Here is a 68,727-nt window from a genome sequence, read left to right as displayed (position 1 = left end):
GACGAGGCGCCTAATAAGGGACAAGCCGTCTCACTAAGCTTCCTTTATTAGTTTCTACCATCTTCCGATTTATATTATAAAAGATAAATGACCTCCTAGCAGCATACGCGGGATGAATTTTGCTGTATTGGAGGCGTGGGAGGGGTAGAAGCGAGCGGAGAGGGGAGGGGATCGGCCTGCGGCTCTTGTATCCGCGACGCTGCGTGGGCGTTGGAATATTTTCTTCGCGGGCGCGGACTCAAATTAGGCATTTTGTGGCTAAACGGTGGCAGATACGTCAAAATGCACGAAATTTTTGCCCTAGGAGGGCAGTAACTCGGCAAAATCTATAGGAAATGACCATAAAATACTATATTTTTCGAATTTCGACCTTCCCCCCCCTAAATTGCATTTGAGCGAGGGTCAGGGGTTCACCTAGAGGTCTCAAATTTTTCAGGCCTTATTTTTGATCGGTCCCACAACTTTTTTTCATTGGGCCAGATGGATTTGAAAAAAATCGATTTTTCCGATCCGCCCTAGTGTACAGTGCTTATCATTCAGCGCCACCCCACCTTTGTACAGGCACAAAGGGTCTCATTAATGTAAACAAGTATTATCGTTTTCAATAATATGCAGACACCCACCAGTCCCATTTTATTGATGCGGCCGTGTCGGTGACCACTTACAGGGTTGGCACTCGATGCAAGCCGCTTCCTTTGCCTTTACGTGGCCGACGAGTTCGGACGCGGATGCAGCCTGGCTAGCGAAATGGGAGTCGAACTCCGGGGGCAAAAACCCTAGCGGTTGCAATGCACTGAGGGAACTCACGCACACATCTGGCCGTCGCACAGTGGGCTGAAATCGAAAAACGCTGGACAAAACCTCGAAAATGGTTTTTTTTAGTATGGAAGTTGAAACTTTGCACAGTTGTTGCCAACACATTAGTGCATTTTTAACGCTAAATGTTTTTCATAGGTTAATTTTTTATATAAAATACATACAACGCCTCAAAGTTGAACAAATTTGGCGCAAATTTCCCGCTTTGAATTTTTTTCGAAATTCAGCATGTTTAAACTAATGTCACACCTTTAGTAGTAATTCAATAGCAACAAAAATGTACTAAATTGTTAAACGGTTTGTTATCATCGATTACCATCAACTTTAACGACTTAGTTGTTGTACTTGTGACCAATACGATACAAAATGGCGGACCCTGTTTTTCGTCGATTTTTTGTGTTTATGAAGGATTTTAAAAAAAGGATCACCGAGTTACCTCGAGATATTTACACCACATATACAAAAAACTATATAGATAATGATAATCGGAAGGACAGCTGCGACCACCAGCGACGCCGAAATTAAGATCGATTTTTCGAACGTGCGGCACCGCCCGGAGCTGGCTGCTGGCCACGGGAATTGCCGTACTCGACGGATGTTGGATAGTGAATAATTTGCAGCAAATTTATTGTATAAGAGCTATAATATATTATTACTACATTTATTTTCCTTTTGTTGTAACCTGATTTCTTTACTGTCTTGTAATATTTATCGTCGATGCAGTACAAAATGGCGGACGCCAATTTCAGTGACAATTTTGCCCGTGTGTGGCTATATAAAAAGAAGGACACCTAGTTGCTCTCAGATATTTACATCGTAATTGATTCAAGCCTTTTAGGGTCTCCATCCACAGAAATAATCTGCGACCGTTCCCAACAAATAAAATAAATCGATGTTTTACCGTGCCGCGCAGTCCGTGGCTGCCTTCTGGGCGCATGGAATGTTGTGACGCAGCGCAGCGTAAAATTATAAAGCGCTATGAATGCATAGCCTTTGCTGAGGATGTATTTACTGTTATTATTAACTGTATAGGCTTTTTGGCTTCTTTCTCAGTACTTCCATTTTGATAAAAGGTTATCAATGAATATCTAAATAACTGTTGAACTTACCCTATGTACATGTAATAGCATCACTCCGAGTCGGTTGAAGAACTGCCGCTTTCACTTCCAGGCTGCAGGATTTCTGGGTCATCGCCATTTAGTAACAGTAAATTCCTCACTTCTATCGGCATTCTTCGGGATTTATTCGTAATTAGGGGTGCGGCGTTGGATATTACTGAATCCGAGGTCAGGAGGAGCCGGCGAAATAAGTCATCGTTGGTAGATATTCTTGAGTGCTTCCTGCTAAAGCTTTCTCGATATTTTCTGCTATCTTTATTGCGTGTTTCAATTGCTTCTTCAGATAATTGCCCTAGAGGAAGAATCATCTCTGAAGCTATACCTGCTCCGTGTATTAGGACCTTATGAACGGTCGGGGGCACCATAGAACTCATAAACAAATATTCCTCCGACCTACCCTTAGCGAAAAAACTGTTTAAAAAACTGTTGAAAATTTTAACAGTTAATTGGGACCGCAGATTAATCCAACAGTAACTGTCAAAAATTCAACAATAACTGTTAAAATTTCAACAGTAACTGTTAAAATCCAACAGTAAATGTTGAAATCCAGCAGTTAATTGGAACCACCCCTTGTAAACTGTTAAAGGAACTGTTGAAAATTTCAACAGTAACTGTAGAAGATCCAACAGTAACTGTTAAAATTCAACAGTAACTGTTAAAAAACGACAGTTTTTTTGCTAAGGCTAGGCTCTAGTTGGCAAACTTGCTTATACTGTGAATGCCCAGAACTGCCGTCGAAACCATATTTACAAATCAGAGTGCACTTCAATTCACTTCTGGCGTCAGGAACAGTTGCCACGCGAGCTAGAATCCGTGAGGCAGTGTACGAGAGGAGACTTTGTTGATTGACTTCGCACGATATTTCTATAATCTCTATGCCATCCGGGTACGCAGCATTTTTAGCAAGCCTCACTCTTTCATAGTTCGGGTATAATTTATGACCATGGCTTTCAGATATTTTCCGAAGACCATTGTACTGGTTTTTTTGTTAGTTGCATCGATATGATAACAGAAAGAGCCTCGTTTTCTGACATCATGGAGGAACCTGAGATGGGTGTCTGCCATTTAGCTAGGACTCTCCTTGCTCTGGTTGGAGTGGTGGTTGTAATTTCCTTCACTAATTTGGAGGCCGCCTCATCTCCTTCCTCTCTTAATGTCATCGATGCTGCGAATGATAAAGTTGCCGCCGAGTGAGAAGATCTAAGACTTTCAGTTTTCCTCCTCTTAGTTCTTTCGCTAATTTCGTCAAATTTTTTCCGGGCGTCCACCAGATTATAATGGGATCAAAATGAGTAAAAAATCGTCCTTAAATCCATTGGGATAATGCAACAACTCAGGTCACTTATTAATCGCATATACGTACCCGAAGAATTAGAAGCTCTTGTCAATTCTAGAACTTTTTCTGGTACATATATAGGTGCGTTCAGCCACTTTATATTTCTCCTCAAAAATCTTTCATTGTTCCTTCTGCAGGCTTCCCATTTGCTTTGGTAGCGAAACAAAAAATATCGTTTTAGAGAGTCTAAGACTAAGGCCCTTCGTAGCTTCAATATTACCTTGCGCGTGAAATATTTTCGTCAGACATTAAAAATTCATATCTCTTCGCAAAGGATTTACATCCGGATTTGACAACTTTTTTATGAAGCAATAGACGAGTTACCTCGAGACCAGACATTTTTATAATTGCTCCAAATTTGTTGCTCAATTCAAAACTGGTTCTATTTCAGGCGAACGAGTTACCAATAACAAGTAACATACATGAAAATTAAAGAAAGGGTCAATTCTAGAGGCCTTAATGGTAAATAAAAAAAGGGAAATTGCTTATAGCACGAGGCAAATATAAAGGACTACAAATGAAAATCTCTTACCAGTTTGGATGATAGATGCCTGGTCAATGAGTGATTTACACCGCCAATGCAGTTAAAGCAGAAAACCGATGAGATTCCCCGGAGTTCTCAATATCCAAAGCGCGTGTATCCGAGTGCATCCAAAATTACCACAGCACAACTAACCTCTTCCACTGTATATTCAAAACTAAATTCATATATGCATTTCTTTCTGGAAACGGAATATCCGAAAAAAGGTAAAAGGGACCGCACACGAGCAACGTGGGGTCATGAAAAGACACTTTTCGCGACTACCGCATGGGGTGGACGGGCAAATACCAACCAGCTGCGGGCTGGTCGGCTGGTTGTAAAATCTATTTTGTCTTTGAGGTTAGAAGCAGGCTAATAGAGCCGTTTTACCCATCCAGGGGGTAAAATGGCCCTTTTCCGGCCTCGGTGGCGGCGGGGTAACGTCTTCGCCTGCCAAACAAGAGGTCGCGGGTTCGAGTCCCGCCTGGGTAGGTTTCCCCGGTCCAGGGCATGGTTGTTTGTGTACGTTTACTGTTACATATGTTGAACACCCCGGTGTAAAATGGCCAATGAGAGCTGTATCCGGTGGTTTTAGAATAAAATAAAATAAAAATAAATAAAATAAAATGCACAAGCGGAATAGTCAGAATTTCAAGTCAGCTACTTTGCATTCGGGAATTTGGTAAAAAGTCACTAGTCAGTAAAAATGGATAGAGGAGCAAATTCATTTACCTAAAGTGAAAACAAACCAACTTGAAATGAAATAGTAATGTTGGAATAAAACATATCCACAGGAAATACTTCATAGCGATTTATGATGTACGCTGCGTCACGACATTCCATGCGCAGATGGAGCAGCCGCGGACTGCGCGGCACGGTAAAACATCGATTTATTTTGTTTGTAGGGAACGGTCGCAGATTATTTCTGTGGATGGAGACTCTTAAAGGCTTGATGCAATTACGATGTAAATATCTGAGAGCAACTAGGTGTCCTTCTTTTTATATAGCCACACACGGGCAAAATTGTCACTGAAATTAGCATCCGCCATTTTGTACTGCATCAACGATAAATATTAAAATACAGTAAATAAATCAGGTTACAACAAAAGGAAAATAAATGTAGTAATAATATATCATAGCTCTTATACAATAAATTTGCTGAAAATGATTCACTATCCAACATCCGTCGAGTACGGCAATTCCCGTGGCCAGCAGTCAGCTCCGGGCGGTGCCGCACGTTCGAAAAATCCGCCGCCATCGAAGGGTCCGCCATTTTGTATCGTATTGGTCACAAGTACAACAACTAAGTCGTTAAAGTTGATGGTAATCGATGATAACAAACCGTTTAACAATTTAGTACATTTTTGTTGCTATTGAATTACTACTAAAGGTGTGACATTAGTTTAAACATGCTGAATTTCGAAAAAAATTCAAAGCGGGAAATTTGCGCCAAATTTGTTCAACTTTGAGGCTATGTATTTTATATAAAAAATTAACCTATGAAAAACATTTAGCGTTAAAAATGCACTAATGTGTTGGCAACAACTGTGCAAAGTTTCAACTTCCATACTCAAAAAAACCATTTTCAAGGTTTTGTCCAGCGTTTTTCGATTTCAGCCCACTGTGCGTCGGAGTGTTTTCTTTCGGGCTCAGCGGCAAGTACAAACTATGATGTGACTCACTTGAGGGGGTGTATATCGGCCACACTGGGAGGAACTTCTTTACTCCCAGGTGTCCGAACGCAAAAGGCAAGGGGGCGACATACCCATAAGGATAATGCGTATAGGTTTTGATACATCAGTGCCATCTATGCCAGTGGTCCAATGCTGCCGCGAAGTTTGAATGCACATCTCGGCGCGTGTTTCAATTTTTTTTACGCGTATCGATAGAGCGTGCTATTCAGGCCTAATAATGATACTGCAATTGCGAGAAACTTAAAAGCAGTGAATATAGGAAAATCTTCCTGAAGAACTTCCCCAGGTTACTAAAGCAGTAACCATAATACAAGATTAATGTACAAAGTCAACTGGCGATCTGGTGGTTGGTAAGAATAATGATCTCGGAAACTTACTTCAGTGGACATTAGTATTTATTGATACAATAACTGGCAAAAGGAATACAACAGTAACAATTTCAATATGACATACTAGAGATGAAATCTGACGAAGTTAACCATTCTACAAGCACATGAGATGCACAAGCAACAAATATCAATGACAACATGAGATGAGCAGCCTTTGCGTAATAGGAGAAAGATTCCATTGCTTAAGTAAACACTCCACAGACAAAGAGGGTGACCCAATTTTCCTTGAGGTAGATGTATCTTGCAATAGCTCTGGTACAGGGAAAATAATGCTAATCCTGAAACCATAGACCATAACAATACTTCACTAGAAATAAGCATGCAATTTTGGATATCATTTCATGGAAGATAATTATTTAATTATGAAAGGAGGACATTATTTCGTAGGAAGTTGTTCATAATGAGTACCCATTAAGATATACAACATATCTTGGCAGAGGAGTCTTAAAATGAAAGGTTCTTATAAGTTAATATCCATCACTTAGACGAAAGAAAGTATTCCAAAAGTAGAAAACGAGAAAAATGAAGAATATTTTATACCAATGTAGAAGAAATTAAGTTCTTACTTCAAAATGAAAGAGATTAAAGTTTTAAGAAATGTAAACATCGTAGAAAACTTAATGAATAATGCTCAATTAATGACAATTAAACAGTTGAAAGGACAGAGTTGAAATAGCAAATTACATACATAACCAACAAAATGATTAGCATTAAACAAACGAAAGCATAGCACTAGCGATAAATGAGTAGTTTGAACACTAGAAAAACTGCAAGTACAATGAAAAACATATTGAAATATAAGGAATACAAGACACCATAAAATTTTGAAAACATGAGAAAAGGTTAGCTAATCACAGGTTGAAATCAAAATGGAATAATGAAGGAAACAGAATTACTCACATTTTCATCACCAAATACATTTCATACCCACGCAATTTAGCAATAACCAAGATCATTGAGACTCGTATCCTTCATCGAGCACATTCCAAAATCGTAAGGGACACTGTAAGCTATAAAAAAAGTCTGCAGTTAACACTAATGACTATCAATAAGCCTCAATATCACGTTTGTTTACATCGAGATTCAATATGGCAGCCCCCAGTTCATTTGCTCAGAAAAACAGGCTACACCAGCGCCTCTATGTTGGGTAGGCCGTTGGACCACTGGGGCTCCGGAAAAATCGAATCGAAAGAGGTTTTCAATACGATATATCGCAGTTCTGTCGCCCCCTTGCAAAAGGTGCTTAGAGAACAGTGACTTAACTTTTCGAATCGCCCAATGGCACAAAAACATGCATCAAAATTTCGATATTAAAATTATTCGGTTTTAAGAAAAAGGCCTTATTTTAGGTGCGGCCAAAATTGGGAAATAGTGAAAAAGAAAAGGAAGAAATTTGACTTACTGCACGGAAATGAGTTTTTTAGTCACTCCCCCATCTTATATGTACTCCCCTGACTGCTACCTAGCCCCACTTCCTTCCCCAAAACCTTTTTTACCTCGCGACATGACGCAAGTCCGGAATTTAGGTTGTCTGTATTATGAACTCTTCTTGACTTACCGTCTGTGCCTCCTCCCACAACCCCTCCACCTACTTCCTTCTGATACTTCCCCCTCACTACTTTTCAGTAACGGATTTAGAAAAACTCAAGGGGGAGCGCAAAAGATATGTTGAGCTACCTATACTTAAATCGTAGAATGAAGAATAATCAAGTCACATGCAAAGTTTAAGATAGTTTTATTCAAAATGATTATACGCATATACAAGATAATGCTATCTTATGATACAAAAAAAGTTACAATTTAGGTTCTGAAATATTAGGCGATGCGGGCGGTGCCGCAAGGAGGGGGGGCATATGTATTCGCCAGTGCTACTTTATAAGATATATATTTCTGTCCGAAATAGTAATTTGTTTGTACCCGATTATAACTGTATAGGAATCGAAACACGTGCTGTGAGGATTTGAATGAAATTAGTGGGCAGTACGATATCTTTGCATCAATTCGATATTTTGTTCCGCGATATCTCCCCGGAAAAGGGTTGACTTTGCGGCTTGGTATATCCTCTTTTCAATTCATACGTGACTCACCGCTTCTGACTCACGAAGTTGTGGCTCCATAGCTTAGTAGGTTCATTACATGTGCGGTTGTTGCGAAGAAATGTGTGAGGGTTTAAATTCGAATTAATTATTCCCTTTTTCATTTTATAAAATAATAGAGTATACAAGAGTCAATACTACATTTCTAAAAATAATGGCCCTATCTACCTTAACACATTTCTTTTCATACAGATTAAATCACTGAGGTGAAATAAGAAGGGGAAGTGGCAGTGGTTGTATCTTAATTTCCTTGCGGCTAATTACTATCAAAAATCCGTTGAGTAAAATCCCAACTTATAGTATCGACAATACTCAATACTCAACTAACCAGATACATTCGTAGTTGAAATCATTTTATAGCCCTAGGGTATGGAAATTATTTTAACTCATTAAAGTGGGACACGTGGATGTCTACAAATTATTGAAAACGATTGTACATCACTATAAGGTACGGATTACAAGGTCAAGAGTCGAATAGAAAAAAATATTTTTACTTTGTACTTAGCTAACAGGTTATCATTTACGTGCTGATTCAGAAGTCTGAGTTGAATTCCTCCTGTTTCCTAACTAGATTTCGTCTTAACCGGGTAGTAGTAGACAATTTGGCTATTATTTATTTCTACGTCTAATGCGGCACGAACGTTATTCACTACTACTTCCATATTTTCGTCACATTGGCTGGGGATGCCATGAATTTCCGTGTTAATACCTAACAAGCGTTTCTCAAGGCCATCAGAACGGTTTAAAGCGTCAGAAAGTTGCGTCTTAAGCACCACATTTTCACTTCGCAATTTAGATATTTGTTCTAAAAATTTCTCTAAGATTTTACCCTGCGATTCAATTAACTTTAACCTGTCTTCCAATTTATCATATGTCTTATGAATAGTGTTCCCTAGTTTTTTTATCCGTTATCTTTAGTTATTTTGTAACCTCTATGAACAAATAGAATATTTCCTGAAGGGATTTACCTTCCGATTTACTTCAGTCCATCCGGTATGTCTTTCGTAAATTTTGGCAGTCCACACATTTCCAGGATTTTCCACTTGATTCAATCCCTTCGATGTCAGCGACTCCTGTAAAGAAAATCCAACGAAGGTTTTTACGGCAGGTATCGCTATTGATGGAAGTTGTATTCCGTGTAGATTAAATTGCACATGAACTAATGCCAGACAGATGTTGTACGCCTGACGGATACAACTCCTGTAAGCCCGATTTAGCCCACTTTTCTTTACACAAATAAGACTTCCACTCAATGAAGGCACCTATTTTCACACATTTAGCCGGAAACTAAATGGCTCGCAACCGGCGATGCATAGCGTTGAGTCAACCACACGGAGTGAGAACACATCCATACCCGACGGGAGCGGAACACGAACTGAATGTAGCCAATCTTAGCACCGAACCTCGTTGCACTTACTGCCCTTTAGTTTACATCTACATACTACCCCGCAAGCCGCATAAAAAGGCGTGCGGCAGGGGGTGTTAGAACACCACCCGTTTACATATGAAATAAAATGCTCTAACGCCTGCCGCCTGAAAAACCGCTGTCCAAAGCCTTAATCCCACGTGTCTAGCATATGTGGTAAAATCCACCGCAGATCTCATCATCTAACGCGTCGCAGGCGCGATACAGCTGTCCCAGAGAACTTTGTTCTCCGCAACCAGCCAGATTACATATGAAAAATTTTGTGCGCAATTGTATATGTTGCGGGGGTAGTGTTTTGTTTTTGTGAGCAGAGACTTAGAATTAACAATTTAATTTGAAATAGGAACATAGGTAAGTATATATTTTTATTATAATTATATTTTTTGTATTTTGTTATTTTGTTATCTTTTTTAAATGTTTTTTCTTTTATATTTATTTTTTGTTTGAATTTCAATCTTTTTTATTATTATTTATTTTATTATTTTTATTTTTTATTTCGTTTTTTATTTTTATTTTTTATATTTTTTCTGTTTTTTTCTTTTCAGTTTTATACATATTGAACATTTAGCATTTGAACTATTTTACTCTATATTGAGATTTATACTAATTATACAAGAAAGAAAGATATAGGATAGACTCGTAGGCAAGTAATTTGCATAGGCAGTTTGTGATGTTGATTTAATATCTGGGTTGTAATTCCATAAGTCTGTAAGAAGCGGATTTTTGTTGCCCCGAGCCTGGACTTAAAGTTATTGACTAGTTTGGATATAAACTGGTTGACTGATGGAAGTTTTTGAGCGGAGAGTATGTCAGAAATTCTGACATGGGGAGATAGGTTAAGGAGGAGGCGGAGAGATTCGTTCTGGAAACTTTACAATTTCTTCCCTATTGATTTCGTGATTGCAAAAATTTCGCAGCAGTATAAGAGGGTAGGGTGGATTACTGATGAGTTTTGATAGGTCGATACCCTGATAGTCTTAAAACGTCAGTTTTTTCAATCAGAAGCAGATAACATTAGTAAAAGTCCCTTGAAAAGTGATAAGTCCAGATACGGGGTTGTTTTCCCTAATTTTGGGGTTGCCCGTAAAAATGGAGGGTGATAGAAGAAAACGGAGGTCATTTTCGGATTCAGCGACCCAAAATTAGCCAAAAACACACTAAATTGTAGCCGGGATTTTTTTTTTAACTTTTTTTGCAGAACTAATGTCTATGTTGTTGTCTAGAGCGTACTGGAAGATTTAATGTTTTATATCCAGTACGCCGTTGCAATTCCAAGAAATGGCGTTTAGTGCATTTGCATGGGTAATGTGTGTGTTCATTGTTGGGGTTGGAGGAGCAGCTATTGTTGCGGTAGGAATGATTTTTTGTCCACCGTGGTGCGGAGAGAGGAAAGGCGATGCCGTTAAACCACGTCACAAGCAGTTCACCGGCATCGGATTGATTTAAGGGACTGTGGGCAGGGGTTCGGTATTAGGATTAATTGGTGGGAGATCTGAATTTCTGGCGGCAGCAAATGAGCGTGTCAGAGGGGGAGGTTGCGGGGCTGTATTTCTATTGTTTTTTGGTAGATTGGATTGCGAGTCGGCGGGCAGCCATTGCAGCTTTCGCTGCTCGGTGCGGTGTGAAAAACAAACCCGCTAAACAAAGGCGCTAACTCGCTGGGTGTTCGCAAAGAGTGCATTTGGCTGGTGGGTCCTGGGGTTTTTCACATTCAAATGCGGCGTTGTAAAATCCACCGCATTCTACAACGGTATAAAATCGAAACCATCTATCTGCCATCACCTAAATTAAGGCACCGCTTGGTGGGGGCAAAAGATCCTATCGGCCTGAAGACACCAGGGGTTTATGAGATTCCTTGTGAATGCGGTAAAATATATGTGTGGGAGACTGGCCGAACGTTTGAGAACAGGCTAAAAGAACACCAAAGATTTTTCCGATTAGCGCAACCGGAAAAGTCGGCCGTGGCGGAACACAGCATTAATGAAGACCATGCCATTAGATGGGGAGATGGAAAAATTCTTTTCCACGCACGTTACTGGGACCGCATAAGTAATTAAGGACGCCATAGAGATCCGCCTCAACCCAAAAATTTCAATCGGGACACCAGCTTTCATCTTAGCAATACATGGAGACCTGTAATCAGCTGTATAAAAAACATTAGAGAGGAACATGAAGAATTTCGAAAGACCTACAGCCAATTGGACGACACCTGAACCGTATTGTTGTCCTCGGTCGTATCGGTTCAGTGTGAAATTTCAGAAATTCAGAGTAACACGACTTTGAAGATGGGAGACAAGTTATCTCTCGAAGCGTCGGCTTATATGACAGAATTAACCTGGTTGAGAACCCGAGAAGAATTCATCAATAGTATTCACCAGGAGAAATTAAAATCGCTTGCTAAAGAAGTGTTTACTCTTTTATCACCATGGATTCTAATATTTATCGCTAGCGGTAAGAAAAGAAAGTAACGTTTACCGACCTCTTGAATTCCATCCACAAAATTACGACGTGATATGCGACCTGCCGCCACCATTGGTGACGTGATCAACGGGAGTCGGCCATTATTTCCATCACACGCATGCGCATTGCAGCGCATCCTGGCCGACATTCCGTCGAGATGTTCCGCCGAGAATAGCGAAAGTTAAGGGACAGATTGCGATCGTGCGCTGCTAATTGACCTTGGCTCCGAGTTGGACACGCAGTGCTAACAGAGATAATATTCCATTCTTCAGAAAATGGGTCAATGGATGAGAGAGAGAGACAGTGAGAGTGAGAGTGACATGAGCGAGGTAGAGAGTGGAGCGAGGCCTTCCGTGTGAGTGTCAACTTCCGGTGTCAGCGGCGGAGGCGTCGCCAAGGGAAGCGAGCCAATGAGAAGAGGCCTGAGTGACGTCACGAGTCGTAGGCGATCAACTACGCATAGTGGTCCGGGAAAAGGTGCACAAAATTCATTTTTTTCGCCTTTTTTGAAACCCGCTTTGGCCATGCAAGTTCTGTAGTAATATTACTGGCGCATTACATTTCATGCAATTGTTAACTTACACTAACTTACTTACTTCTTTACTTGTTAGACTTATTGCGGCAATGTTGCGGTATTTTCCGTTTTTTTTCAAAATTACGTATTTTAGATTTGTTTTTGGCTTTACGTCGACAATTATTTTGGAAAAATATCTTCGTATACTAATATATACATCACACTATCATAAAATCTAGATATCAACCTTTTAGCGATGTTGTTGATTGCTGTAGGAGTAAGTGAAGAGGAGTCAATTTTTTCGCTAAAATTCGCAAAATGTTGAGTTATGAAAAATGTGACGGCGATTTGCGCGGAAACGTAAATTGGTGACAAGGAATTACAGTATTATAAAGACATTAGCAAAAAAATCAGCGGCAATTTTTGGCAAGTAACCGAATAACAACGATTTTTGTGCCTATCCGACGTGCACGACGTGAGCGTCAACACAGTGCAGGCACGTGGTAAAATGTGTCTTCCTATGTTTCATTGACAAGGATTGCAAAAATAGAAGTTTAGCAATTTACATATTATTTTTTTTAATTTATTACACTCCAAACATACTATATGAAACATTAATGAAGTAATTTCGCCCTTAGATGTTAGGCGCAGTTGGGAGAGGAGGAGGAAAATATTTTCTTCGATCGCTTCTCAGCCTGACTTAAATGCGTTTTGGTAATCTTTTGATGCAAAGACGATAGTCTGCTTGCACTTCTATTGGGAAAAACCCACGACTGTATTTCCTTTCTTCCAATCCGAAGTGGCAGGATACCCGTTGCCCGAACATGTGCCGGGCCCCAGGAAAGGTCGGGACAATTTGCTATCTCGCACCCAACTTCAATTTATTGCTATTCTTGAGGCATTTTGACTGCAATTGAAGCTGCACGTGTTAAAAGATGTGGATTTTACCCTCCATCTCCTTCCACTTGGATGGGTTTCATTGCAGGTCCGCCGATAGAATGCATTTTCGCACAAAATGCTAACAAATCACATTTCTTATTATGCGGGCCAGCCGCACACATCCCAGTTATCCTGGGGAGGGCCCATTGCTAACGATTACTCCTTTTTCTCAACCCTTCCAATTTTCGGTCGAATCATATTGGTACTCTTCAGTCACTCGTTTTCTCTCGATGCCCACCACTAATTGACAAGTCCTCTATTGGCTATAGTTTTCGTGATTTTAGTGATCTCGCGAGGCACTTCTGGTGTTTTGATAAGTATAAATCGTGTGAATCGGTGATTCATTAATTCCTAACAACTACATAAGTAAGGATTTTTCAACTGGTGCACTGGGCTTCATTAATTCCGTTTTTGAAAATTAGTCTTAGATGAGGTGCCACGCTAAATCGTTCAAATTTTCCCTTGCATTTATAATGTAAAATTTCTAGCGAGTAGACTGTTGTGTGGACTTCTGTGAACCAGTTTTTTTATTTGTTTACTATCAATAATGTCGTCGAAATTCTCGCGGAGAGAAGAGCAGGAGAAAATGCAAATGATAAAAGGGAAAAATGTGGACACGCGGGAAAGAAATTCGAACGGATTTCACGAGGAATTGTTTTCCATTAAAACGGAGAGGAGGAGGCAAAAATTGAACTTGTTAATTTTGTGAAAATGAAATTTGTATTTCCCGATGAGAGAAGATGAGGAGCTTGTTCGCAATGGAACTCTTTTTTAGAGAAGAATGAAACTTAGTTGGATCAAATCGTTAATTTCCGTGATGTTGTCTTTCGCAACCTTCCAAACACTTCAGGCTTGTATTTCACCAGTATTATAATGGTAATATAGGGATTTATGATAATAATAACTTTTTTAACGACTGACTCCGATAAAAGTAAGGATAGGCTAAGTAAATAATTCACCGATGTCACTAACCGCTCAAAAAGACGAAAAAACTAAATATATAAGGGAAATAAACTAACTTGAAAGAAATTCCCCAGCAGAGTTGTCTTTTTCCATGACAATGAAGCTAAGAGAGACTGGACATGTCGCATGAGTGTCTCCTGTTAACCCCTCAACGCCGTCATGCGTACCCAGTACGCTTCCTGGCCTACTGTATATAATATTTTTTCTCCGCCAGATATTGTATTTTAAATTAAAACCAATTGCTCTATCTTTTGAAGAAATGTTTTTCCTCTCCAATAAAATATTCACAGTGACTTTATGCCTTCAGGTTTTTTTTTTCGATGAAATTCCGTTTTAAACCATCGCATTGACGAATTCGGTCCAAAAACTCGACGCCTTCCTTCAAAAGTACTATCTTGAAAACTGCCACCTTTTCTGCTTGTGAGACGACAAGGAGGGTCAGCTACTTTAGCTTGTGATACGGCATCTTTTAAGCTCACTGCCTTCTCTCCATCTTTTCCTTGTGTGCAATCACTTCAAGCCCTAAGTGTGTTTGGTTCGCCTCGTTAGTCCAAAGCGTCCTATGCGAAGGGGCCATGTGCTTCGCTATGCATTTATTTTTTTATTTTTTTTCTGGACAAAAATCAACGAATATAAGATTCCTTCTAAACAGTCTGCGTATACCGGGACCCCTTCGAGATATTTTCTCGTCTCTTGATGGAGCTTCGAAATCACGCTCTTCAGTCCACTAGAGTCATTCATGCTGTGTGGTGTTCTCTCAGGCAGGGCATTGAATTTCTCATCGGGTGTACTTCCTGTGTGTGGTATTTTTATTTATAATTGGGGATCCTACGAAATGGGAATAGCACAATAACAAGTAAATGGGAAAACGCCATTACAAGTGGTGTACGAAGTTATTTAGGAGACTATTGAATGCCGCAGTCCTAAATTCATGTTGTTCACAGCAAAAACACGTATAAAAAATTGACTTATCATTTCGTGTGCCATTGGTCGAGGTAATATTTTTGAAACAACTGACTTCATACGGACTGTTTGGACATGGCCGTCACTCCTTACACAATTCAGTACCAAGAATATAATCTGAGGTTTTTCATTAGTACCAAGACTCACAGAAATACATTTCCTATGGGCAATTCCTGCAAGAGAAGGATAATTCCTGAGAAGAGATCTAAGTCTCAAAGGAGGTGTACAGTTTGTACATAATATGGGAAATGAAGAGACTGCGTGTACTGGTGTGAAAAATGTGAAGTGGGATTATGTTTGGATTGCTTCAAATCATGTCACACAAATCAGATTTTCTATGGTAAAATCATTTGAATATTCACATATTGACGTTTGAAACGTTAGAACGTAATTACCTATATGAAATGATACGGTATTATTAGAACAAACTCAGAGACATGGGCGAAGTGATAAATTTTCCAGTAGGCGAAACGGGTAATCCTAACGAAAGTATCCAATATGTTATGAAATTTTCAACCCAAAATAACTAAAATACATCATTTAATTGTATTTTTTAAATGCATGGATTGTTAGAGATCTCGCAGCTTATTCGAAACCAAATTTAAATCTTTCAAAACTGAAAATTTATTCATTAGTTCATAGAAGGAGATACATAAAACAATATATATTTATTCAAATCGCTCGAAAAATTATTATATAGTAGCGCATTATATTACGCAAGTTTACAAAAAATTTCAACGATACCGATCGTATATTATGAAAGATATAAATTATTGAATGATAGCATGCCAAAAAGGCGAAGTCATTTAAATCTCATCCGGCCGCTGGGATGGGATTTAATTTAATGCCCGCCGCGCTTGAGGGGGAAGCTACAATGAGTACCACAGTACGTAAAGTATTAACACATGTTGCAGATATAATCGAGTTGGCTCTTCTTCAAATTGGATAACTGTAAGAGGAGGCCTAGTAATCGCGAATTAAAGACGTAGAGAAATGGCAATCATCACGCCAGAAATATATTTCGGCTTTACCCGAATGAGGATGTTTTCCGGAGACTGGTCGTAGCATCGGAACATCCTCATTATTGGGACTGGAGGAGTCGCCAGACTCAGAGGGCGAATGCGGAGAGGAGATTGGGGGAGGGATTCAGAAGAATCTGATGTAATATAATATTAATGTTGAAGAAATTAAGACTAAAAATGCTTATATGAAAATATAGGTTCAAATTTCACTTCAATACTACATTCAATCTTATTTAAATATTACGTTTTAGTCCAAATAGCAGTACCTCAATAATCCTGAAGATCGTATCTCTTCAACTTAAGCCAGTGTACCCAACAACCTCACTTTTAGCCTTTTTTGGTTATTTAGTAATTTTAAAGATCATTAACTAATTTTTTTAGGAATTCCATTTTATTTACTTAATTAATCAAAACTAAGGATTGTTTATACAGTCAGCGTTATTATTAGCTAGTTAGTAAATTATAATTCGACAACATATTCTAAAATTATAGTTTTATCGTAAAACTAACTGCATAAATGAGAATAGCTCGCCAGAAAACATGTAGGATGCACTTTTTCGCGATCCGCTGAGCGGCGTCCGCCGTGGTCTGCCAGATGCCCGCGGACAAAAGTCGATTTTTCGATGTCGTTCAAACTGCCCAAAAATACTAAATAGGTGAAGCTGAAACATCATTCCATTGTGCGTGGATCTTTTTATCTTCCTTCGCGGCCCATTTTTCGAATTGCAGGAATGGTTTTTTGGCGGGGGTTGTTCGTACGTAATTTTTCACATTTAAGACCGCTTTTTAACTGTAAAAATACAATAACCAATTGAATATTTTATTGCCTTTTGTGATTTTTTCAGTATTCTCACCTTTAAATGTTCCATTAACATTATTAATAATATAATGAAAATATTCGGAGTCTCAGGACAGAGTGCTATAAAATTATATAAAAATATATTGTTTTAACTATACAAATTATAGATATAAAAAAATACTTTCTACCACCAGGTTCTCATGATATCGGATGCAAATAAAATACTATCCTTGAAGCTATTTCGAAAGAACTATCTGCCTTTAGTCGCCTTTTTTTTATTTATAAGCCGAAATATGTTACATAGACGCCTGGCTATCCTAACACCATGACGCGCTCCTAGTAGGCAAGTAGCTCTCGATGATAAAATCGTGAGTCTCTCTAGCATACGAAATGAATCAATTTTTTAGCAAAATCAGCAACAATGCTAGTAATGCCTAAGTGATTTGATGCGATTGAGCGACCATGTCAGTGACAGTTTGACACAGCTTCAACCTAACAATTCGGCAGAGCCACTACTAGGCTTCCTTTGCCAGTCTTCGACTGCACGTGGTGCGAATACTCCTGCTATTACTAAAGGTTCCTCTTATTAGTCAGTGAAACTACGTGTCTGTGAACCAGTCTTCGAATATGCCACTCGTGAATGACTATTTTTTTCAATTCACGGGAGAAGTGGGCCGAAAAGGACAGTGTTCGTTGCCAGCATCTACTTGAGTGCATTTTAAGATAGGGGAAAGTGATTTAATTCGAAGTTGCAACTTACTTGGTGGATTAATTAGCTCATAGTTTGAGTGTCATAACATTTTTGTACCTCATTCTACGGTCACAAGGTCTGACGGACGTTTAAAATGACAGGAAGTTAAGAATTCAAAACCGGCTGCATTCGTATTGATCTTTTATTCTAGGTATTGCCGTCCACTAAAATACAATTCGTGAAAGAGACAACGTCTCATATTATTTCTGCCACAGATCTTGTCAAATAAGAAATAGCGGTATTTCTTCCATCGGCATCTGTTACAAATCCGGAGTATTCTGTGCGACACGATGTGCGAATGACTATGGTCGATGGAAAAGTTTGCGGTGCTTTGACGGGTACCATGTGCACTCAGAATTTGGAATTTCTCCACTGCACTCGTGGCTTAGGGTTCTAGAATGTTCTCTCCACATATCATGTAAATTAGATATCAGCACTAAATGGAGATGTTACTGTGTAAACGAGAAAAAAAGTGTTCGTGAAGAAAATAAAAAAATTCAAAAATCTGTCCGTGAATTAGTTTGCTTAGCGGTCGACCGTTGGAAAAACTGTTTTGAAACATACAATGTTGGAAATACCGCCCGTTGGTTCTCCGACGATGCATCACTTTCGGTATCAATTACAGGTTTGGATGAAAACCTTATTATGCGATTTGCCGTGATTCTGCGTGCCATATCCAGTCCATATAAAATAAATATCACCGAATTTCATAAATATGCGGTGGAGACCGCCAAAGAGTCTTTCCATTCTTGTACCCGCGGTATCCCATGCCGCCATCTATTCATTAAAATACTGCTGCATGGAGCTGAAATTATTAGAGCTGCGGCTATTCCCATCAGAATGTTCTCCGAGGAAGTGCAGGAATCCAGAAATAAAGACAGCAACATTTTCAGAGAATGCTTCACCCGAAAAACAGCCAGAGTTGAGTCTAATACGTACTTGCTTCACATTCTACCCTTAAGTTCCGACCCAGTGATAACATCCCTCAGGATCTATCTCCCCGCCTTAGAAAACAGGCAACATTCCCGAAGATAAGGCAGGACTGCTTTCATCCTTGAACGTAGACTCAACACCCGTGAACATAGACGGTGAAGAAACTAGGGATGAGGAGTTATTTTTTAAACTCCATGAATTAATTTACCTCTTATTATTATAAATTCATTAATTAATGTTTCTAAAAAATACTATAATTAAAAACTACCTCACTCCAAAGAGTAATGGAACTCCAATAAATAATAAGTAATGTCTCTAAGTAATAAAACACCCCTTTATACCCGTAAAACTGGATCTGACGACTCGTAAAAGCAAAAGTGTTTTTCAGACCACCATTATATCTCACGTTGTAGTTTAAACATTCGAAACAATTAGTAATATGTGTTTATTTTTTTGAGAAATTCCTTTTGCACGAAATACTAAACATGAGAAGCTACATTAAAGTAGTATAACATCCACATATACTTAAAATAATGGGACATTGGACTTAAGTCCCCAAAAAGGGTCTTTGCCGCAGACCACTGTCGCGTGCACTGCCTTTCGGCATTTATAGTAGCCACTGCGGTGGAAGCGGTGAACAGGTTGTTGAAGTGCTGCGTTATATTGAGTTATAAAGCCTTTGCGGTGTTTTTTTGGCCAGCAGTATTGAATATCACCGTTCAAGAAATGATGCACTAATGCTACTCACCTCCTAAAAGGCATTCATAAAAAATATCCATGGATACCACAAAATAAGGGAATTAAAAGCAATCGGCAAATTGACTCCACCTTTCCTGCATGATGTGTTGGATTCAATGGGGAACTTGCATGGGTCGTCGATTGCTCTAAAAACTATTTTGAATAAGTAAAATGTATACATTAGTTCGCAAAAATAACTAAAGTTTCTCCATTCAACATCAAAAGAAATTAAAAAATTGACTTTAAAATCGAGAAAAATTTCTCTGAGCCGACCACTGCGCGAAGACACCCGAGCGTTGCCGAGGCCAGGCGTGACGTCATAGGTGCCTAAACAACCGTAGGGAGTAGGGAAATACGCTGAGCGCATGCTGTAAAATTTGTTTTGAGGGAGTGTTTAGCCGCTCATCGTCAATTTATTTTGCTCTGTAATTCTTAGGCAAGTTTTCCTATTGCTATTGTGCCACGATTATTACTTGGGATATAAATAATGCGACATCGGGGTGATGAAATACAAGCGTTTCACTTCGTATGTTTTAGTTACCAGAAAAATGGATGATAACGTTGCCGCTCGTTCGAATAGTACACCTGAAATTTATCTACACCTACATAAAACCCCGCAAGCTGCCTATAAGGCGTGTGGCAGGGGGTGTTAGGACATCAGCCTATTTTTAGGACTCCAAAAATTGATGCCACGGTATTCGTAATGACAAATTATTGCTATACGTCCGCGAAAAATCGAGATATAAAAGAAACTTGTAAAACTGGAGGATAACGATCGTAAGCTAATGAGTTGTGTTGTTGAATTTGGTAACATCGTATTAGCGGAGAAGGTAATCCTATCCGTCCTACGGTAAAATTCACAGCAAAACAGTCTGCACACAATCCACATGTGGGATCGAGAATCCGATCGGTTCCGATGCCAACACTTACACAAGTTACAATCTATTTCAAGCATTTAGGTAAATGCATAAACAATATACATGCATATACCATAAAAATATAGTGGGAAATAGGCAAATAAAATTATAAAAAACTGGAAGTCACTACCATTCTTATATTCATCACGTAAAACTTCCAATAATAACAGAGCTAGTTATGATGAAAACAACTATTTATTCACTGATTTAAAGCCTTAAATTAGCCCACGCAAGTGACACAGGTGACTTTTCTCGCTACTATTCGTTGAAATAGTAGAATAACAAACTTCACACACAGTTTTGATCTTGATCGTGAAATGTCATGTCTACGGTGAACAATAGAGGTGAACACGCCACTGACAACTTTTAAACTAGGTACTGTTAGACATTTATCGATAGCGTAATAGCACTTTTTACAATTCAATCCCGATGGAACACTGATAAGTCTTGGCCGATATGTTTCAACCTCGTCAAACTTTGTGCATTAAAACCACTGGCACTATGATTATTAGCGGTAGCTTAACGGGAGATGTCACGTTGAAAATAACACTATTTTGGCACAAAAATGTTCTCCTATCTAGATGTCTCAAATCAGCGAGTAAACGTTGCATTGACTGGAATTGACCTCATAATACAAGCACAGGCAGCCCTAAACGACGAATTCTCCGGTACTTACGAATAAAAGGATGAAGTTATTGTATATAAAAGCTAAGCGGACATTAGTAAAAATCAAAATCGTTCTAATTACATACTTAAATGAATGATGTGCCGTCGATAACATCAACTTACAATTAATGTATCCCCCTTCCAACGGCCGCGGCTCAGACTCCTACAACGATGTTATTTTCGTATTATAAATTTTTTGGTTTAACTGCTCCAGTTTTATACTTTATGTCCTTACTCAGATATTAATATTATAAATAATACAAAATATGAGGGCTTCCGAGCCTATATCGTAGGATATTTATCTTTAAATAGAAAATAATCAACACGTCTAACAAACGAAGCTCTTACAACTGCTGGCAACTATTACAAACAATCACAACAATAGCTTCGCGTGATGTTTAGGCACCTTTGACGTCATCGAGGCTTCGTCGGCTGTTGGCTTGTCTACACTACAGACTTAACTTAAGTGACTTCACTTAAATATAATCTTAAATGTGGTGCGGTAGCTACACTTGAGCTTTAAGTCGACTTCAGCACCGTGATTGTCTATATCGGGAAACAGTTATGTTGACAGATGAAGGTCTAGGAGAGCAATTAGTGATTCTTTGATCCAAAGCGACTATTATTTGAAATACACTTCCAAACTCCGTGAATTAACCATTTTGGATTTAGAAGGTTAAAAGGAAAGACCGATTTCAGTTCCTGAGGGAACGCTATATGGCGAGAGGTGATGGAGCCAGAGGAATTTAGAATTACTAAGCGTGACTTCGTGGAATGACATATTCATAACGTAAACAAAAACACTTATTGCTAGTCAAATTCCACTGCTTTATTAAAACCATTGATGTTAAATTTCAACCATTAATTCCTCCCACGTCCAATGAAATCGCCACATCTTATCTCCCTCGGCATCCCTAGGACTAAAATTAAAGCCCTATGCAATAGTTTCAATAACAGTGTGTGGGAAGTTACTGAGTGCATTCGTTTACGTTATTTTCGATTATGACACCATGGAAAATAAACAGTTTTACCGGACCCTCTGCCGTCGTCTCATTGTCAGTCTTAAAATTCCTTAAAACGTTTCTAAGTTTTATAAATCGAGTTTCACCGTGAGCAACAGGCATAGCAATTAGTTTTCACGGAAATAAAACCAACAATAAGATGAGAAAGACCACAAAATAAATTCGTCGAATTAATAACCCCAACACTAGAAATTAACTAACGAAATAGAACGCTCAATAACCACATCATAGAATACAGCACAGCTTAGAACATAATCAACGGGATGATTCAGAAGTGAGATGGGTATTATGCACGGTACTATGTGCCATTTACAACACTTGAAGAGCTTCAACCGTGCGGAAACAGTTGCCAACGCAATTTAAATTGGGTTCTAAGATGACTTAAGTGGAGGTGTACTTAAATGAAGCTGGTGACACCTACACTACCAACTTAAGTACAGAGCCAACTTAAGTAGTCACTTAAGTTACTAGTGTAGACCCGGCATGTGGCTTGGGGGGTGAGGTAGTTTTTCCCGCGCTTTAAAATTCGTCATATTTATCATTGAATATCTCCCGAAGGAAAACTCAGATATACATGCGGTTTTCTTTGTTGTATTCAGAAAATAATTTTCTGTCCGCCTGTGAAATAAAAAAAATCATGCAAGTTCCTCATTGAAATTTGGGAGAAATGTGAAACATTTTTTGCAATATTGAAGAATGAAAAAATATAGGCTAAGAAAATGAATCATTGCATAACTTAACTAAATCCTAAATTTATCTCGTTAAATTAAGGCACAGCTGTACACTGAAAAACAAGAAGACCATCATCCAAAAGATTTCTTTAGTTGACAATTGAGGCCTCCATTCACCTTATGCAGCCTCACTCAGGAAACATTTACTGCTCTCCAGCACGCCAATCACGCAATTCTTGATAATGCATCCCTCTGCTTTGAGCAGCTACCGGAGGGAGGAACGTCATCAACATTCTCGTCGATGGGGAGAACCAACAGAAATGGGCCTAAACACTGTATTTACATTTTAGGGTGGTCCTTATTTTTTAAGTTTTCGAATTTATTTTGGGACGCCCCCCAGTTTTTTTCCATTTGGTGAGAAAATAAATATAGTACATATAAATTCGGAGGTAAGGAAAGAAAGGGATAGGAACATATAATAGAAAAAGCACGAGGACAACGGTGCTGTGGTAGATGGGAAACGCCAGAAACCAGAGGGTAAAAATGCGGCCGAATTTATTTCCAGTACGTTTACCTTTCCAGCCGCTCGACGACGACGAAGGGATTCGCCGTCCAGTGTGTCTTGCGATGCATACTCTCTGTTCCGTCAGAAATTTTCCTCGATGAGGATCTTCAATAAATGGCACATATTTTCATTAAATGTCGACTCGCTCTCCTCAGCCTCAACCCAACTGAATCAACTCATGAATAGCATCGTCGATAAGAAGTGGTTTTCCCTCAAAATCAACAGATGAATCTCTCAACGTCCCTTCTCTTCGCACTTCCCTGATACACTATTCACTCTCCCTGTCCTTCCTATGTAAGGTAGCGATTTCTTATAGTTACCAGATGATGTCGCACCACGACAAAGCCGGTCACGTGAAATTAAATATGTGAAATTTAAAATGCTATTCTACTAAATATTCTAAATTTCGTTTATATATGCTGCAAGTTATTTTAGTTTGGTCTCCATAGCGATTTGATCTCGAAATCTATCACGAGTTTATTTTTAATTTTTAACTTTTGAATTCTGGCACCAGTTGTTAATGCTTTGCATTCTACTTTGAAAAACATCCCTGTGTATTGAGAAAAGCCCTCGTAGCATTCGAATGAGTGATAGCAGCGAGCATGCACGTGGTAGCCTTGCAAGTGTGTTGATGCTGATGGTGGGGGATTCTCGTGATGATTGAGGTGCGATGGCCCACGAATAGTAACTGACCCTAAAGTGTTCACACGCACGTCTGAGATAGTTCGTTCGGCGCGATCTCTACCCTTACCTACCCAAACCAATATTTGGGTTGAATCTCTGAATGAAGTAAATGATATAGAATATTTAAGAGATTCCTTCAAAAGTATGCGTATCTTCAAATTCAAACCAAGTTCCGTTCAGCAGATACGTATTTTCTTTTGATTGTGGCTAAAATAAAGTTTCAGGCGTTCTTGGTGAGCGTTCCTTGTCTAGCCGTTTCCAGAGCAGGTGCATCACGGGCGCCACTGGCGAATAATTAATTTCGGGGGAGGCTCCAACCCCCACCCCCCTTCTCCTCGTGCCTGCCTCAGCTCTTTTGTGATTTGCCAACATCCGATTACGTTATAATCCGCGGAGCCAATGAGGTTTGTTTCCGAGACACACACATTGGGGACACATCTTCACATGACAGTCATAATGGTTGGTGCAAACATTGAATATTGAATCACCGCGACGCTTGCGACAGAAGAGGGCATGGCATGACCTCCACGCGACCTCACAGGGCTGCGAAAAAATAAGATGGCCCGAAAGACACACGCGAGATGACGAAACAGTATCTCTTTCCTTTTTCTTGTGTCCCTGTTTTCTTTACTCGGCAATCAAGCCCGTTGATGACGACACACTCAGCGAGCCAAAAAAAAGAAACAGTTGAATCGCAACGGCCGCGAGAGTCGCCCGGAAACTATGGCCAAAATATCTCGCCATATCCGTCAATGGCACAAATGCGTGAGTGTAGGAGATTCGCCCAATCACTTTTGAATAAATATTCATGCGAAGAAGAAGAAATTGAACAAGAGGGTTTTTTCATCTGGCATGTTTAGCAAACAATGCAATGGCAACCGGATGGCATGAAATCAATGAGGCGTCAATATGACCGACAATCATATTCACGCCTCATGCCATGGGAATGCATATGAGATCCGAGTCACTCGAATTGCCCACCTGTGTCCTGCACGAAGCGAGGAGAAATAGCGCTTCCGATGATATTCTTACGCGAGAGCTCAATTTAGTCTAACTTTGGTACACTGACGCACGCATCACACTGCGTAACAATTAAATTTCATTTAAAATGACTACCATGCACTGTCACTATCATGCACTAGGGAAAGCAATATTACATATAATTTACGACGGAATTTTTGGCAATTATTATGAGAAGTAATGTAAAATCAGACACATGGTAAATGAAAGTAACACTCCGATCTACGTGTATCATTGAACGACGAACATACATATTGGCTAAGATTGCATAAAACGCTTCATGATCCAACACTAATGGTTACATGAAACGTACGCTTTCGCAGTGAGATTCATTGTTGTCAACGTCTTTCGGGAGCAGCTGCAAATTGTGCTTTGTCCCGCGTGCTTTCGCGGCCATTGCAGCTCAGACGACGAATAAAAAATTGGAAAATGGTACCTAGTCATTAATATACTCGTCAACTGGAGGGACATTGAAGATTCAGATTATCACCGCGAGGACACAGGACCTACTGCATGGTACTGCTGCAGAGAAAATAAATTTAATTTTTTCTCAGAAAACAGATGTGATGTAAATCGAGAAAGTCAAAATGGCGGGCAAGCGTAACGCATATTGTGGTAGCTGCAAAAACAGCGTTTCTAAAAGCAGAAAAATGAAGTGGGAAGTGTGAAAGATGGTGACATTTGAGATGTGCTAATTTTGGAAATGAAGATTTCATGGTGGTGATGACATTTGGCTGCGTCTTAGTTGAAGCAGGAGGCAAGCACGTACATGATGTGACATCACCTGTTAAAAAACTAACAAGTTCAGAAAGATGTGAAATTAGGTGGCTAACTACAGATGAGCTTCTGAAAAAAATTATCTTTAAACTATTTTTATTCATGCAACTTGCCATTGTTTTCATTTAAGGTGCCCAAGCGTTGTTGAGTGCCATGTTGCCTATCCTATACCTATCAACCAAGAACAAGGGGTATGTGACTGTGTTCCAGTTCACCAAATATGAACGCAGTAGACAGAAGTGGCTGAAGAATATCCCTCGGAAGGATTGGAATCCTTCTTCAAGCGCAGTAGTTTGCGTCAAGCATTTTGCTGAGCGGGATACCTTTCACTGTGTAACTTAACAGATAAAAACGGCGAAGTGAAAAGTTACCAATAAGATCGCCCAAAGTTGTCCCCTGGTGCTACTCACACAGTGTTTCAGGCCCTCCCTTCTTCTTAAAACCTCTTATTGTGATCAGTGCACCATGAAAATATGTGAACATAAGTAGATGAGCTGTACCTCTAAGAAATGATATCAAAAAATATTTTATGAATCAGTGGAACATGAAAGAACTGCTGAGGAAATGAAAATATTTGTTTTCATATTGAAAAGACTCAGTAAATTGACGTCTATCAGCCTTCCATTACAGTAGGTACATTGGAAAATTCATGAGTGCTGAGTGAAATCAAATCTATACGTGGTATTTGGAACAATATAATATTTTTCTCTGCGGATGAAACTTATTGGAATTAGTGAACCTTGAAAATTTGTTGAAAACTGATGAAGTTCCTGTCGTGGCTACCATTATCGAAATTAACAATAATTTCCTCTCGTTTGTAAAATTTGATTTTCTTGTAATCAGTATTGATTAATTGGATAATGCTATTTATTGAGACATTTATCCCAATCGGGTGTCATCTTCCTTATAGCTTAGTATTTTTAAACGTTGTTGTCTAACTTATAGAATTTAAGACTATTTTTTTTTATCTCATGAAATTTTCTTATTAGCCCTTACATTTGTGCTAATCATGTTTTTTTTCAATACATTTTTCCATCCGATAATGTGGTGTCTGTGAAACTCTGAAAGCCAGTGGCGTAACTATGGGGGGGAGGGGATAGATCCCCCCCCTCAAATCCGCAGAGCAATAAAAATAAAAATATGTAAAACTATACTATATAATAATTGCATCTGCTTAGAGTTAATTTTTTAGTGCCAAAATGATGTGAAACATATTTCCAAGCTAGTGTTTTTTTTCCCGGACCCCCAGTTGCTTGGGGGGATCGCCACCCCAGGTCATCCCCCCCCCCCTCCAAGCATATTCTTAGTTACGCCACTGCTGGAAGCTTCTTCTGGTGACGGTTCATCAGTGAACTGCAAATGGCAAGATCTATTGGAGATTGTTTCCGGCTGAAATTTAGAACCTGTGGCAGCTTTTATTTATTCCACTTTCTGGAGCAATATTTTCGCTTTGATGGCCAGGTAGGTAGGGTCGAAGCACCCAAGCTGACGCTGCAGTTAGTCAGCTTTGGTGATTCGACCCTACCTACCTCCCCATTCTCTCACACCCCCCTGGCTTTTACAAGCAGGGGAAGACCCAAACCCTCCCCTCCTCCCTCCCCCTACCTCTACAGTTTCCCCCCATTCCTTCTGGTTTATATGTCCAGGTAATTAAGACGATATCTCAATGTGCTCTCCTCGCCTGAGGATGACTCAGCGCGTCGAAACCACGGTCGATATTAAATAAATATTTATGTGGAAAAACGAAGTTTAATTTTCATTCAACAAGACGGGATTGAGGTTCAGTGACGACGAGAACAAAGAAATCTCCTCAATTTATCCACTCTCTCTGCCTAACATGAGCAAGATTAAGAAAACGCGATATTTGCCGCCAACATCCCATGAGTTATTGGCGTCATGAAAATTCGCGTTCGTTGATTCGTTCAGGAGGCTGAAGTGAGACATCGCCAGCAAGAGCGAGAACAACCACGAATCTCATGAAGAAGGCGAAAAGTAGTTATGACACTCTCGTCATTAGTTTTAGACGTCAACAACTTGTCTTCAAAAGGGCCGTTGATTTTGCGTCGTGAACATTTCGAGAAGAAGGCGAAGATGGATCTTAAAATGGTAAAGACAGGTTTCACATCGTTTTTTTTAACTGTACCATAGCCGACAAATCTAAAAAGTTGGTTGAACGACTTCATTCCTTTACTGTCAGATTCCTGAGTTCCAACTCGCGATTACCTCTCCTAATGTATGTGTATAATGTGCGCGCTGGGATTTACTGTAAGTAGTTATCAACGGAGTAGTTTTCTCGCAGCTGAGCTTTAAGCCACCGAGTGCGTCCACCGGGTTCCGGATGGTGGGACCACCCCTAGATATAGAGGATAGCTGAGAGATAAGCGAGTTCTCTCGTCGAATAAGCAGTCGTAGACAAAAAGCGACAGCGTTCTGAGGGGTATTTGTATTGGCTACCCTTGGGTACTGAAGGCCATTTAAATGGCATCGAAACCTGTGAAGATTACGTGACTTGGCGACAGGGGGCCGCCAGCAATTATGCCTCTCATCATCCGGGGGACGGATAGGAGAGGGCGACTGGACTTCGCTGGTGCGCATGTGTTCAGCCGTGGGTGCTAACCACACGCTTGTCGGTGGTTTAAATTGGGAGGTTTTGCAGTAGGGCGCATTATGTAATCGACAGGTGAGATATGTGTTTGAACGTGTGGTTGTTTTAATTAATGAGCGTGTTATCGTTGCTAGATGTATTTGCTTTCAGTGTTCCTCATTGGGTTGGAAGTGGTGGTTCTAGGCGTAGATGGAATTTTGGTTTGCGGTGTTTAAAGTGAGGGTTGGGTTCGTAATTCAAGACTTGGTCTATAAGTGGGCTTTGAAGTTTGTTGAGTAATTTCACAAACTGTTTTAGGACTGCAAGGAGTTGGCCGAGAGGAGGAATTTTGATGTTTTCCGCAATGTACCACGAACCATTGTGGAGCAACAATACGTCTGAGCATTTCATTTTGGACTGAGCAGTTTTACGGAGGTTGTTGAATGAATTTGCCGCCCATGCAGGGTGTCCGTAGGTAAAAAGAAGACGGATCACAGACAAGTCGAGGGTTCTTTTGGTATCCATATTTGGTTTGCTTCTTCTGTTGAACGGTGTGTTAAGGGTATAGATTGCGGCTTGGTTTTTCTTTACTGCGTAGGTCAAGTGGGTATTCCAGGAGATCTTGTGATCTAGCATGACACCCAGGAATTTCACTTCCTTGGAGTCTCGGATGATTTCCAGCCCATTGTGGGATTAGGTGGAGTTTTTACCTTAGTGCGCCTTGCGAAGGTAATGGCATTGCATTCGCTTGCATTGATTGATAGCTTCCAGGCGTGATCCAGGTCTTTATGTCTGTTAGGTGTTATTGGACTTTTTGGCCGCTAAATTGGGGTTGAAGGAACGGTAGAGTATGGCCGTGTCGTCGGCGTACGGGAATGCTTCGGGTTTTTGGGTTGGTTGGAAGATCGTTGATGATTTGGTTGAAAAGTATGGGAGAGGTAACGGAGCCTTGGGGTACAACTGATGATATATGTTTTGATGGAGAAGAGGGGGAGTTGACGGAAACGTAAAATAAGCGGTTAGACAGAAGGCAAAGGAGGAGCTTTTGAGTGTTGGAAGAGATCGGGAGGTTTGAGATTTTGAGTAAGAGTCCAGCATGCCATACCCTGTCAAAGGCTTTGTGGACGTCCAAGAACACACCGTGCGTTTGCTTATTGATATCGAAGCCGAAGGTTATGTACTCCGCAAGGCGTGTGATTTGATGCATGCTTGCATGATGATGCCTGAAACCTGACAGTTCTGGGGCCGTATTCTGTATTTCGTCGGTGCCGCACCGGTCGGTTTCCCTTTCAAGCCCACCGACTGGACATCAAACCGTACCGACAACGGATTCCGCACCGACGACGACACTTTCAGCGATTCTGTAAGGTCGTCGGTTTCAAACCAGTCGGTACGGTTCCCCTTCCTTCCCAAACAGGGAAAATCCGAATATATCCGAAGTTTCACGTGTCTCCACCAATGAAAGAAGGGTAAAAACAAGTGAAGACTCATTGGCACAGTTTGTTGTCGTCATTCTCAATCTTTTTATTTGCGGAAATTACGACTTATTGCTAGATTAAGATAAACGATATTGGATAAGTTGTTAACAATGCTTATATAATGTGTGGTAGTTATGCTGTACCTACAGAATCGAAGGAAACAATATTACAACATCACAATAAAGTTTGTATGTGATGGAGATTGTTGTTGCTGGAATGAATTATTGAAACTATCCTTGAGATCGTAGTTTCTTTTTTTAAATATTGGTTCCGTATAATGCTATTTATTCATGATTTGGTAATATAGTTGTCATTAAGTAAGTTCCGTATAAATGTTATCAACGGAAGGTTATGCCATTGGCACCGTAGCAGACGAAAATAGCATACCATGGAACGTGAACGTAGGATTCAAATGCAAATGTAATATTAGAGGAACAAGTTAGGAAATTGTTATAAAAATATGGAGCTGGGTGCAATTAAAAGAAGTGTAATGACGAGGAAGTAAATAAATTGTGATTGGGTGAAATACATATGTATAAGTTGCGCATTCCAAGTGAGAGAAAATGATAATATTGCGGTAAACCTCATACTTATTAACAAATATCTTCTTTTATCGTCAAGGGAATCAATGGCTGACGATGAAATGAAATATAGTTGCCCGTTAAAAATGAAAGAAACTGATACCGTTGTGGCAAACTTCATACTTAAATAAAAAGATCTTATTTCTATGCCGAGAGAAACGCCAAATTGATGATTGAGTGAAATAACAGTCGCCTATTCAGAGTGATATAAAGTGATAACATTGCGGCAAAACTCATATTTAATCAAAAATATCTTTTTTATGTCAAAGGAGCAAGTAAATGATGATAGAGAGAAATAAAGCCTATTACAAGCGAGTGAAAGTGCGGTAACATAAATGAGAGAAAGTCATTATATGTTAGCAAACCTCATTTTTATTAACCATTATCTTATATTTCTGTCAAGGTAATTAATATAGATGATGACACAGTGAATTATAGAGGCGTATTCGAAGGGGCAGAAAAAGATAACATTGGAGAAAACCTCATTATTCACTCGGTGATGAGGTAAAAACAAAATAAAACGTACAATGCGCACCGGGGAATTCATGAAACCCACTAGTCGGTGGCCGTACCGACACCTCTTTGCTGTCGGTACGGCTACCGACGATCTCCCGTCCTCTCGTCGGTGCCGCACCGACCGGGTTCGTACAGAATCACACGACTTCTTACCGGGAGTCGGTGTGACGTCGCACCCGACGAATCGGTGCCGCACCGATCGGTTTGGAGTTACAAAATACGGCCCCTGGTCAGAGCAGTTCTCCTTCATTCATTTCGACGTACAGCCGGTTGAGAATGCATCTTTCCATGGAAGTTTAGCAGACTTATGGGACGGTATTTGTTTGGGTCGTGGCGAAGTTTTCCAGGCTTCGGAAGAAGAGTGATTTTGGCACAGGGAAGTGCGAGAGGAGGAAGCATGCGTTCAGCGGGGATGCGTAGTTATTTTACGGAGTTTTGGTGTAAACCTTTGACGGCCCGATTGGAGATTGAATCCGGTCCCGCCGCAGAACGTAGTTCCAGTTTTAAGATGATCAAATTTAGTTCGGCAGGAAATATAGCAGGAAAAGGTGGAGAAAGAGGTGCCTGTAGTAATTGCGTGGTTATAGCAGCGTCCTCATCCAGTGCAGATGGCAGTTCATTTTGGAAAATGGTGGCTAGGTGATCGGTAAATAAGCATGCTTTAGAGGCGTCTAATACTGCTACAATAGAAGGGATTACACTACCAAATATTATGTTTGATTTAGGTATAATGTAATGGGTGTAAGAAAGGCTCTCACCAAATTTTACCATTGAGCGCAGAATAATTACGCCCCTAGAGCAGTTTGAAGTTTCAACTTGAATTCCGCGCCAAAAACGTATTTCTCGGGCGACGCCATGTTGATGACGTGTGAACCTTATGATGTCCGCATCGCTTGCATAAGGAGTGCATTGTCGTATACGTTATTTCGAGTATAAGTAAATACTAGATAAAACGGAGAATTTTAAATGAGTGGTAGGAAACCTTATGTATACTGTTGTGTGCCGAGATGTGAATTTACCTCTCGTTAAACGCCAGAAAAGTATTTTTTGTGGTGCCAAACGACCCAGACCGGGGAAGGCGGTGGTGCGACGCTGCACGGAGACTGCATATTCCTTCAGAAATAGGCTGTTATAGAATGTGTGAGGGCCATTTTAATGTAAATCTCTTCTGCTTCTCAAAGAGATTTAGTTTCCATTACTCCTTTTGTTGTCTTTGACCACAAATTGCAAAACTTTCGTAGGTGCTTAAATATATACGCACACAACGGGAAATTTTACTTTTTAATTGCAAATATATCATTCTGCTTCAATTTATGTTGGATATAATGATTATTTCGTGTGCATTTACTGCATATTTGCCCCGGTTTTCACTCTTTGTTTCTATCTTGCGCATTAAAAGCCAACCACTGCAACGGAAAGGGTCTTCGACGCTAACCTGGTTATGTGCCAAATAGTACAAACTAATACATGATAATCTCAAATTTGTACTCCAGGAACACTATGATATCGAAGTACTCACGATAAATAGAAATAAGCACATTTGACTCCCGGTGCCTCCAGGTCTATAAATAGAAGAACAAATAATAAACAATAAATAATAAACACGGATAACTTTGCAAATCTTACAACAAAACAGAGAAACCGGAGGCAAATACTTACTGAATGAATACTAGCAAATAGTTTGAACTATCATTAATCGAAAAAGAATAATTGACGAATAATAACTTATAATGTGTGACACCTTTCGCCAGACTTCAAACTGTACGTTAATGATAACGCCAGGATTTTATCCACCATTTTTCTCTTAATTTTAAAAATTCGCATCGGCAATAATAAAAGCATAATATCAAATGCAGCGAAATAACGATTATAAAAAAACCTGTTAATAAGTAGGGAAAGGAGCTGAAGAAATTATGAGAGACAGTCCCGACCCCTCAATCTTCACTACCCGAGCTCAAAGCGTTGCTCACTAGGTCACCGCCGCGGCGACCCGTCACATGACAAAAATCATATAATAATTAATTTAACCACTAAAGGTAAAAACCGGTGCAAGTATGCAGTAAATGCTCACGAAATAATCATTACTCCCTACATAAATAGAAGCGGAATGATAAATTTGCAGTATAAAATAATTTGTACCTTTGTGTGCATGTATATAATCACAAGCGGAATGTCAGCGGAGTGCAGCAGATAATTACGAAAGGAGTATGGGCTACCAAAATTTCCTTGAGATGCAGAAGTGGTGCAACAAACTTTGTCCTAAAACTTTTGAAAGTGACTGTACGTTTAACTCTGATGTAAATATAAGTGAACTTATGGATATTTTCATGTAAAAATCCCCATCTCTGAGTTACTCTTTCATTTTGATGAAAATAGTTTACCATTTTTCATAGTACAAAACTGACTTAAACATTTATCAGGAACATAGGTGGACCAAAGCGAGACCTCTGCTTTAAAAAATGCTGTTCCAACGAAATCTGAATGTTAATTCTAAAAGAAACGGAGATAAACCCGAATTTCCTCCCTTCAGAGGGCAAGAAAACAGCTATAACTATAGCACATTTGTTCATTTATTTCACAATTTACATTCGGAAACTAAAAATCAGTAATAAGTAAAGGATTATATGATGGTAAGTCCACAAATTAACACATCCACGATAATTGCCGTGATTACTGTCTCTTTCAGAAGTGTAAACATTTCATCTTAAGAAGTTTCATTTCAATGAAATGATTCTTTTTTAGGACAAAAAAATGTCCATAGCCCGTGTTAATAATGTCAGTACACTTCTGGTTCCTGCCAGAACAAAATTAACATTGTTTTTCGCCATGTCGATAAACTTTAGACCACTATTTCCACGAACGCTGTGTGTTTACGGCTTCTTCAAGCATTACTCTCGCGACATTCATGAGGTTCACACGTCACGCGTCGTCAGCCAATGGAAATACGTTTCGCGCCGTGGGCGTGGCCGAAGCTCCTAGCGGACTTTCAAAGCTACTTATCTCGGTTAAAAATTGAATTTGAGCTCTAAAATTTGGCGTGTGTGTTTTTCATTCATATCTTTTTGGTTTTAAATAACGAAAACCAATTTTTAATTTTGAGTGTTCCCTCCTATTCCCCGGGTAGGAGGTTGCGGGCAAGCCAGGCTGGATAGTCCTTTTGGGATGAGTTTGTAAGTGTCCTGTAGAGGTTATGGTTTTCACAGAGAAGTGTTCTTTGCCAGAGCCTACTGGCGGCGTTGCGTCTCTGGATTACGTCAAGCACCGGAGTAGGAAGGCAGACTCCTGCAATTATGTGTGGCTTCGGAGACAGGGTAGCGGTTTGGAAGGAATTCTGATGAAAACCTGTGAAGCTTACAACGGCGATGTCAAGATTCGTAGCATTTTTAAGTTATATGGAGTGCGTATGTAGCTGAATATTTCCTTAGGAGTTTTCCGTGCTGGCTGGAGGTACGGCAGCCCCAGTACAAACAAACAAACAACGAACAATTGCCAAAAAAGTTTTAGTGGCCCTCGAAGGCCAAGAAGTTACTCATTCGCTGAAATTCCTACTGAATAATTACTTTATTTCTCCTTTTGAATCGGCAAAAGGTAATCCTGCCAAAAAAAGCATATTAGATAATCCCTGTGCCACCAGTAAAGAAATAAAATCAATTTTTATCTTATCTGTAGGAATGAAATTTCCTCAGTAATTAATTCTCTTAAATTAAATTAATTAATTAAGTCTCTCACAAATCAAGTCTCTGGAATTAATGACATCAGCGGGTATCTACTCAAAAAGTTGAAACCCTTTTTGGCTACAGTATCGATGCATATCAATAGAGTATGTCTACTGGCGAGGTCCCTCAGAATTTAAAGAAAGCTCTAGTTATTCCAGTGCATAAAAAGGTGGAAAATAGAAACTGGAGAATTATAGACCTATTTCCTTACTTTCAGTATTTCCTAAAATTTTCGAAAAGCTAGATTAAAAAAGACTTAAACATTTTTGACAAAAGTGGCTTCTTTAGCTCTATGAAATTCGGTTTTAGAAGTGGACTGAGAGCTGAAGATGCATTAATAAATCATATGAATATTGTGTAAAGCGCTTTTAACCTCAACAAAGGCACAGCTAGTTTGTTTGTTGACATTTATTTACTTGAAGAAAGATTTTATGCTTTCCCGGCGAATGGACTGAGTGAAGAGTTCTCGGGATTGCCACCGGGTCAGGAACTCCATATCTGTCGACGTTTCTTGCTTATTTTCTTATTTTATTGTTTATTTATTTATTTTAATCGCCCCGAAAACAGCTCATTTAAGGCCTTTACATCGGGGTTTAAAACATGAAACAACGTCTATCACACACAACCATGCCATGGACAGAGGCCCCCCACCCGGGCGGGACTCAAACCCGCGACCTTCGGTTTGGCAGGAGAGGACTTTACCCTGCCGCCTCCGAGGCCGGCTTAAGCTTAATTAAAAAGTCATTCGATTATTTAATCCATAATAATCTGTTTAATAACCTTTATGAGGCTGGTATTAGAGGCTTGATTGGCTCTCGAGCTACTTCAACTTACGCAGTCAATGAGTGCTAGTGGAAATTTGTTGCTGTGAATATAAAATAATTAAGGAAGGTATTCCACATGGTTCTGTTCTTGGTCCTCTTTTATTTTAGTCTACATGTATGGTTTATGTGATTATAGATTCAATGGGCGCCTTTGCGGATGATATATCCTTAAGTTATGAGGATGCCTCATGGGATAATGTTTGAAGGAAAATAGATGGAGATTTATGATTTTTACGAAAATGGTTTGGCTATAATATGTTGCAACTAATTGATAAAACCAAGTCTTTAAACTGTGTTGTGATTGAACGTCCCACACAGCACAATGACATCCTGCGGACACCCCTAGTATATCCCACCGGGATATTGTGACGTCCGTGGGATGGACTCAATTTCCCACTGACCATGGGATATCCCTCGGATAACGAAATGTCCTATAAATATGACGTATTGGAGATGTACACACAGGACCTCCCTGGGACATCCCATGACTTCCAATGTACGTCATAGGGATATCCAAGTGTCAATCCACATAATAAAATGACATCCTACGGACATCCCTGGTATATCACACCGGGATATTGTGACAACTTTGGGATATACTAGATGACCTAGTGACCAAAATGGGATATCCCAGGGATATCTAAATGTCCTATAACTTGACGTCATGGAGACATACCCACAGGACCTTTATAGGACATCCCATGAATACCAAAAGGAGAAATTATCTGAATATTAACTGAGAAGTCACAAAGACATAAGAGATATTCACATCCACCAATGTGACCACTGTGGGACATACAAAAATGGCTTCATCATCTGTGGATGCCTATGGCTTCTTGTAATGACTGATGTACTATTCCGTGAATGGATAATGCAATACGAGTGTAAAATTGGCAAATACTTTGACATTTCTGGTGGATATTTCATATTGGAGTGTTCCTCTGACAGAATGAAAAAATTCACTGGTGAGACACAAATAGAATTGCAATCGGTGATGAGTTCAGCTAAGTCAGAACAGCACATTCAAAGGTTTTATCGATGCAATTATTTAGATGCATGCTCTTAAAGACCCTTTCTTGGCATAAATGGAAACGACGCCACACTCAAAACTATTACGACAGCAATAGGAGATAACGTAGATTGTATCCATAAATGTGATATGCGTTAATGTCATCATTCGATAGCCAATGCTCTCAAAGAACAAGGATAACAACTCCTTGGCCATGAGCAAATTGTTGAAGTAGTAATCCATTGCTCGTACATCGATATAAAAAAGTTATCACCGAGGGTACTACATAGGTAGTACCCTTAGTAGGTGCTGAGCTGGTGGTCGGTCCTAGTCATACTTTTGATGGAGCTGGTGCAGCAGGATTGTACGTCTGTATTTCTTTTGGGATAGAAGCAAAGGGTTCACCGATTGGCCATAAATCGACGTTTACGACTCCGTTTTATTGAAGAGGCGATGACAATTTTGAAGGCTGCACATTTAGTTTTTCCTATAACTCTCTCGCAAGTAATTTCCTCCCCAACAGGATCCACATTTGCGGAAACAAATCCAAACTAAATTTTACCCATATAAAACTTTCAAATGTAGTTTTTTAACTTTTGGCTTTTGGGGTAGTTTTCACCCCTTAAAAAAAGCGCCCATCGGTCAAATTATTGTAATATCACTGAAATCTAACACTTGTAGTAACATCAAATTATTTTTATAGCTCTATTTTAACCAAATGTTCATGTGACTTTTGGAGACTATTTTAAAGTGTATTGAAATTGTAATTTACTTAACTCCGACTACATGAATCTTATATACTGTTGTTTGTTTTCAGGATTTCCTTTAACATCCCCAATATCAAGTGTATCTTTTATTCACTTTTTTAAAACTTGGTTCGCCTGTTTGTCTGATTAATCGATGGAATCTTATACATTATTCAGAAATTTTATTTTTTTGTATTGTGCTCTAATGAATTAACAACATTTGCATATTGAAGATAGGTTTACAATTTTTTCCATTGATGGGGTCTGTAATAATTGTATTTTTGGCGGAATTTATACAGCTCTAGTCTGATCGATTGCATGATTCACCATTATAAAGTGGAAAAAAATTATTGGGAAGAGGCCATTGCCACGCCATTTATGCCAAGACAGGGTCTTTAAGAGCATGATAATTGCATCGATAAAACCTTTGAATGTGTTGTTAGCCTCTGACTTGTCTAAACCCAATCACCATCCATTCTCCCAGAAATGAAAAGCTTATATTTGCTATAAAGTGCACTGAGTAATTTTTTAAAAGCGTGCTTTATATTTTATACGAATTGGTGAAAAATTGTAACGCGCTTTATTTGTATCCTATCTATATATTTCATCAGGGCATTCCTAATCCTTTTTTTGCTTTGACTTACCTCACATTTCTATTGCAAACCTTCGGGACTAGTAAAATTAACCTTCAACAGGGCGAACGGGGAATGAGTCAATGATGAAAATAATAATTGAATGGGTCTCCTTGATGTTTTCTCCGCGATATCCCTCAAAATGTACACGCTGGAATATCTGAATTTCGATTGTCATCTGTTTGAAATAAGTAGGCCTAATTTTTCTACATAATTTAATGGGGGCTATTTTCTTATGGATTACGTGTATTCATTTACTGCTAATATTTGGTTTTTACCTTAAATTCTAGATAATAATTATCATGGTTTTTATCAAAGAGAGATTGTTACTGTTCATGAAGCGTTTTACACCATTTTATCCAATATATTACCAAGTCGTGCTAAGAAACACTTCGATCGGAATGATTTTTATTTGTCATTTTTCCCGATATTCCTTTATCTAAAATAAATTATTGTATCAATTTTTCAAATGAAAGACAAGTGGCCCATATAATTTGCAGTGCGAGCACATACTATAATTGTTCATTTTTCTCGTACTCCACCAAAGCCTGTGGGAGGAAGCGATGAAGCTCTTTAGTATTTTCAGGTAATATTTCATAATTTCAGGTTTTCCCGGCGTATCAGTTGCAGAAAAGTTTCTCGGGTTTTCCACCGGTTGATGTCGTCCATGTCTCCCGACGTTTCGATCCGCGACTTGCTGATCATCCTCAGGGGACCTTCCGAATGAAGATTTTCGTAAGATCCCCTGAGGATGATCAGCAAGTCGCGGATCGAAACGTCGGGAGACATGGACGATATCAACCGGTGGAAAACCCGAGAAACTTTTCTGCAATATTTCATAAATTTCCGTCTTAAATAATACTAATGCTTTCCTCAGTGCATAATTATGTGGAAGAATTTGAATTGGGGTATAAAATTAGGCGTGGCGACAAGATATGTTAGGTAAACTTGGTAATGGAAATGTGCCATTAGCGCATTGTTTATTTCGGGCGGCCGTCTTCATTAAGGCCGAGTTCCGATTCACAGGGTGCAACCTACACTCTGTGCTCTAATCTCGCTCTAATCGGCTTTTTCTTGCTCTGATTGTAAGTAGTGCCACCACTGCCAAGTGGCAGATTACGAAACTGAAAAAAGTTGAATAACGATTTTTAAGAGACCAGTGAAATGTTGTTGTTAATATGCAGTTAGTGTTGCAATATTTTTTGTCCTAAATGGAATTGCAGAAGTGATAACGAACAAAATACGTGAGATAGTGGCTGCAGTTACAGTAGCAATTACATTTCACAATAAATTTATCAATGTGGACTGCTAAGTTCGCAGAGCATAAAGTTCAGACAAATTGAAGTTTCTTTTAAATCTGAAAACAATTTAGTAAAGATGTCGTTAAAATGCAAAATAAGCATCACTATGAATAGCTACCCGTCGTAATCTTAAATGCAGTAATTCGACAGATATAGGGTGTACAGCCAATCAAACGGAAAAAACTGCATCCATAATTCCAGCTTTTCCAAGGAAAGTTAACAAAATTTCAAGTTAACATTACGTGATTCCTGCGATAGAAAGGAATTTTAAAACACCCAAAATTACTTCAATGCTTTTAAATCATATTATATTTGTGCATTATTTCGGACAGGGAATAGGTTATTTAACATACCTACATAATAGTACAATGTATTCACTGCAAGCTAAGAATCTGCTTCTACTCATAAATAGATGCTGACGTCACCTGGCATTCTATTCATCGCGTTTTTTATTCTTAAAATTGAGTCAAGAGTGCTGTATATTTCTATTCTTTTCTTCTGTCAGACATTGCACATATCGATGCGGCTGTAATAATTCGACTGAGCTACTTGAAATTACGACAGACACATTTTATGCAATAAAATGGGCGTTGAACTGGAAAAATTATCTGTGAAATGGATTTGAAATTCGAGGTTGGAGGGAAAATTCATTAATAAATACACGCATGATCCCAGGCACTTAAAATTCTTCACGCACAATTGCTAATTTTCCCTGACTCTTGACCCCCTGAGATTCACATGTGTTCAAGATTCTATCGGATTCGAGATTCACTCGATTCATCATGAACGATTCAAAGAATTGGATCATTCCCACGAATCAAATCCCATCCGAATTCACAAAATGAACATAAATTTGCACGCGTAGCGGTCGTGGAAGAAGGGCTGAAGAAGGGCGAGGGAGGGAGGGTGGATCCTCTCTCTCTCTCTCTCTCTCTCTCGTGCTCTTCGACCTCTTCAGGGCAGGACAGGATTGGAATCGCACCACGTGACGTCACTTCCGAAATGTGCCGAGAGGTGCCCGTAAGAGCGAAAGAGTGTCTTTGCGTTGGTCGGCCTAAGGAATGGATTGACTGCTCCTGCCATTCGCTCTGCACCCGTGTTCGTTGGTCTTGAGAGCAGCAGCCGCCTCTGAATGTCTCACTCAAGAAAGAGAAAGTCGCCCTTGGGAAGCGCGTTGTTCTGAGGGGTTGCTTCTTGGCGTGACCTCCCGGACGGCCCAATTTTCATGTCTGCTTGACCGAAACATGATACAGCCGTTAACAGCGTGATACAGGATATTTGAAAGCTACACTGAAGCAAAGAAGTTCCGAATTATGCTTAATTGAACTCTCCATCCTGAATGGACCATTTTCGTTAACTCCGGTATCCTTTCCCTCAAAATTATGCCCATTAAGACGTAATAAAAGGAAAATATAGTGAGGCAACACACAGTTAAGCGAAATGATGCACACCACCTTGTAACTCCCAACCGTACCTACGTCATGGCTTTCACATCCATTTCTCCGAGTGCTCATTATCTAAGAAAAACGGATACATTAGAAGGTGTGAGATAAATGGGAACGAGGCCTTCCTTCCTTCCTTCCCTAGCTTCCTTTGCTTGGCATGAGTGCATATTGACCTATTTTTTTGATGAGTGTAGTCTCAATATTTTATGTGATTTTTTCTCGTTATCCTGGTCGTTGTCACTCACCCTAATATCTCAGTTCATGTTTTTTATTTACCTGGATTTGCGAAAACAAGCATGAATTCTGTTGTAAAATGATTTATATATATATACCCTTATCCAGATGAATAAATTTGCATTTATATATTCCGCGTTCCATTCTGATGCCTTTAGTTAAGTTGTTGATTATGGTAAGTAATTTATGTAGTTGGAAGAGTTTCCGTAAACTTCAAATCATCCTTATATAGCTGATGGTTTAGGGTACAGGTGTCATTTTTCGGGTTTTGTTGATATCTTGAATCCATTACCTGTACAGTTAAGTGTTTGAATTTGTGGGTTGAGGCACATACAAAACATATATTATTATTTTCGTTGTTGTTGTCGTTGTATTTTTCATTTCAAATCTAGGGATACAGAAAGTCAGCATTCAGTAAAATTTTTATTCCGAATCGATAATTAGTGGACTTCTATATGATTCCGGTATCGACACTTCAATTAAATATGCATAAAATTCCAAACTATTACCAAAGTTGTAATATGTATGTAGATGTAACTTTAAGTACATGTAATATTTAATACTAATAATTTAATAAAAATTAAATATAAAATGCAACTTTAGTATATGTAGTATTTATTATGGACTCCATTGTATATTTTTACCCTATTATAATTACTTTAGAACCAAATTTCAATGAAAATATTTAATATCGATTGAATTTGAAGTGAATATGTTTAGACAAAAGCGACTTGATCACTACGTGTTTCATTCAACAAACGGATCAAACAGATGAAACACTGCAAGCACCACTCGATTAAATTTTAATAATTTAAATTATTTTTATCTCATTATGAAAATAGTATTTCGAATGTGAGGTTCTGCTCGTCATTTAAAAAATTCGACCTGTGACACTGAGAACTGCCAATAGGGTGGTTTTCTATTTTTTTTTATTGCCTAAATCGAAATATTATTACTCCTGGAGTACGTATTTCACGCTCTTAGATTTTCAAATGACGATACCTATTTTTCGCGATTAAATGAAAAGTTTCAAGCGCGCTAAAACGCGACGGCTAAGTAGAAATGCTAGGAAAACTCCGTGTGACGTCATTCTGGTCCCAGCTGTCGCCGTGTGAGGTGACCTTGGCGCGAGGCTTTGAGCGCTGATACGACGCAGACCGACCATAGGAAGTTTTAATCGGTGATTATTAAGAGATGTTTCCCTGAGCTCTGTGACTCATGCATTCATTGGTAATCTCAGACAATGTAAAACTCCTATCTACTCGCATAGAAACTAGGTCCCTGTGACGTCACGTGGAGTGGAATCGCATGGGCGCCAATCTGGCCTTTTTCAAATGAGGATAAAATTGACCATTACCATTCGTCTAAACTGGGATTTCTGAAACCAAATAATTTGTATATTATGAATATACTAATGGTGGGTAACGAATCGCAATCAATGCCTTTCGTTTTCTTTGATGAAGGAAAGCACCCTATTGTTCATTTGAATGGAGAGCACTTCTCTAGTGTTAAGCACATGGCTCATCAATCAGAAAATAACTTTAAATATCTTCATCCTAAAGAATTTGTTTTACCTTTTCTTAGCGCTATTTTTCACGAAAATTAGCTCTTATGAAGAAAAACACAAATATATTACCATTTATATCAATTTTCACATTTCATGCATGGTAAATGGTCCGAGTTTGTGATTGTGTGTAACTGACTTAAACCCTTGGCTCACAGCAATCGTTGCAACGTTTGAATTGCATAATTAATACTCGCACGCTCCGCGCGCTCGTTAAGGGGCTCCGCCCCTTAAAAACCCCGGTTCCGGCTTCGCCGTCTACATTTGTGGTCGCTCGAAGACTTTTAAAGTTCGAATAATCTCACCTCAGCTAGGGGCCGGCTTCGCCGGCCAGGGGGTAGGGAGGCGCCCCACTCATTCCTCGAAACGGCTTCGCCGTTCCTCGCTGGAGGGCGACTTCGCCGCCCAGGGGTTGAGTGTGAGTTGAGATGGGTGGAGTCTACAGCGGCTGCGCCGCTTGAACGGCAGGGCGGCTTCGCCGCCCGAGGGTTACTGAAGCTCCCCCTCGCCTACGCCAGTCACTCCTCGGAACGGCTTCGCCGTTCATCGTTGTGGGGCGGCTTCGCCGCCTTGGGGTCGAGGAGCCCCCCCGCGGCTGCTCCGCTTAGTCCTCATTAATGCTCTTCTCCACCGAGAGGGGTGCCCAAGGGGATTCGGGGGTTTTAATGTGTCATGCATGCGGTCACTAATCGTCCACAGTGATCAAGTAGCGATGATTGTAAAGGGTAGTGCAATGCGGAGTAATAGTGGCGACAAGTACCCATAAAAGAAGACTTAATGGCACGTTTTTCATTTTTTGCGGGGGTTCCAACGGAATACCGGGGGGTTTATACTTGTGTTAAACCAGTGGTCACAAATCGTTCTCATAAATTCCGTGCCGATAAGTCGTAGGGGTCCGGAACAGTGGTCTGACGATTCTTTTACCTGGAGAGGCGATTTGTTAGAAATTTTTTGGGAGGTTTCACGGGGTTTTCGGGGGTTTTAATAAGTGGTAGGGGCACCGGTTAAATTGTGACGAAAACTACTCGGAAAGGCGACTTTAAAATTCATTAATTTTTTTAGCGATGTTCCAGGAGGTGATCGGGGGTTTCTGGTATTTTTTCCCGTATGGTTTACGGTTGCTCGCCCTCACCTAATATTCCGGACCTAGACCTCAGAGGGGACGGGTAGTGTGGCGTAATGTTTGCGAGAAGTACCCAAATAGGAGACTAAATGACACATTTTACGTTTGGGAGGGATTTCAGGGGGATACCGGGGGTTTAAATGTGTGTACTCCTGGAGGTCACCATCCATTTACATAAATTCCGTGGGGATGAGTCGTTGGGGGCGGTGGAATAGTCACGTAAAGTACCCAAAAAGTAGACTTATATGCAAAATTTTATTTTTTGGGGGGGTGTATGAGGGTTTACCAGGGGTTTATAGGTTTTTACTGCCAGCGGTCATCAATCGTCCACATCAATTCCGTAGCGATGAGTGGTAAGGATTGGAGAAGCGGCGGAATTGTGACGATAAGCACCCGAAAAGGCTACTTATATGAAAATTTTAATTTTTTAGGGGGTTTCGGGGGGTTTAAAGTTGACGATACTATATGGTCACATTCATTTACTGTCATTTCTAACAGAAGTGTGCCTTATGACATCCATATTTCGAGAGTAATACAATAAAAAGCAAACCAGTCCCCAAAAAAAGTGAGTAGTGCCCGCCATTTTTATTTTTTCGCGGTTAAATATATTGAATCATTTATTAACGGTTCATGTTTTCTGAAAGACAATAAAGAAGTGTATGTAACTACAAAGTTTGAAAGAAATCGGTCAGGTTAAAATTGACATAATCTTCTATTAGTCTGTTGGAAATCGTAATTTTCGGTGATTTTCGGAATATTTTAATTTTTTTCTGAGTAACCAAGGACGACGAAAGAAAATTGTTACCTTCATTTCGTAGACGATGTTATTAGCATATATAATAATCATTTTCGTTATCCTATACCTTAAATTAAGTCGAAGGGAGCGGAAGTTATGAAATTTTATTCGAAAAACGAATTTTTGGACGCCATTTTGGCTGCAATTTTCTTAAAAATAAATTAACAACATTACGTAATTACGTGCCCACGTTTGTCAGCTTTCAGGAAATGCATTAGCGATCCGTGTGGCACACACCATTCGCGCGCAGTAAAATAAAAACCGAAAGACTGTCCCCGAAAAAAGCCCGATTTCGGCCATTTTGTCGTCCTAGCGACGACACGTGGCGGAAACTTCCGGTTTTCGGATTTTTCCTCCGGATCATTTCGGGTTCCCCGCACGCGTGCCAAATTTCAGCTCTCCAGCACTTCTAGAAGTGGTCGGGAATTTGTATCCATGAGTGAGTCAGTCACCACAAGGGCTGTATATAGATAGGAAAAGTCACAGAAGAAGCAGGCGAAACGTAGTGGAGTGACATCCTGTAAGTATTTAAAGAAAATAGAGATGGCACTTTTCCATAGGTTTATTTAAAATACGACGCATTTCAACCGTTATGTCATTATCAAGTACAATTGTTACATATTGTACTTGATAATGACCTAACGGTTGAAACGCGTCGTACTTTAAATATACCTATGGAAAAGTGCCATCTATATTTTCTGTTAATACTTGCATAATTAATGTATATGTGTAGGATTCAAACTTTGGAGTCGAGATCATAAATTGTGCTCCTGCCCACGTAACCTACTTTCGATGGATTTTTAAGGCCATTCGCGATGACCTTTGACTTGAATGCCAACGAACTGGCCGAATCGAGAAGTATTATCAAAAACTACCAACACACGTTAATTTTTCAATATTCCTCCATTCTCACGCCCAATTATTTGGCAAATGGCGAACCAGTGCTGAGTGAGTGTTGTTATTATTATGGGATTGCACGCACTTTGAATGTGGCACTTCATAGACATACACTTTATGCAATGGACGCGCTCCGACTCAGATTCCTCATCGTGAGAATTTGATTATTTCTCGCAAGGAAATTGAAAATTTTTCCACTTATCAACAATTATTTCGGAAAAAATACCGCGTGTAAACGCAAAATAACAATTATTACTCACGAAACTGTAGGTCCATTTCTAAATCCATGATTATTAATGGTGGGCATTTTTCTCAGTTTGGTTGTACGGTTGGTTATATTCTCCTCATGGACTCTTTAGCTATCGAATATTAAGACGAATTCGACATAGTTTATTAGGACCAAAGTGAATTTTTTTCATTGTCAAAATGCAAGTAAGAAACTTTTGCAATGATTTTAGAGAGAATGTAAAGGGAACCGGAAGCGGAACGGGGTAAGCGATTTTTAAGAGCGAAAAAAGCAGCAATAGCAACTATAAGATATAGTTATAGCATAATTGCCGCTTGTGCAGCACCTTCTTTCGTACTTATTAAAATCGCTCACCCCGTTCCGCCCTGGGTTCCCTTACATTACTTTTGCAACAATTTTTTATTAGATAGAATATGATGGATGAAGCCAGAACTGTCACTCACTGCAACCAATGTAACAACCCTGCGAAGCTAATTTTTAAAAAATATAAAAAAAAATTTGTGTACTAGAATCTAGGGCATATTACCATATAATTAGTATAAATTAAACTCTTCATTCTGATTCGATCACATATTGTAGATATTTATATAAATTCGCCATCGAAAAAAATAAATTAAAATTTTTAAAAAATTATCGCGATAGATATAATCAATTTCATACCAATATGTAGTGGATCAATTGGGAAACTGTATGAAGATATTAAATTATGAATCAGTCGGACAAGCTACGTAAATATAAGTTTGCTTCGATAATTTCTCATCTTTGCCTATAGCAGTTACTCAACTCATTATGGCTGCAATATCATAGAACACCAGCTGATTTCCAATCAAAATCTTCCGCTCGCCTCTCGTGTTTTCCCAAAAGTGCATTGCAAATAGCACTGTGGATGACACATGTTGGTGGCATTGAAAGTTGCACAGTTAATCATTGTAGTTCATCAATCAATCATATTACCACGGTCTGGAGCAATTACCTCACTGGGTGCAGCTTGTATTATGAGCCTACCTTATGTATGTGCTAGTATTTATGACAGTGGAGTACGCGTGGCATATGAATGTAAATGTACAAATATTTTTTAATAATTCCATTTATGGTTTCCGGCTGATTTTGTTTTGAAAAAGTAATTTCGACGTTCCTAGATTACTAAATGAAAGTTTCCGCCTTTCTGAGGTCATGTAGTTAAGAAAATTCAATTAAGCATTTTTCACCGCTATTTTGACATTAAAGGGTCGCTTTTTTCACCGGAGTTACTCTGAATCGTGTAAAAGAATCGTATGCCATGCCGAAATATAATTTGACCTTTCCTTGATAATTTTACCAGTTTAATCTGTTGCCAAATAAATAATACATCATTTATGTAAGCAGCAGATCAACACTAATTGCACACGTGGGGTATACATGGAATTCATGACGGAGAGTCAATTTGGGCACTTTACTAAATATTCATTTGCATTGAATGTTATGCTTGCATTGCGACACACGGTTTAAATGCCAAAAATATCACGCGTCCGCAGTCGAAAACGGTATTCTCGTGGCAATTAGTTTTTCTATCCATTATTATTTCTCCACGGAAAGAGGCAAAAAATGCATAATGGAGGAACTCGAACAATGAGAACGCGGCGTAGTATCGTATACATGTAGGACGCAATAATCGAGGATCGTGCTGACGTCAACGAGGCGGCGGGAATTCCCCGAATTTGAAGTCAGGCGATTGAGGAATTCGTTGAACGGCCATCCGCAGAGAACAGGAGGAAATCCAAAAACCCCTCGGCCAATGCGCGCTTTCGAAGCGTGGCTATTCCGAGAAATCGTGCGCTAACGAATTTACATAAGGGGATTTACGGCTAATTTCAATCTAAAAGGGAATAGAATCAATGAAAGCCAACGGACTATAGTAAATAATTGACGGTCGTTGTTGAGTCGTCGTCCTGGTGACGACGCCAAGGATGCAATAAGAGGTGGGGGTAGAGTTGGAGAGGGGGGGGGGTGAGGGAAAGCTGTAGAAGGAGGACTTGTTGGTCTTAAAGGGAAGACGCAGCGGCGAGCGCTGTCAGTCAGAGAGAGTGAGTCGCCACCAGCAACAACAACAAGCACAAGCCATGGCAACTAGTGCACGATTTGCGTTTCTTCTGTTTTTCGTCTGCGTTGTGGCTGCCGCAGAGAACAAGTACACGAACAAGTACGACAACGTGGACGTGGATAAGATTCTGAATAACGCTCGAATCCTGAACAACTACATCAAGTGCCTGATGGAGGAAGGACCGTGCACGGCCGAAGGGCGGGAACTCAAGCGTAAGCATGTGCATTCTATGTGTGTATTTAATCCAATGAAAAATCTCCCTCTACCTAAACATCACATCTTCGAGAGGGAGATGCATTCCACGCGTGCGTTCGCCTAACGAAGAGGCGATCATTCTCTCGGGTAGTTCCTCAATAGTGGCTGCCTCTGTAAGTGAGCTCTCATGAAGCAGGCTAACATGGTCACAATTGCTTCTCTCTACTTTCTCACCAGAAAATAATTTTACGGAGACATACGGTGCTCCATCTTGCTGAAGATAATAAAATGGAACCGCGAACATTTTCCCGTTCTCTTTGCTTTTACTTCGATTCTGGACACAAAAATCCCATCGGGGCAATCAAATCCTAACAAATAGAAACTGTAGGCCATTTCGACCTCGAGTTGCTCGGCCATACGGAAACGGAGAAAGTGGAGGAAGGAGCGCGCGTGGGGGGGTCTCTCTTGTGAGCGCAACACGAGCACAGAGTGAGCCTAGATACTCACCCCTCTCACATACATCCTATGCAAAACCCCTCTTATATCAAAAGAAAGATGCAAATGTATTTATTCCACAGAACTGTGCTAGTATGTACCTACTGGGGGTGGAGCTCTGGGGGCTTCAGCCCCCTCTCCCCCCATATATTTTGTGCCTTGCAGTGACTACTCTCTATATGTCTGCATGAAAAGCACCCGCCACTCCATTGTTCGATATAAGAAACTGCACTTCATGCAACCCCTGCCAATGATCACATATGACATTATCACGACATCGTCATTCAAACGAACTTAACAGCTAACTTAATGAAATGCGTGCCTTCCCGATGCGTGCGGCCACTGCAGGTAGGAACCCGCACGCACTGCAAATTGCGTGGCTCTGAAGGAGAGAACACATCTTTGAAAGGAGGAATTCCGTTAGCTCTTCGCCACACGTCTCGAATTTACGAACACTATGTGCGTCAGCTTCCATACACACAGGTGGGATGTCATTCACAAGTATTATAAAATCAATCGTTTTTCCAAGTTCCCTATAGGTTATCATTTTACAAATTCGGCGCAGTATTTTCGCGGCTACCGTGCAAACCTGTTAGATGTTTTAAAATTCTTACGTAAAATATGTTTTTCATAGCTATATCTACAAAATAATATTATTATATACCAATTCTCATTCGCTCTTTCCGTGAACTGCCTCTGAGGGTATGAAAAGATCCCTATCTGAGATAAACTAGGCAACCTAGTCGTGTGCGCCCATCGGCACACGAAAATATAAAAACAATTGAATTATTATGTGCTAATTATCCTAAAATAGGTGAGTGGAAAAACAAAGCATACATGGAATAAATGGGTACCTAGTTTAATTCTACATTGTGTGCGCGACAAAGGAAGCCCATCCGTGCAGAGGCAGCAGCCGCACGATCTACGTTTCCATTGACACCTCCATCGGCTGGCTGATAGCTAACATCTTTACTCCTCCTATTAGGGAATTACTATGAATCCCAAATGATGGTAATCGCAATTATTGCAGAATTCCAGACCAGAACTTGATGGATAATTAGCAGTACCTTTGTCTGCTCTGCAAACAGAGAGAACAATGATTGGTCGTCTTTTGGGTCTGGCGATGGGAGCATGCGCCAACTGCTACTATCCACTCGTACGCAGCCGCAAATGAGTGCGCAACAATGCGTGAGTGTCCAATGGGCATCCGCCCCACATGCAAATGCGGACGCGAGGCTCAACGCGCGCAATTTCATTCCTCACATCACCGATTCGCCGTCATAAAAATCATGCGGGATTCGATCCCGGATCTCCCGATCGCCGCTCATCCACGCGACGGCACCACTTTCCCCCGAGGCGAATATCTGCCTCGAATTGAGGGTTTCCAACAGCCACTTTCACCTTCACATGGAGAGTGCGGACGAAGACGAAGACACCCGCTTACTTCTCACTTATTCTTCGTTTCTAAGGCCCAATGCATAAACAGATCGTTGAGTATCCCACAAGAAGATAACAGATTAACGTTCGTTTGTCTCTCTGCTGAGGCCATATGAGTGTTCCCACATTCGATCCCCATGTCTATGCTGTGGCAACAGAAAGGGGACAGACGAAGGCGAGTATCTGGGAATTGCTATCGTGGGGATTATAAGAAATATTTGCGGCAGGGTCCTGAAGAAGCTAGAATTCGTTAAACCGCTTTGTGGTGACGTCTATCGAGTGAAAGAAAGAAAGGTGCTATTCCGCAGGCAAGACCTTGAGAACGCAGCGAGCGCATGCAATCCGATGGGGAAAATTTAATGACTCTGACTTAATCCGTGAACTACATTAAATTACGAAGTCAAGCCAAGCTATTCATAAAAAAAACTGCCCCGAAAGCGTTGCAAAGGAATTGGGGCTTATGGCAACTTATGTGGTGTCCTTAGATTATGAACAGATACTGTGCCGAACGTATTTCCTTCGATAAAAATGAAGGACTTACATGAATGCATCGGTGGAACTTAGCAGGCAAATCATTCCCTCTGTTTTATTTTGATTGTTTCAGCGCCTCCACCCACGGCCGGATTATTATTCACCCAAAGTTACGCACCTCTCCATTGATCAGCGCCCAACCCCCCTCACTCGAGACCCCCCCCCCCCTTCCTAATTCTTACGATAAGGCATAGCCACTCGCTAGAGGTAAGGTTCGGAAAAAAGGAATAAACAGATATATGGCTCACGGCATAAGTTTACGCTTCAATTTTCACGCAGGGAAAACGTAGACAATTCAATTAAAGAAAAACAGCTTGGAGTAAAACTACATGAAACTGTTTAACTTTTATGCAACACTTTATGAATACCTATTTTCCAAAAATAATGTCTAGCCTTAATTCATATAACAAAATAGAAGATTAACTTCAAGAATAGAAACATTACGTAAGTACTGCTGTAACTAAATGGACTGGCGCCCTAGAAGTCGTCCCTTGGTCTGCGGCGCCCCTGTAGCCGCACGTGCCTGTTTTGCCACCATCCGGCCCTGCCCGCGCCATTATCCCGAAGAGGCGGATTGAAACCAGCCGTGGTCATTGGGTGCGCCATGAATCAAGAGAATTGGCTGGGGAAACCACTCCCTTATTATTCCATTCATCTGGGAAAAAAGAATTCGTGTGCCTATCCGCTCGGAAAATATGTCCCTCTTCATTTATGTCGGAATTTTGGTGAGGTTCTTGGATGATGTCGCTCTATTCTCAATTGCTCGATTAATAGCACGTAGCCTCCGAGTCTCTATCGGCTCCCAGCCTAATGCGTGTGAAAAAGCTAATTGACGCTCTCTGATGGCTCGTAGCTCTATAAGTGTGATGAAATATTGCCATTCGACTTGAAAACAGAAACATTACTTTTTCTATGTGTTCGATAGACACAACGAAATTACACGCAAGACGAATTGAAAATTTGTAGAGACGCATTTTCTGGCGGTTCCGAGAAATTGCCTTGCGATGCAACGCAAAACCAGCTGACGTGACTTTGAGCGAATGAAAGGACATACCCTATCTGACAGAATCTGATTCATACAGAGAAAAACACTCGCGATGGAACGGAGAAAGGAGAACGGAGCAAGGAGGAGCATGATGGACCAGAGAGAGAGGGAGGGGTGGGGGAAGCATCGGAGAGCGACTAAGACGAAGAGGCAAGTCGGCCGAGCACACTCTTCTACGTCAGCAAGTCCAATTAGGACAAAAACAGAGAGTTTACGGACAAAAGAGAGCATTTTAGTAAATGCTAGACGGAACTTCGTGCGCGCAATGCCAGCATTTTGTTGGCAGCTGGTATTCTAACACCTCCCGCCATACGCCATATGAGACTGCTTGCAATGGAAATGTACGTACGCAGATGTGAAGAGAAGGGGCGCAGCCAGGAATTAAGGCTGGGGGGGGGGGTTTAGGTGCAACTAATACCGGGGTGTGTGGGGGTATGGAATACCCACCAGGATAAGCGGTAGGAGCGAGAGGAATAAATTGCGGAATTTTAAGAGAAATAGTTCGAAATGGTGTGTTTTACGGCTTTCTGAGGGATATTTTATTAATCCTTACACTATTCTATTAGTAATATCAATCCTATTAAGTAAAATGTATTAAATTTAAATATTTCTCTGAGCTCTGGGGGGAGGGAGGGAGGGGTTTAACCCCTAAACCCCCCCCCCCCTCGCTGCGCCACTGGTGAAGAGTAAAGTATGCTTGTCAATATCAATTGGTTACGAATTACTCTCTTATGTGTGAAGTATTCAACGTGATGAAAAATTATTTATTAGTTCCTAGGACAAAGTGAAATAACGCATTAAGTACATAAATATTGTGACCAAGTGTGGAGACCTAATTCACTGATTTTGTCGAGGAAAACCCATTCGGAAAGAAAGTCCTACGCTTCTGAAGTGTCCATCACAGATAAGCACACCGAAACCAGGCGAATGTAAATAATTTTCGACGCCATTACATGGTTGACCTCGACAATGACACATTTCCCAACAAAAACAGCTGGAATTTCGTTCCTTGGTCGACCGTCAAATATCATTAGCAAAAAGCGTAAGGTCGTGCGAAATGAATGCAAATAGTGAACCCTAATAGCGTTGGATGAAGTACCTGATAAGCGGGCACTTCAACTGTATGTCAGACTCAGCGACATGCTGAATGATTTAAGTAAAGCATCTCGTACTCTGTGGATCTTTCGCACGATTGTGCACTGCGGGTGACTCCCGAATAAGTTATCACCGCGGCTACTCCCGGTATACTTTAAACATCTCGTACTCCGTTGAAAAGTGTGCTCTCCGAAAAACATCCTGATGTGCATTCACTTTTTAATCACGGAAATTTGTTGTTCACAACCCGTTTCGACGCATGGCGTGTTAAATCAGGTCAATCAAATAAGCAATGATCATTATTTTATTGACTTGAAGAGGAGGCTGCGTATTGAAACACGTAGTGAATTAAAATTAATTGGCCCGCAATCATTTCTCGCCGTTTAGATATCGCCAGGTTCACGGTTGAAATTGTTAAAGTCGCCAAAATAGCATTAAAATCTGGGGACCGTATTAATGTGTTATTTATAATTTTTTCACGTGTGATAAAGTAATGATTGTTCATTTTTATGAATGTATAGCATCATTTAGACTACTGTAAAATCCTGTATGTTATAGCAAAATAGTGTAATTACTTCATGGCGTAATTTTAGTGCATTGAATTCATCATGCACTTGTGGAGATGCATCACGTTGTCACTTTTTTTTAAATATAATTATTTCTCATACAATTCTTTCACTAAATGTGTGGCATTGAGAATTCAGCGCAACAAAATTCTACGTAATTTGAATTAGCCTCATACAGAACTAAAAGTGAAATAATACCCCAATCAAAGGTCATATCAATCCATTTGCAGAGAACGATCGAAGATAGGGAAATCGATTGAGCAGTAGACGCATTTCACATTTTTCAACTCCTCAACTACGCCAAAATAGGTTGCTGTGAGCATGGCTTAGTTGGAGTGAATTTTTTGTGGCAGTGAACATTTTAAGTCGATCGACCAATTCATAAGCCCTTCTTCAAAGTATTTCCTCTAGTCAGCCACACAAGTGCTGTCCCGAGACTTCTACTAATACTAATTCAATGATTTATGACTCTACGGTAAAATAAATTTAATACTATATCTCTGTTCAGAATTTAGCAGTGCGTTTACCTCTTTCATCGATGCACGCTCTCGGCTACGCTTCAGTTCTTGTCGATGTAGACGGTGGCTGTCTTTCCTGAGGGAAGCTGCTTCTTATGCTTCGCAGCTATTTTATTATCAACTCAAGTCCATACCATTACAATATTTAGGTGTTTTAAATGCAACGGGTAAGAAGTAACACTTAAATGAAATGTAATCGTCAAATTGACCCAATCACTCAATAACTCCCCAACTCCGGATATGCGTCGAAACGCATTGTGAATTAGAAATTTTAGCAGTTAAAAAGTGGGACGCCCGAAATGTATTCTTTAATTCATTCATACGCGATTATTTCACAAAACTTGGCATTACTTGTTGGAAAGGGCGTTCGTGAATGCTTGAAGTATAGGAAAGCAGTTCTCTGCACCTGAAGAGGACAGTTGAGAATGCGAGACTCTCCTGTGAACTAGCAGCATTAAAATTGCTTCGATTGATCATTAGCCTACTCGATTGATTGCGTGTCCATCATTATTATTCATTTCAATGTCATCCCGAGATTTATCTCTCACCACTCGAGCTAACAAAACACGGTGAAAGAGGACACCCCATCTGCGGCCCATCGGCGCACAATAAATTGCTTACGCCAATGCAATTCCCACGCCAACGCTCCCATTTACGCATACATGCACGCCTTCTTTCGGCTTTTGAAGTCCAATTGCCGAGCGGAACAAATATTGGGAAGAAGAATTTGTGATCCTGAAGAAGCTATGATTGGTCAATTAAAGCGTGTTGTGGGAAGCAGGTGCACGAAAGAGACAAAGGGTACATGTTGACTATGCAGCGAGCGTAAGGCCCAAAAATACATAATCTGCGAACTAAAGTAATGCAAAGGAAAGCTGCTGCTGCTGCTACTATATACAGCTTTTGCACATGAACTAGGTCGGGAGCCGCTATATACTCGGAGGCCGTGTGCTATGTAGGCTATGATGCTAGATCAGCATAATAGATTAGATATCTTTCAGAGTTACTCGGATTGCATCATATTGGAACCACACTATGTTTCTAGGTTAGATAATGATATCAAAAGAGAGAGGTAACTTTCCGTGAGGGTAGGAACATGGAAATGTGTATTCCTCCGAAAAATCCAGGCCCATAATAAATGAAGGGCAGACTGGAATGGACTCAATAGTCTAATTAAAACCTCTCTAATGCGGATTTTATTTTCTTCTCGGACATGCCTTTCTTTTCCTCGTGTCCCAATACGCGCCCGACGACAGTGTTGCGTTAATGAAGGTTGTCCAAATGAAATGGCCTCACGCCTCAACTCACGCCGCGAGAGAGTGCTCGCGTCGTTTGGCCTCGATATCACCAAACTCACTTTCTCTCCTTCCGATCATCCCGGCGTCTCGCCGTTACGAAACCCCCCCCCCCCCCTCCCCAGGGACGATTCAGCAGGGACTGGCCGGCTCAAGTAGGTACATACATACTACCACGAATATTCATTCAGCTGCGTTGGCACGTTGTCCCTGTTGTCTCTTTATAGAAACGATTAGCTATAAATTATTCGCACGGCGTGAGATTAATCCAGTGCCCATATGGTCCGTCAAAAGACCGTTGATAGAAAAGCACGACGATTCCTGAAGTGAAAGTAGCGTGAAGCGGTTTTCAATTAACCCGAAAATAAGCGTGAAACTTTGGAAGGGGCAGTGTCGTAGTCATTTTTTTCATTCGCTGTGAAACCGTGTTTGTTAGTTCAATCAGTGAGTCGTGGAAGAAGAGGATACCTGGAAACAGTGGCGCAGCGAGGGGGGATGGGGTTTGGGTGATAAACCCCCCCCCTCAGAGAGAAATTTTTAAGTTTAATCCATTTTACTTGATTGGATTGATATTACTAATAGAATAGTGTAAGGATTTATCAAATATCCCTCAGAAAGCAGTAAAACCCACCATTTCGAACTATTTCTCTTAAAATTCCGCAATTTATTAATATCGCACATACTGCTTATCCTGGTGGGTATTCCATACCCCCACACACCCCGGTATTAATTAGTTGCACCTAAACCTCCCCCCCCTAGCCTTAATTCCTAGCTGCGCCCATGCCTGGGAATGCATGCAAAATTATGTAATGTAGAATCAAGAAGTACTCTCCAGGAAAGAAATCGATGCGCCTAATAAACCGACCTAATCAGTTGAATAAAAACTTTTCGGGCGCCGCGTCAATCACGACGGAGTCAATGCAAACTCAGAGTTCGAGAATAATGTAATAGCTTCAGCTTAAAAGAGTCATGATATAGAATTCTCATTTCGAAAATAGTAACGGACGTCCGTCATCTAGTGTCCGAAAACAGAGGTTGCGAAGCACTTAACGATGTGTTTAGTAAACATGCTCTCACCATCCGCGGATGAAATAATAAAGATATATTTCTGATATAGCGAGAGACTTCCTCAGCAGTGCTAAGTACCTACTGCGGTAGAAAACGGAAACAAATTTAGTTCAAAACAAAAGTTATGACATTTTTCCTTTTGAAGAAAAATGATTTTAGAATAAGACATGGAACTAAAATTAAAATCAATATAATTACAATTATTTTTTCAAGCAAATAATTGTAAAAACCAATAAATTGCTGTCATAATTTCCTTAAAATTTTGGTTTCATTAACCTTTTCTGTGCAACATGAACGACCACGGCTTGTTCAGCCCCCAGTTTTTATTCTACGTACGCCCATGCTTCTGCACTGGTGAAAATATCTTCGTGTGTTCTCGCGTGCGCCTGATCCTAACCTTGGGCTGAGGCCACGTCCATTTGAATGTATTCGTCTGGGCCGATTCATTGCATTCTCACACAACTACATATGCATTCTTCGAGACCGCTTCGTTTTCCCACCTCTCTCTGTCGGGCAAGCTTCTTGCCCAAATTCGAACAGATTCACCCAAATGTAACGAATGAAAGTTGACTTAAGTTAGTTTTGAATCAGTAAGTGTAAAATTTAAATGAAAAGAAGCAAACTTTTGATAAAAATTAAAGATTTAAAAAAAGTTTAACGCTTTTTGTTGATGTTTTTATGATTAACTAAAGCGTTATTTTTTCACTCGTTAATCCCAACAATGGTGGACAGCGACTGCGGAGATATCACGAATCGATTGACGTCTCGATGTATTTAAATGAAGTCGAAGCACTTGCACCGCGAATGCAGAAAGAGTCGACGGCCATATTCAGTATGTGGCAAGGGGAAATTATTGGTTTAACTGCAAAGCCAAATAATATAGGTAACAATGACAGATTGCTTTGTTCAGTTTATTAATAACGAGGATAATAGCGACAGATTTAGCGTTTTCTTGATCTTGTTCGTGTGAGGTAGAGCTCAATTGGGGAGATTTCTTTGTTTTCGTCGTTACGGAACCTCAATCCCTTCAATATTGACTCCATCGAATTCTTTCTAATTATTCCGGTTCCTGATATGTGTGAAACACCCCATCCGCTATGCATTTCATTTCTTTAAAGCACGACTTACTTGTGATCCGTGAAATAACGTTCCCCTAAGGTCGAACTTTGAACGGTAAGCTGAATGGATGGTTCACGGGAGGATTTTAAATTATGTTATGCGTACTTCGTATAGTATAAAATGTCATACCCATGTAATTGAATCGAACAGTACTTTAAGATACTCTCTCTTATGCCACGTGCTGACATTGCATTGACTCTGCATGAAATGATGAAATAGAAAACTGATGATTTTTTACACTCTCATCCTATGATATCAAAAATTAAAAAACCCGCGGTGAGGTTTAGCACAAAAATCTGTTTATTCCCTTGGATACGCCTTATACGCACGTCGAAGTTGACAACGGTGTTAGTAGCTCAATACCCCCTTGAATTCTCTTAATTAATTTCGGATGTCGGGGTGAGCGATGCCAATGGACGAACAAAGCACAATTTTTATAAAGTTCTAGAATAAGAAAGTCCCTACCTTCAATGTATTCGCCGGAAAGTTCGCGGATTAATAATGTTTTCTAACCACGATATTATTATTATAATAGTATTCTACCGATTAAGGTAGGTTTCCATGGAGTATTCGAGAAGCGATCTGGGAGCCTCCCTTTCCTTCCAGCAATGCCTTCTTTAATTCACTGTAAGGCCTACTCTCTTTCAATCTATCCAAAAATCCTATTCTTTTCCTTCCCCTCCCTCGTTTCCCTAACATTCTACCCTCCAACACCATTTTTAACTTCCCCTCCCCGCTAAGTACTCGCTCCATCCATACCTTCTGTCTCCTGCGTATCTCATCTAAAAGCTGCCTCTCCTCGCCAACCATATCCAGCACTTCGTCGTTCCTTTTCCTCTCCGTCCATTTCACCCTCTCCATTCTTCTCCATACCCACATCTCGAATGCCTCCAATCTTCTCTCGTCTTCTTTCCTCAGTGTCCACGTTTCCGCACCGTAGAGAGCTACACTCCAAATCAAACTCTTCACCAGGCTTTTCTTTAAACTCTTACACCACGATCCTCTCAGAAGCTCCTTCCTGTTCATGAACGCCTCCTTCGCTAATGCTAGTCTCTTCCTGAACCACGATATGAGTCTTTAAAAATTACTCTTCATCGGCCCATATATATTTTAATCTCAAATATGAGAAGACCTGTTACACCCTTATTAGACCCCCCCCCCCCCCCCAGAAACAAATCCTGGATCCGCAGCTGACCACATTGCTTAACAGGTGACACAAGTTTTTCCATTTTCCAAGAACCATTTCCGCCGATACATTATATCTTTCGTGGAAGACGGAAAATATATTCCGCCTCCTGTGCTTAGAGATGACGACAATTTTAAAAATTCCGTTGTATCTACGGAGCTACATAATCATTTTAACAATTCATAATTAATTTCTTCCATTAATTTCAGTTGCTTGTGTTAGACCAAATTTTCATCTCTGTTTCGCATTATTTTCATAAATTTGTCGTTGATGAAAACTTTTACATTAGAATCTTCAACCCTATTTCTCTCACGATGCAAGGAAAATGCAGGAAAGAGAACTATGACAAGGGTCATATGAGATTTTTTTAGAGCAATAACCAGAAAATGAATTAGGAGAATCTTCCCAGCGACGTGAAAAGGTGAGCTTCCCGTCGAAAAGTGCTAACACACCAAACGTGCGTCACACGTCCTCTGAAAGTCCCCCCCTTGAGGGTGGAGATACCCTGGTCCCTCACAGATTCGGGTCCGTCCCTTACCCCGGCCATTACACCTACACCCTCTAACCCTACCTTAGCACGAATCCACCGTCAACACCGTCAACGAACAAATGACACGCCCCACGCGACCATCTTTCTTTCTCCCCTTACGAAACATGTGTTGCGCGAACGCGGTGGCTGATGGGTAATATTAATGCGTTATTGTGTAGCGAACGCCCAAGGAGACACAACAGAGAAGGCAGCGGTTCCTAGCGGGCAATTCCACCAGCGCAATCCAACGATGCTTTACCGATTGAAATTCTCTCCGCAATTCGAGAGAGGAACAAGGCTCGCAATTTATGGCAATCTCTGAGGACAAAGGAATGCCACGAAAAATTCAAAGCCCTCCGAAACAGAGTCAACTCTCTCACCGCCAAGCGCTCTGGAACGAAAAGGTTGCTTCTCTTTCCACCTCTGACAATTCAATCTGTAAAATGGCCCATGCACTCAAGAATCCCAATCGTTCAACCCCGCCGCTCAGCTCCGCCGACTGCACTGCCACCTCGGACGCCGCTAAAGCTACACTTTTCCAGTCCATCTTGGAAAAACGATTCTCCAATGATCTTCCCTCCGAATTGGAAGATGATGCCGAAGGACACTGGCAAAGCCCAAGCCCAAGTACTGCCCAATTGATCAACCTGCTCTAACATCAACCAGCGAACTTACAGGCATTATTGACAGTTTTAAATCTAAGTCTGCTCCTGGGCTGCTATTCTGGATGGAATTGCATCATGCTATTCGCTGATATTACACCCGAAGTTGCAATAATATAGCGTATTGCAACCAAGATGCAATATGGTGTTCAGAACGGGTGTAATCGTGTTTTTATTACACCGGAAGACGTAAAACTCAAAATAGCTATACCGCCGTTGCAATTCACTATTCTGAACGGCGAATCGCACCCGTCAGGGTTGCAATAATATTACACCGTCTCCCAGGCCGACGGTAAACGAGCGCAATGCGATGTTGAATTGTTTTTCTGAGGTAAAAGTTACCTAATCACGTATTGAAAAATGGAATAATCGCCAAAAGTAAAATTATATCTACTTTATTTTAATTAAATAATCGTAGAATAAGAGATGAATATTCAACTATTTAGTGAATTGGGTAGACATTTACATTCGAGCTTAATATTTGGAGCACAAGCTTGCTTCATCGACAGTACGAAAACAATAACAATTAATGCAAAGAATTACTACGATTAGCCCAAATTTTCCGTATTTTATTCATATTTACAATTCATAATTTTATTTCAACACTTGACGTGCGACGAAAACATCCTCTATCAAGGCTATCAGGTCGATTCTTGAAAAATTTCAAGCTTGTGTTAACACGCTAACTCGCCAAATAAAATAATAGTTATAGCTTTCAATGAAAACAATATACTACCATAATAACACCACATGTTTTTATCAGCCGTTAATTTTCTTAACAGTACATAGAAATACATGCTATGAGTCGAAATTATTTTCCCCACTATTCGCTGCCTTCTACAATCAAAACTGGAAATTTATTAAATTATAACACGGGCAGTCGACTTGAATTACTTGCTTGAAAACAAAGGATATCTCCGAACACCAATGAAGTTTCCGAACAAATATTATTCCCCACAATCGTTTAATGCAATATCCATGAACAAAATTAATGCAATATGTGGATTTCAATACAAATTGTTGCCTCTATAGGCAAGAAAGTTATTCACACAATTAAGATTCAGTTTATCGGCACAGTTCAGGGTCTATCAAAAATTTCAGTGAGCATATTAAAATCAGCTGATACGAAAACAATAATAAGTGACACAACAGCACTTTCCACACGATTCACTATTGTTAGATTCACTTTTTCACAGCTGTTCCATCCATCCTCAAATTCATCATCGTCTCCCTCTGATTTTTCCACATCTGCAGCTGAAATATCGATACTATTCCATCATAATACCTGAAATCACAGCTGTGACGTTGCCACCTACGTCATCTCCTAAACAGAGAATGAATACTGAAATTAGGGAGTCATATAATATAAAGCTAGCATTATAAACGAAAGCTTCTAGTTCATACAGCAAAGGTATATCGTCACGAACAATAAAATAAAAGTTTACACATATATATTTTGACATGCAACAAACAAACAGACTTCGAAGCCTAACACAATTACGAAGAAAATCAAACATATTTAGCTTTCAATGATTATTTCGCATAGCATATATCTCACGATAAAGGACCGATCGGATATAGACAATTTATTCAATATTTATGCCCGATAAATCGTCATTATAACTATGAAATTATGACCTAACCCACCTGTCTGAAGCCATTGTGATATTATCACAACCACAACAAACAGCTGACTTCCTAAATGAGATTTTCAAAGCGTATTATATGCATCCAAGGTTTTAATATAACTTTTAAATGTAAATAAAGCAATTATTTATAATGGCAAGGCAATTCTCCGTAAAATACAGAAAAATATATAAAATATCTTCTCCCTCATTGGTTGCGAAAACTGTTCAGAAAGTTTTTCATACGGGAAGAGGCGGAGCTTCGAAATAGCTCGCGCAAGAAATAGCCAGATGCTATTCCGAACAAAATTATTACACCCTTTCATTCAGAATACGGGGTCGATGCAATAGTGACCCGCGGAATAGCATCAGCTATTTATTGCATCGCTTATCCAGAATAGCAGCCCTGGTCCTGATGCAATCTCAAACAAACTTCTTAAAATCCTTCCCTCTCCTGCAATTGCCTTCATTGCCGTTCTCTTTAATTTCCTCTTCCAAATATCCCGACCGCCTGGAAATGTGCCAAAATTATCATGATCCTAAAACCTTTGAAACCTGCAACCAACCATTCATAGTATAGTCCTATTTCCCTCCTCAATACCCTATCTAAACTTTTTTAATCCGTAATTCATTCCCGTCTTCAATGCCACCTTTCCCTTCACAACTGCATCAGGCCAGAGCAGACTGGGTTTCGGCGTCATACATCAACAACCATCAGATCCTTCGTCTGACTGAGTCGATCATTGGCGGATTCAAACACCGATGGATTACTCATGCTGTTTTCCTCGATTTGGAGGCTGCATTGGACAGGGTTTGGACTCTGGGCCTTATCCTGAAACTGTCTTCTCTTCCCATTCCTCCAAAAACTGATCCAATCCTTCTTCCTCTGACCGCACCTTCTTCGTTCAATGTAACTCTTCCTTCTCCGATACTGCTCCTATTATTTCTGGCGTTCCTCAAGGAGCCGTCCTTTCCTCACACCCTTTTTAACCTTTTTATAAATGATCTTCCTACCATTCCTGCCACCTCAACCTTCCTTTGCGCAGATGACACCACCTTTATTGCCCACGGTTCAAACCCTAGAACTACAGCGGAACTGCCACAACGACAGTTGGATGAATATGAGGATTGGGCCGAGTCCTGGGAATTATCTGCAAACCCCCGCAAATGTGTGCACGTGACCTTCTCGCGCCTCCCTAAGGCTGGAATCATCATCATCATTGGTCAACAATCCTAGGATTGGTTTGACGCAGCTCTCCACTCTATTCCCCTATCAGCTAATCTTATCACACCTACGTATTTCTTCTCTTTCACATCTCTCTTTACTTGTTCCATATATTTTGTTCGAGGTCTTCCTTTTCCATTCTTGCCTTCCACTTGTCTTCGACGATTGTCTTCATCAGGCCATCATGTCTCAAGATGTGGCCTTTAAGGTTGTTCCGTCTTCTTATTAAGGTTTTCATGAGGCTTCTCTTCTCTCCTACTCTTCTTAGGACTTCCTCGTTGCTAACTCGGTCGATCCATTTGATCTTCATCATTCTTCTGTAGCACCACATTTCAAAGGCCTCTATCCTTGCTTTCTCCGCTGCGGTCATTGTCCATGCCTCACTTCCGTATAGGAGCATACTCCAGATGTAGGTTCTTATAAATTGTTTCTTTACTGCCATATTTAAAACTATGGCAGCGGCTACTTCGCTTGGTCCCCTGCTCCACAAAAGCTCCAAACTTTCATTGCAAACGAAACTTTACAAGGTTATGCTAAAGCCGTTACTATCATATGCTTCTCCGGTATGGCTCATGGCAGCAAAAACTCATCTAATTATATTCATTTTTATATCAGGCGGAAGAACAAATAAAGCAGATGGTTTACCAACACGTGAACATGCTGAAAAATAAATTTTTGAACCTGTGCGGCTAGAAGCTTAGTCGTTGAATTCGGCGTTCAGTAAAACTCTGTAGAATATTCAATGTACTATAAATATGAAACACGAAGCGAGGAAGTTCAACAGATTCGGGCGTTTTTGTGGTGGAAGTTCGGCATATTTGAATAAAAGCTGGTCGCAATTTTCACAATATTTTCATGCGTACGATGCGTTTCGCAATTTTTGGGCAATTATCTGTTTTTTCACCAAAATATAGCATTGAGAAATCCAACATTTTGTCACAGAAACTTCAACACCTCGCGTTACCTCCCAACCACAAGCTAGTTTCATTGGATGTAAAAATTCTATTTACGGCCAAGAAAATTTTGGTACTTTGTAAATAGTCGCCGCAGTGAACCTAGAATCCCTGAAATAGTTTCTTACGCTAATGCCAATGCCGTTGGACGACCCTCTTTCTCAGATTCTTCTCTGAATGCACGACGCCCCTCTCTTCCCCACCACTCACCCGCCCCGCACCCATTTCCCGTAATTGCCTCTGTGAAATCCGAGCCGACTCGCTTGAAGTTCTTAAAAATTTACGCAAAATTCCCCTTCAACGTTCACCAGGCCCTGATGGCCTGAGTCCGATATTTGTTCACCATTGTGCTGAATCACTCTCCATTCCTTTAACTTTGCTTTTAAACCGATGCTTTCCCCTAGGCATTTTTCCACCACAATGGAAAACTGCTAACGTTATCCCCATTCATAAATCCGGGCCAACAAATGTCGCATCAAACTAAAGACCCATCTCCTTACTTCCAGTTCTCTCCTCCGTTTGTGAAAGAATAATCTTAAATCGACTCTCCTACTTCAACTCCCCTCATCTCTCTGATAATCAACATGGTTTTCTACCGGGCCGCTCATGCATGACCGACTTATCCGTTTTTCAGCATAATGTCATTAACTCCATTAATAATAAATCACAGTTAGACACCATTTTCCTGGATTTTTCCAAAGCTTTTGACTCATAGCCTCCTCCTCCACAAATTAGGTGAATGATTTAATATTTCTGGTAATTTCAAAAGTCTCCTGACTAGCTTCCTCAGCAATCGAACTCAAAGGGTTATTCTTTCTGGTTTATCTTCTCCTTGGTCTCCTCTGACATCTGGGGTTCTTCAGGGGAGTGTCCCTGGTCCTTACCTGTTTAACTTGTATTTTGATGATCTTGCCTCTCTGCTACCTTCTTCCCAAGCTCAAACTCTCCTTTATGCTGATTATTATAAACTGTTCAAGGAAATTCAAAAACCTTCCGATTGCCATGGCCTACAACATGACAGTGTATGAAATGACGTCAGACATCGAATTGGTGTAATGTCTGGAAACTTAATTTAAACGCAGATAAATGTAGTGTGATGTCTATTTCCTTAAAGAAGATCACACATCAATTTAACTACAATATTTTTAATCACTCTCTGAAACGTGTGTCAACATCTAAGGACCTACGCATTATCACTGACGATAAATTAAATTTTTCTCCGCTCATACAATCCATCAAGTCTAAAGCAATGTCCCTCTTAGGCCTCCTGTACCGTTTCACTGAAATTAAGGATCCCCAAGCACTTCGAACTTTTTTTCCTCTATCATTCTTCCAATTCTTACCTACTCTTGTCCCATCTGGTCTATCTCTTCACAAACCAACCTCTCATCCCTGGACTGTGTCAGCAATTTCTTTGCCAATATAGTAAAAAATAGAATACCGCATTTACGCAACATGTCCACTAGTGCTATTCTCTCTTCCCTCTTCATCCCTAATCTCACAACCCACGGGCTCACAGCTGATTTAAAACTTATTTATAAGATTCTCAATTCCACCATCGACTGCCCTGCATTGCTCTCTTCTATCAATTTTAAAGTTCCACTCCGCCCTACCCGTTCTCATCCCCTAATCCACATGCCCATTCCTAGAATTTCCCTTACTAAACGTTCGTTTTTCTACCGCATTACCTGTGTTGAACTCACTCCCTCCACACATCGACCTTTTTGCATTTCTATTGAAATCCTTCATAGGCCTTTCCCTATCCTTCTGTCACCGAAGTAGTATGTACCTGCAGTTTCTTGTTGTCCTTTTGTTTTTGTAGATGTAATTATTGTTTTCTACTGGTTATATTGCGTCTTCGTCCTCTAATTGATGTATTGTTACCTGGCCACTTTAAAGTGGCAAGTATATGCTGTATGTGGTTCTCTTTCTTTAAAATAAAATAAAATAAAAAAACTACCCTATGCACCATGAGTTACATCGGTCAAACAGGCAGAAGTTTCATCGCCAGAATGAAAGTACATAGAAGGTGCTGGAAAAATGGGGATGAAACGTTACTTCTCGCCATACACTTGCTAAAGATTTTTCGTTCTTGTCATTTTCAACCAGAAGTTCTCTACTTCGAAAGTAAGGACACAAGGCTTGATGTTTTAGAGCAATTTGAAATAGTACAAAGTGACAAAAATATGCTCATGAATGTGCAAGTGTTTGTCACCCATTCCTTAAGATCCCCTTCCCGAGAAAAAATTGCCAAATTCTTTCTGCATCCACCCCGACCTCCACAGTGTTTTTCCGTCTGCCCACCCTCTCTCCGTATAGTGTTGACCGTTTTCCTCAGCCTGCTAATTCTCACTCCTTTCTCAGCTACCTTTCTGGAACTCCTCTCCCCCGCCTCTTTTCATGCCTCGCTACTTACTCCTACCCGGCCATTTCTAACGACACGCGGCCTCTCTTTCCACCTACCCCTCTCATTCAACCCCCTTTTCATTATTTCCCTTCCCGCTGTCTCTGGTTCTTCCCACGTGTCGTTATTGTGCCTAGAGTCCTCTTCCCACCTTGGGTCTCCCGTATCTCTTTCGTTGTATCTTTTCACTGTCTGTACGCCCTTCTTCAAACATGTCAAATCCTCCCCCACCCCTTTCTCAAAGGTTCAGACGTAGTACAGTGTCGTGTAGCAGGTGATGATGGCTCTGTGGGCCGAAACGCGTCGTACGCATTAAAATATTGTGGAAAAGTGCTACCATTTTTTATTTAAATTCGAAGCGAGAGGAGTGAGACAGTGTTTTTAACGCCTTTCTTTTCCGTAGGCACGCTGCCCGATGCGCTGAAAACGGAGTGCTCCAAGTGCTCGGAGAAGCAGAAGGTGACGGCCGAGAGGGTCATCAAGCATCTGATGGACAACCGGTCCAGGGACTGGCAGCGCCTCCTCAACAAATACGACCCATCTGGCGAGTACCAGCGCAAGTTCGACAAGGCGGCCAGAAGCCAGGCCTAACTGGCAACGCACAGCATTCGCGGTAGACACCGTCAATCATCAATTCCTCACCTCTAACCACACAGCAAAGTAAAATAAAGGCATTCAGACACAACTGCATCACGCTGTTTCATTGAAAGTCCCCCTCTCACCTACCCCTACGCTTGGAGTTTAACGGAGAGAGAGAGATAACGTGACGGCAAGCCTAAATTTGGCAACAGCGCCCGCTGCAGACGATAATCACACACCATGAAATACGAACGTAGGATTCAAAACCAAATGTAAATGTCATATTTGAGAAACAAGTAAAGAAATTGTTATAAAATATGGAGCATGGAGTAATTACAAGCAGGAAAAAGACAAGGGAGTACACAAATTGTGACGGAGTGAAATATAGTTGCCTATTGCAGGCGTCAAAAGGTGATAACATTGCGGCAAACCTCATATTTAATAACAAATATCTTTTTGTTGAAGGGAATCAACAATTGATGATGGAGTGAAATAAACACCTCAGAATTATAAAGATATATCATTTAGTTACGTAAAATAATCAATAAAATTCTTTAGACTGAAACACAGTTGATTATTCTTATTGTTTTTCTCTGTGTATAGAAAAAAATAAAAGCAACATATACATACAAGAGAAGAAACAAGGAGTAAAATACAGACTACGAAAATCCATCACTCAAAAACTCATCAATGCTGTGGCGGCATTAATGAATAAGCAGTTCTTTTATCGTATTTTAAAGATTTATTTGAATAAAAGATGGTAGCACTTTTCTAGAATATTTTAATGCGTACGACGCGTTTCGGCTCACAGAGCCATCATCACCTGCTACACGACACTGTACTACATATTGACCTTTGAGAAAGGGTTGGGGGAGGGTTTGACATGTTTGAAGAAGGGGTGGGAAACAGTCATACATAAAAGTGCTACCAACTTTTATTTAAATATGTCGAACTTCCACCCTATAACGGCTGAATCCGTTGAACTTATTTTAAATACGCTTTAGTTGGCCATACTTTCAATAAAATTGGAATCTTATTGTACATAATTGAGGCTGAATGTTGAGGCCTCTCTCGCCTATGTTTAGTGGCTGATTATCCAGATGAACATTTTCCCTGCCACATACCTCATTGTATTTTTCTCTACCTCATGTTTATATAATCTATAGCAGAATTGGGCATAACCAGTTGTTGTTTACTTCTGACAAACATAGAAAAATTCAGGATACAAATACATGGCAGAGTGACTGACATATGTTTCCTGGATATATGGAAAGAAGCTAAAATCTTCCTGGCGTCCTTGTTGAAACCCAAAACATTGATTTGACAGCCAAATTTAGCATGGAAATTGACTTGGTAGCTACACTAGCACTTCCCCAGAAGACAATTCCGAAGGCTAAATAGGAATGAATTTTGGCACAGTAGATAAGACCATAGAGTAAGTATATTCGAGTAAGTATAGAGTATAGAGTAAGTATATTCGAGAGTTGTGTGATGAGAACGACGAAGATTTTAAACGTTTGTTACTAGTTCATTGGCTGTGAAAAGGCAATTGTATGAGGCGCTTCTATGAACTTTTTGACACTGTCGTGCAGTTTTTTGATGAGGAAAATGATTTTCTCAGCAACAACCTTCGGGAGATTGGGAGTGACGTTGCATTTTTGGCTGAAACTTTTGGAAAGTTTAATGAAATTAATTTACAATTGCAGGGAAACGACACAATTCTTATGAAGGCAAAATCTGTATTGACTGTGTTTATTTTATTTAAGCACAACGTAGGTCGCTGCGAGCTTTATCAAATTCCTTCCCTACTTGAGCTAGAAGAGCAAGCTGGTTTATGTGATGATGATTTGAGCGTCTTTTGCAACCGTTTAGCTACCTTACATGAAAATATGACGCAAAGATTTGAGGATCTTCTTTTGTTGGAAATTCCAGGTGATAAATCCGTTTGTAGATATTGAGGAAGTTGGGGTATTAGAGGAAGAATTAATTGGACAACAAAATGACATTGAATTGAAACCAAAGTTTAAGATAAATTTTCAAGAGTTTTCGCTACAGAAGGAGATTTCCAATCGTTATCCTGCATTATGGATGGTGGTTAAAAAAACTCCTTCTTGTATTTCCGACTTCATATTTGGTGGAACGTGGTTTTAGTGCCGTCACTCATCTTAATTCCAAGCAGAGAAACAGACTTCAGGTTTGCAAACGCGGTGATTTAAGACTTCAGCTAAGTGAAATTAAACCAAAAGTTGGAAACTTTGTATCATGTCATCAAGCTCATCCCTCTAATTAAAATTTTATTTGATGGAAATATGTACTTAATTAATTTTAGCAATAGAATCTTCTTAAATGACTTCTAGACCATGAACAACTACAGTAAAAAGTCACTTAATTGTTAAAATAATTTTAACAAAACATGATTGGTCATTCCATCACTAAAAATTAAACATTTTCATGCAATATAATTGCTTAATTTAAGTAAAAAATGGCATGTAAAATTCTAAAAAAGCTTTCTTAAAATTATTTATTTTTATGTAAAAGTATATTCTCAGTTAAGTTCCTTGTATTGTGTATTAAATCATTTGCGCGAATCATAAAAAAACTATGCATCCATTGGATTCTTAATTAACA

General features: G+C 40.1%; 1 protein-coding gene across 1 annotated transcript; it reads left to right on the top strand.

Annotated features, from left to right (window-relative positions):
* Nucleotides 1-47,532: 47,532 nt before the first annotated feature.
* LOC124166927 (ejaculatory bulb-specific protein 3) lies at nucleotides 47,533-66,210 on the top strand. Its single transcript, XM_046544642.1, has 2 exons — nucleotides 47,533-47,784; nucleotides 65,924-66,210. Exons 1-2 carry the CDS (start codon nucleotides 47,592-47,594, stop codon nucleotides 66,109-66,111), a joined length of 381 nt encoding a protein of 126 aa, XP_046400598.1. The 5' UTR covers nucleotides 47,533-47,591; the 3' UTR covers nucleotides 66,112-66,210.
* Nucleotides 66,211-68,727: the final 2,517 nt, after the last annotated feature.

This window comes from Ischnura elegans, chromosome 10 (assembly GCF_921293095.1).
Source record: "Ischnura elegans chromosome 10, ioIscEleg1.1, whole genome shotgun sequence".
NCBI lineage: Eukaryota > Metazoa > Arthropoda > Insecta > Odonata > Coenagrionidae > Ischnura > Ischnura elegans.
This window is presented reverse-complemented; position numbering and strand designations above follow the sequence as displayed.

Bases quoted from the DNA above. Each gene is read 5' to 3' on its own strand.
- LOC124166927 (XM_046544642.1), top strand. From the start codon at position 47,592: ATGGCAACTAGTGCACGATTTGCGTTTCTTCTGTTTTTCGTCTGCGTT. The intron at 47,785-65,923 runs GTAAGCATGTGC...TCTTTTCCGTAG, and splicing joins CGAAGGGCGGGAACTCAAGC to GCACGCTGCCCGATGCGCTG.